This window comes from Trachurus japonicus, chromosome 16, assembly GCF_045865225.1.
Source record: "Trachurus japonicus isolate A0001 chromosome 16, Traja_1.0".
NCBI classification, from domain to species: Eukaryota; Metazoa; Chordata; class Actinopteri; order Carangiformes; family Carangidae; genus Trachurus; species Trachurus japonicus.
The window spans coordinates 35,451,527-35,512,474 of NC_140922.1; the positions used below are offsets into that span (position 1 = coordinate 35,451,527).

The 60,948-nt window shown below is 44.2% G+C and overlaps 1 protein-coding gene across 1 annotated transcript; it reads right to left on the reverse strand.

Annotated features, from left to right (window-relative positions):
• Positions 1–23,216: 23,216 nt before the first annotated feature.
• cpne4a (copine IVa) lies at positions 23,217–60,736 on the reverse strand. Its single transcript, XM_085803182.1, has 15 exons — positions 60,564–60,736; positions 54,645–54,824; positions 52,564–52,635; positions 52,276–52,350; positions 52,083–52,166; positions 49,228–49,317; positions 46,790–46,888; positions 42,608–42,694; positions 41,727–41,786; positions 39,724–39,857; positions 37,890–37,944; positions 35,987–36,038; positions 32,509–32,642; positions 26,646–26,882; positions 23,217–23,409 (listed from the first exon to the last, which is right to left on the reverse strand). The coding sequence occupies exons 1-15, from the start codon at positions 60,732–60,734 to the stop codon at positions 23,278–23,280; spliced, it is 1,662 nt and encodes a 553-aa protein (XP_085659308.1). The 5' UTR covers positions 60,735–60,736; the 3' UTR covers positions 23,217–23,277.
• Between the last annotated feature and the right edge of the window lie 212 nt (positions 60,737–60,948).

Below are 60,948 nucleotides of genomic sequence, written 5' to 3' on the forward strand. Positions count from 1 at the left end.
ACACCTCTATGGGGAAATGGATATGAACCGAATGTCAGTTTGATCAGAGATGTATTTTATTGGCTGGACTATATTATATTATACTATACTATACTATAATAACTCCAGCTCCAGCATACTTTCAACGAGAGACATTTAAACTTGTTGCTGTATTATTCCATGTTTCGACAGTTACTATAGTTTGATCAACCACTAGCTGGGTTTACATGGAGCCAAATAACCCAGTTCAAATCTGTTTAGATGTTCAAACTGAATAAACACCTCAATCAGAATAAACAGGGGCGGCTATATTTTGTCCTTGAAACTGATGGGTATAAACCTTTTGGTCACAAGTAAATTTGAATGTTTATGACACAGAGGATTTGAATAGCAGACCAGGAACTGACTCTTTGGTGCACTACAGAGGTTTCAGTCTTTTTGGGACAAACATGGCCCAGAGCAAGAAACTTCCAAAGATACAACTAGACCTACTGTATGTCAATTACAAATCTGGAGCCTTCTGCTTAATTCTACACAAAGCCAACTGAAAGAAATTGAATCGTAGGCAACTGGACTTGTATTTATCTGGCAAGACCTTTCACCTCTTATCCAAGGGGCTTCATCACTTCGTACGCAACAAGTCTCACTACTCCTTGTCCAAGTCCAAGTCCTACTAGCTAGTGTGGACTAGAGCACTGGAAAAGAGAGTAAGGACACCACCATTGACTCCCGTGGTAAGGGTTTAAGGGTTTAAGGGTTTAAGGGTTTTGCGCCCCTAGTGGCAGGATATGGGTGTTGCAAAAGCGCCCAGAAAACCCATTCACTCCAATGTATGTGTGTTGCCCACTTGCTGGTAAATTGATGAAAACGGCCGTGTTTTTGTTTTTAGGTGTCTTGGTCATATCAGATTATACTTAGAATTTGTTTATTACAAAATGTAGATTGAAACATTCATGTAGACAACTATTTTTTTTTTTTTTTTTTTTGTACTCGCCTATGTGTTAATGTTTATCTGTAAAGGATCCTCAATGATGCTATTAATGTGGGTGATCTATAAATGTCCTTAAATTATTGAAAACACCACACTGCTCATTCACCAACAATGCAGAGATGTCAGTTCTTGGGCGCTTTTGCAAAACCCATATTCCTCCACCAGGAGTGCTGTCCTTACTCTCTTTTCCAGTGCTCTAGTGTACGAAGTGATGAAGCCCCTTGAATAAGAGGTGAAAGGTCTTGCCAGATAAATAAGTCCAGTTGCCTACGATTCAATTTGCCCAGAAAACATAGTGGAAAATACACGCACAGACAGTTTCCTGCTCTGTTATCTACTGCTTGCTAACATTTCCATATTTGGCACATGCTGTGTCATAAACTGTAAACGGTCTTGTCTGTCTGTAACAACATCTATTGCACGTCTGTCTGTCCTGGGTGAGGGATCCCTCCTCTGTTGCTCACCCTGAGCTTTCTCCTGGTTTTCCCTGTTAAAAGGGTTTTCCATGGAGTTTTTCCTCAGTGGATGTGAGGGTCTAAGGACAGAGGATGTTGTTATGATGCCATGTGAAGCCCTTTGAGACAAACTGTTGGTAAAAAACGGGCTATACAAATAAAATTGCCTTGCCTTGCCCTTGCTTACACTACTTCTACTAATAGTTGTTTGATATTTAACATTTATCACTTTGTCTGTACAAAACCACAGATACATACAGTATAATGCACAAATAAAAAAGACAGAAACATAAACAGAGAGAGAGTGAAGGATCTGCTCAGGTGTGTGAGGAAATCCCTGCTGCAGCTGAGGACGGAGGGATGGAGGGATGGAAGGATAGAGGGATGGAGAGACGGTCCTCTGTCTTTATCAGGGAGCAGCAGCTGCTTCCTCCACCCTGAACAAAGCCCGGTGCAGACACAGCGGCTGTAATCTGCCCTCAGAGATGCCCAGTCAATAATAAAATGGAGATTACAGTCCACCTCTGCAGAGCGCCGACACAGGGGAGATTACAGGACAGACCATAATACTCCCAGCACCGACTCCAGTGAGACCAGCCTGAGGAAGAGGAGGAGGAAGAGTCAGACTTCAGCTCCGTGTGGAGGTTCATGACTCATGTTCACACCTGTTTTATTTGCTCCAACAGCAGGAGGATTAATGATCTGATCAATAATCTCATCAATTAAAGTTTCCTGTCATCGATGCTGAAAGGCTTTTATTGTGAAGCAGCAGGAACAAGAAAAGACCAAAAGCTAACAAACAACCTAACAAGATAACAAACTTACTAATAACAAACTAACTAACGAATGAACTAACTAACTGTTGAACGGACAGATGGACAGACAAATTAACTAACAGGCTAATTGATGCAGCAGTATTTGTCCATATAATGGTTGTGAATGGATACCACCTTTCTTTGTCCAAAAGGACACACCAAAAAACATCCAAATACCTCCATACTGCTCGTCTGTAATGTCCATCTTGTATTGAAGCCCCGACATGAGAAATTGTTCCACCGGTCAGTGCAAATCACGTGAGATTTGCACTGACACCGGCAGAGCAGTGAACCAAGACACTGGAATCTTCCGCTACAAACAAGCTTAAAATATAGACTTATTTCATTTTTTTCAGAACAATTTCTCATGTCGGGGCTTCAATACAAGACGGACATTACAGATGAGCAGCATGGAGGTATTTGGATGTTTTTTGGTGTGTCTTTTTGTTATGAAGACAGTTGGTATCCATTTGCAACCGTTATATGGACATGCACTGCTACGCCGAGACCCCCTGTAACTCAGAGAAGCCACGGAGGACTCTGAAACTTCTCCCAGCCCTTAGTCCACATGAGGGGGAGGAGATAATGAGTGAAATTTGAATTTTGGATGAACTATCCCTTTAAAGGTCCAGTCTGTAAAATGTTGGTAAAACCTTGTCATCCAGCATTCAGATTCTAGTTTGCAGCACTCCCTCCTCCCGTTGGCAAAGTGATGGTGGCCTCTGAGGACAACCAGGACTGTGACGAGTATTTCGGGAGCGATGAGGTGAAGATCTAAACCATGTTACCACATGTCTGCTGTTTCCTTCCTCCTTCTTCTTCATCGTTGGTTTATTTATGAACGTGAAACTCTTCAATCGTGCTCTCTGATTGGCTGGATTTTCCCTTCAGGCTGCCATACAAACATGGCGGCACAAGATGGCGACACTCTCTAAAGCAAAGACCCTTGTTATATGTAGATGTAAAAGAATAATTATAAGGCTACGGAAACCAAACAAATTTTATTTCATATTGACTGTTTAGACGTTTGCTCCGATGTTTTTCGGAGAAGTGAAGCTCCGCAGCGACCGGGACATCACAGAGACAGCAGCCGGTCTGCAGAGATGCTCGGCCGGCCAACCTCCGTCGTCATCCCCGGGGAGAAAACGATCGCTAATTAACTTACCCGCAGGTTTTTAGAGGTTTACCACCGGCTGGTTGAATTATTTTTAGGAGACAAATGTTGGTCTCAGTGATGAAATCTAACAGCTGTATCAGTAGCATTAGTTTGTTTGAATGTAAAGTGAAGCTTCCTGTGTGTATTGGACAGAAGAGCAGCGCTGCCTCGGGGCTCTGGAGCCTACGGACACAAACCACCACATTTACATCAATAAATAAATAAATGTTTTACAATGAACCGATCAGTCTGCATTAAGTTTTATTTTATTTAACTATATAACATAGTTATGGTACGCAGCAAAGATACTTCACTACTGTGGTATTTTGGCATAGTTACGAGGCCACTAGTTGATGACGTGAGCCAGGTGCGCCAGGGCGCGACACAGTCATGTAACCACAATAAACATTGGCGGCACATGTACGCCGGAGTGAGACCGAAGCACATTGTCCGTGTTTATTCTACCCGAGCTGTGAATACTACATGGTGTCAGAGTTAAGTGGTCATCGTCCTGCCGACGGAAGATGGACAGCACAGGTATCCCCACGCCACGGATGGACTGGGAGTCGTCTAACCTGCCTGATGCATGGAGAAAGTTCCAGCAGCATGTGGAGCTAATGTTTTCGGGGCCGCTCCGCTCTAAAGAAGAGGAGGAGCAATGTAGCTACTTGCTACTCTGGGTCGGCGAGAAGGGCCGCGACGTGTTTAACACATGGACTCTTACGGCGGATGAAAAAAAACTACTAAAGACTTACAGGTTTGGAGCTTATGTAACGCCAAAAGCAAACCCCATTTTTGCACGCTATAAGTTTCACGAGAAGAAACAGGGGGATAGTGAGAGTTTCGACCAGTTTGTGACTGAGCTAAAGCTACTCGTAAAAGACTGTAACTACCCCAACGGCGATGAGATGGTCCGAGACCGAATTGTTTTCGGCATAAGCTCGCCAAGAGTACGTGAAAAATTACTCTGCTACGGTCCAAACCTCACGCTTGAAAATGCTATAGACATTGCACGTTCACACGAGTTGTCGCAGCAGCAGCTAAAGACTATGGTTTTCCCCGCTGCTAACCCGGCTAGGGGACAGAGGCTTAAAGTTAAAGGAGCTTGCAGGCTAACATGCAGACACAAAGAGAAAACAGTCATGTTAGATTTTGATGTTGTTAATGTTGAAAACGCTCCTGCTGTCTTGGGCATGAGAGCATGTCTAGATTTGAACATCGTTAAGCTGATACACATAATCCAAGCACAGCCAGAAACACACACAAGCATTACTGAAGAGTTTGCAGATGTGTTCAAGGGCATTGGGCTGTTTCCTGGTGAATGCGTCCTCCACCTCAAACCTTCAGCCACACCAGTGGTGTGCCCACCTCGTCGCATCCCATACGCTCTTCGTGGAAGACTCAAGAGTGAACTGGATGAAATGGAAAAGATGGACATTATTCAAAAGGTGACAGAACCAACCGAGTGGGTAAATGCTTTAGTGGCAGTGGAAAAGCCAAAGACTGGGAAACTCAGGGTGTGCCTTGATCCACGCCCCCTGAACAAAGCCATCCAGAGGCCACACTACCCGCTTCCCACTCTCGACGACATCACACCAAGATTAGCTGGAGCACAATATTTCAGTGTATTGGATGCCAGATCTGGCTACTGGACAATTAAACTAAGCCATGAATCATCCATGCTCACTACCTTCAACACTGTCTTCGGCAGATTCAGGTTCAAAAGACTTCCGTTTGGAATCATATCTGCGCAGGACGAGTTTCAAAGAAGGGTGGATGAAGCCTATGAAGGGCTCCAGGGCGTCGCAGCCATCGTAGACGACATCCTGGTATATGGCCGCACCAAGGAGGAACATGATGCAAACCTGCGCGCCATGTTGGAAAGAACGAGAGAGAGAGGAATAAAGTTGAATGAAGACAAAAGCATCATATGTGTGCCGGAGGTGAGCTATTTCGGTCACAGACTGACACGAGAAGGCATCCGGCCTGACCCCAACAAGGTCAAGGCCATCAGAGAAATGGCTCCCCCACACAACAAAGCAGAGCTGGAGACCATATTGGGCATGGTCACTTACCTCTCCAGGTTCGCCCCCAGACTTTCAGAGGCAACAGCTCCCCTCAGACAACTGTTAAAAGAGAGCAACGAGTTTATCTGGGACTCGAATCACGACACAGCTTTCCAGCAGGTAAAAGATCTTCTAACACAAGAGCCTGGCCCTGTACTCACATACTTCAAACCACACAAAAGATGTGAAGCTGCAGGTTGACGCATCCAAATCCGGCTTAGGAGCCGTATTACTCCAAGAAGAGAAACCAGTCGCATACGCATCCAGAGCACTGAATGAGACTGAAGAAAACTATGCTCAGATAGAAAAAGAGCTTTATGCTGTGCTTTTTGGGTGCAAACGGTTTCATCAGTACCTGTACGGTCGTCAAGTGGTTGTCGAATCCGACCACAAACCGCTGGAGTCAATCATGCGGAAGCCTCTGGCAGCGGCTCCCCCGACTTCAACGCATGATACTGCAACTACAGCGATACGACATCGTCATCACACACAAGCCTGGAAAACAGATACCAGTTGCCGACACGCTTTCCAGGAAGCCGATTGAATGCAACGACAGCACGGTGAGTGAAGGTATGGACTTACAAATACACTCTGTGGTCAGTAACGCGCCAGTAAGTGACAACAAAATGGCAGAGATCAGAGCTGCCACAGCCCAAGATGTGCAACTCTCAATGTTGAGGCGGGTCATCACCTCAGGGTGGCCTGAGTCACACAAGAAATGTCCACCTGCTATTGCTGCATACTGGAACCACAGGGACGAGATATCAGAGACAAATGGTATCCTGCAAAAAGGAGAGAAAATCATCGTGCCCCAGTCACTCAGAGCAGAAATGCTGTCACGCATCCACACAGGACACTTGGGGATTGAAAAATGTAAGCAGCGAGCAAGAGATGTACTGTTCTGGCCCGGGATGGGTAAGGAGATAGAGGCGCTGGTAGAATCTTGCAGCATCTGCCAGGAGCGACGCGACTCCGCCCAGAAGGAGCCGATGATTTCACATCCTATTCCGGAGCGACCATGGCAGGTGATAGCCACAGATTTGTTCATGTGGAACAACACTGACTACATTGTTGTTGTTGACTATTACAGCAGATATTTTGAAGTGGAAAAAATCACCAGCCTCACATCTTACACAGTCATACAAAAACTCAAGGCTATGTTTGCTAGGTTTGGCATACCACAGACACTAATGAGTGACAATGGACCTTGTTATAGCTCAAGGGAGTTCAAAGACTTTGCTCGTGCGTGGGACTTTGAGCACATTACAAGCAGCCCACTGTACCCACAGAGCAATGGGTTGGCTGAAAAGACTGTCCAGACAGCCAAAACCCTCATGGACAAAGCACATGCGCAGCGGACAGACCCCTACCTGAGCCTATTAGAGTATAGGAACACCCCGGTCGATGGATTGAAATCGCCAGCGCAGCTGTTGATGAGCAGGCGTCTGCGCTCGATCCTTCCATCCACGGAGAAACAGCTTCAACCGGAGCTCGTCTGTCGCAGCACAGTTCACAGTCGGAGAGAAGTTTGTCAGACAAGGCAAAAGCTATACTATGACAAGACTGCAAAAGCACAACCTGCCTTGCCTGCAGGAGCAGCAGTCCGTTTCCAACTGCAAAATGGAAGATGGGAGCCCGCAACAGTTGTGGATTCAGCAGGCACCCAGAGATCATACAACATCCTCACAGAAGAAGGCCAGGTGCTGAGACGCAACAGGCGCCATCTCCTAAAGACTGATAACAGCACTGACAAAGAAACACCAGCTCGTGACCCTGATCATGAGAATACTGACTCAATGACTTTACAGCAAGACACCGTGGGTCAACCAGGCCCCAAGGAACCCTTGCACTTTATCACCACTAAATCAGGTCGCATAGTGAAGCCAAGAGCTATACTGGACCTATAAAAAAAAAAAAAAAAAGGAAAAAGAATGAATGACTTTGATGGTGAAACTGTTTGTTGTATGACTTTGATGGTATAATTGTTTATTGTGATGCCATAATTTAAAAAAAATACCTGAGTCAATGTTAAGAATGTTACATTCAGTTTTGCTAAAGTTTCCAGAAGTTAATATTTGAAACGGTCTTTTGTTCTTTAAAAGAAAGGAGATGTGGTATTTTGGCATAGTTACGAGGCCACTAGTTGATGACGTGAGCCAGGTGCGCCAGGGCGCGACACAGTCATGTAACCACAATAAACATTGGCGGCACATGTACGCCGGAGTGAGACCGAAGCACATTGTCCGTGTTTATTCTACCCGAGCTGTGAATACTACAACTACTCTAAACCGTCTTTGGTTACGGTTAGATGCCAGGGGAGCATTGCATTGTGGGATACAGTACGCGATGTAGACTGGTCAGATACTGGAGATATTTTCCGAATCAGTATGACATACTGCAGATTTAGCTTTTGTTTGCATACTGCATACTGCATTTTGGCCAAATCAGTACGTACTAGCAGTATAGTATGCGGTTTTGAATACAGCCTATGTTTATGGCTCCTTGTTGTCACGGTTATCAGTCTGCTAACACTAAAACGCCAACAGACCAACAGGCTAACAGGCCTTGGTGCTTTGATGATATTAAAGTGACACTGTTGTTTTGAATTAAGGTGTTATTGTGGTGAATTTAAGGCGGTATTAAGGGGAGTTTAAGGCGGTATTACTGTGTGTCTCTGAACACTGAGCTGCGTCCAGTAGGAGGAGGTTTAACCACTGTAGCTGACATCGATCAGCCAGTGTGTGTGTGTGTGTGTGTGTGTGTGTGTGTGATAATCTCTGAGTATGTGCAGCTAAATGGATTACTGGACAACTGGATGATTCAGTGTGCTCTTATCACTGTGCATCAGTGTGTGTGTGTGTGTGTGTGTGTGTGTGTGTGTGTGTGTGAGGCTATCAGAGTGCAGTCAGCAGTAATACGTCTCTAACTCGTCTATTTTCGCAGGAAGAGGAGAAAGTTAGAGAGCGACTTTAACTTCTTATTGAGTTTAAACTTCTCAGGCTTCCTCACACTGATGGTTTGGAAGTTAATTATGATTTTATATAATAACACTGATAGAAACATGACGACTCTTCATGAGGTGAAGTTAAACCATCAGCTGCTCGGTGGTGATGAGTTGTTTCTCTGCTCAGATGAATGTGTTTTTAAGGAGTTGCAGATGTTGTTGTGGTTTCTAATGCGGAGATGAACTTGGATCCAGTTCATAGTTCGGAGTAATTCTCCATCTCCAGGTCCCTGAAGGTTTCACTAACACAGTGTATTGATTACATTATAATCTTTTATTCATGCTGCAGTTCCTGAGGTCCGGTTACAGACACTTCCTGTATGACGAGTCGACGTCCCGAGACAACCAGGACCAGGACCACGCTGACCACGGGTTTCCTGTCTTAATGTTAGGAAATCCTTTATCAGTTATCAACTTTATAACATCTGTTACCTAGCAACCAGCGCTACTGTCAGATCCCATCCCACTGAGGCGTTTCTGTAGTAGTAGACCCCTTTAGGTTTATCATTGAAATAATAAAATAAGACACACTGAATATCTCCTTAACCAAAGTGTGTTTATCAGTAAAGAACGAGCAAGCTAACTTACAGTAAAGGGATATTCCGGTGTAAGTTTAACCTATGAAAGTAAGACCCCCCCCCCCCCTATAGAGATCAACCACACGCGTCACCGTTGAGATGTGCAGCTGACTGCGGCCCACGTGTCAAACGAACGCAGGTACCGCGTGGCAGCCATGATGCACTCGCGTTTGCATTATTCTCAGTAGGCCTATATCACGGCCTTAAAGGGATAGTTCAACATTTTGTCAAATTGGCCCATTGCCATAATCCCTGTAGTCATAGCAGTAGGTTTGTTACCTTTAATTGTCGGTGCAAGCTGTTTTTAGAACGGCGGAGCAGAGCGGCGAGCTGCTCAGGCTCATGGGATTTCTTGGTTTCCCTCATCAAACTCATCAAATACACAATCCAACAACTCCACAATGCTCTGGTGGACAAGTTGTGACCTGCACATTCACCACGCTATGAGATGATAACACAACGTTACCACACAGAGTTGTTTTAGAGGGAAATACAGAGACTGTTGATGAAAAACTGTCCCTGAAGGCAACGTGCATCAGCGGTTTCACATGAATTTCCCTCTAAAACAACTCTGTGTGGTAACGTTGTGTTATTATCTCATAGCGTGGTGAATGTGCAGCTCACAACTTGTCCACCAGAGCGTTGGAGTTGTTGGATTGTGTATTTGATGAGTTTGATGATGAGGGAAACCAAGAAATCCCATAATGAGCCTCCGTAGCGTAGCTCTGAGCAGCTCACGGCTCTGCTCCGCCGTTCTAAAAATAGCTTGCAGCGACATTTAAAGGTGACGAACCTACTGCTATGACTATAGGGATTATGGCAGGAGACGCGGTGAACGTCTGGACAGTTTCCTGAAGTTGATTTAACTCTGGGAAGTTCAGAAGTTTGTGTGAGGCACAGAAACATGGACTTTCAGGAACTAGGCAAGGCAAGGCAAGGCAAGGCAATTTTATTTGTATAGCCCGTTTTTACAAACAGTTTGTCTCAAAGGGCTTTACATGGCATCGTAACAACATCCTCTGTCCTTAGACCCTCACATCGACTGAGGAAAAACTCCATGGAAAACCCTTTTAACAGGGAAAAGTTGGAGAAACCTCAGGGTGAGCAACAGAGGAGGGATCCCTCACCCAGGACGGACAGACGTGCAATAGATGCTGTTACAGACACAACAGACAGAACTATTCACCTGTTACAGCTTTTTGCTAAATCAGGTCCTGACCCTGATTACCGTGGTAACAGGAGCCGTGAGCACGGCGGTCTGTGATAATGAAAATGTTCTGGTGTTTTCTAGGAACATGGAGGCCTCGGAGGAGGAATCAGCTGCGAACGGCGACAAACTGCTGATGAGTTTTAAAGCTGCAGCCGCTGGATCATCATTAAACCGAACAGACGAGGCTGAATTAATCAGAACTAATTATTGTGTTAATTCAACATCAATTAAGGAACATTTATCTAATCCAGATAACTGATTTACCATGAATCTGAAAGAGGGATTTTGTTTGCTGGATTTTTTCATGAGCATGCATTAATATTAACACTGATAGCTGCACTTTATTAATCAGCTGTTTAGTTAAAGCTGAGACAGATGGTTGTGTCTCTGCGGCTTTTTCTCCAGCTCATTTCCTGATTATAAAGACTGTAAAGAGCTGAGCTTTTTTCATTATGAGATCATTTCTGGAGTTGAGAATGAAAACACTTTTAATGAGGGTAAAGTTTTAAAAATATATATATCATATTGTATTAACTAGAGTAACACTAACAGGCTAACCTGCTAACAAACTAACAGATCAACTAACTAAGCGTCTACCAGCAGCAGGCGACCATCTGTCAAACTAACAAACTAACAGAGTAACACATCACCAAGCTAACAGGCTAAGAGACTAATGCTGCGCTTGAGACAACGTGCAACGGGACAAACGTTGCATCTAAGTGCTTCATGTAGCTAAGACAAAACATTACAAAGGGCACAAAAACAATTAAAAAAAGAAGCATTTTAAAATAATGAAACAGATTATTTAAATTGAAGTAACAACAACATGAATTTACTGTGTTCCACAACATCAGTAGGCAATCTGTTAAGCATAAGTAAATATTGTATATTTTACAATGTTTTAATGTATTTTGGCATTAAAATGGATTTTTACGGATGGAAACAAGCATCCTGCTATAAGCCGGCATATTTAGCTACATGTTCTTATGTTCATTGGGGGGCGATCCCCATTCTGAAGAAGCGCTTCGATCCTTGGTCATCCATGATTAAGGAAACTGCTCTACCCACTGTACTACTGCAACAAACACTTTATTTGCAATACCCAGCAAGTACCGACCTTTCGAAATTGTAGCTAGACCTTTTTTCAGGTTTGGAATGGCGCCCCTTTTTCAAAAATAATTAAGAAAGTAACATGAAAGTAAATGTTTGGAATGGCGTCCCTTCTGAATGGCACACTGGAACCATGTCCATTAATGTGCACTGTCCCATTCAAATAAACAAATAACTAAAAATAAAAATTGTATTCTGGTTCTGCATTGGTGCAGATTGTTGTGTAAAGTCAGACAACTGATTCTCTTTTCTCTCTCTTTTCTCTCTGAATTTCCCCGAGTGGGAGCTCCGACATGAGGCGGCATTCGATTGCACTTTTTCAAGCAGGAGTTTAGAAAAACCGTAGAATGCAACACAACCAAGCTGACAGACTAACGGCTGAAATACACTGGGAACGGTCGCGACGCGAAACAGCTGAGGAAACTCTTTTCTCTTCTCACATGATCAGAAGCGACGCGCACTCCAGCGGCCGTAGTGCGTCGTTCTCTTCTTTTTCGCGCCGGGTCTATTTTATTTCCTCGTGGCGTGGCTACGCGGCCCTCCAACAGGTAGAAAACTACCGAGAACTGTGTATAAAACGAATATATTAAATTTAAAAGTGATTAAAATAAATGTCTCATGTACCAGAGGCAAAGCCAGTAGCAGTGCAACATTATGGGGTTTGTTTTTTTTACATTGTGGATCCATGATCGTGTAGTTAAACAGTTAATTGATACCATTTAATATAGTCTGCACTTGCAAACCTATAGTCAGCAAATTACCTGTGAAAAAGGTACTGTCAATCCATTTTAACAGGAAGGATGTAAAAATGTGTTGAGATACATAAAGTCATTTACTGCAGCTTGACAAGGTGAAGCCGACAGCTGCAACAACAAACACAGTGAATCTGTGTCACGTTGCGTCCGTGCCTGGTGTAGCAGGTAAAAAACTCCGCTCCGCCCGCTTACATATCGCGTCGCGGCTGTTCCGAGTGTATTCCTGGCGTAACAGTCAAACATGGATAGTGGCCTACAAACCTACTAACATAACGTCTGATAACCGGTGTTTGTGGATGATGATGTGAAGCTGCAGGTGAGGAGTCTTGATCTCATCCATCAGAAGACCAAACAGACCCAACTGGTCCAACTGGAGTGTCCTGCAGACTCATGAAACAGATGTGGAGTGTCTGGGACCAGGAGTAAACATCTGGAGGATGAACTCACTGTCTCCAGATCTACTGAAGCTTTTTCTGCCAGGATCATTTTCCTTCGTCTGTGACAACAAACAAACAGACAAACAAAGTGTTTTTCTTTCGAATACATTTTGCAGACATCGTTTTTCTGATCATGTGAGAAGAGAAAAGAGTTTCCTCAGCTGTTTCTGGGTCGACTTCTATGAATTTAAATAAAGTGATCTCTCTGAGCTTCTCGTTATTATTATTAGCTGCTGTCACGTTATTACATAACATTATAACATATTCAGTTTCCTCTGTCTAATAAAACAACATTAAAACTGTCTCATTCATTCTCTGTGGCTGCAGCAGTACAACAGGCTTAATTATTCACATATTTCTGTGAATTAATGATAATGAAGCCACATCTGGAAGGAGGAATCTATAGCTAACACAGTGTGTGCGTGCGTGTGTGTGTGTGTGTGTGTGTGCATGTGTGTGGTGTATGTGTGTGTTTTGGCAGCAGCCTTTAGTTGAATATGATAATGAGTTTCCTCTGTGGAGCAGGGAGCTGTCACTCAGCTCCGCTCTCATCCTGTTCCAGTATCAGCAGCTGCCAGCACACACACACACACGCACACGCACGCACGCACGCACACACACACACACACACACACACACACACACACACACACACACACACACACACACACACACACTCACAGATCCTCTCATAAGGACTGAAAACACTCGTCTCTGTCTCCTGAGAGCAAAATGCTCATTACACAGTTTCACTCTTAAACTTCCTGAAAGTCTCTTTAAATGTAGTGATGGAGATGGAAGATGTAGATGGAAGTGGAAGTGGAAGATGGAAGATGGAGATGGAAGATGGAAGATGGAAGATGGAGATGGAAGTGGAAGTGGAAGTGGAAGATGGAAGATGGGAGATGGAAGTGGAAGATGGAGATGGAAGATGGAGATGGAAGTGGAAGATGGAGATGGAAGATGGAAGATGGAGATGGAAGATGGAAGATGGAGATGGAGATGGAGATGGAAGTGGAAGATGGAGATGGAAGATGGAAGATGGAGATGGAAGATGGAAGATGGAGATGGAAGTGGAAGATGGAAGATGGAGATGGAGATGGAGATGGAAGTGGAAGATGGAGATGGAAGATGGAAGATGGAGATGGAAGATGGAAGATGGAGATGGAAGTGGAAGATGGAAGATGGAGATGGAGATGGAGATGGAAGTGGAAGATGGAGATGGAAGATGGAAGATGGAGATGGAAGATGGAGATGGAAGTGGAAGTGGAAGTAGAAGTGGAAGTGGAAGATGGAAGATGGGAGATGGAAGATGGAGATGGAAGTGGGAGATGGAAGATGGAGATGGAAGTGGGAGATGGAAGATGCGATGAAGATGGAAGATGAAGATGGAGATGGAAGATGCAATGAAGATGGAGATGGAGGATGTAGATGGAAGATGGAGATGAAGATGAAAGATGGAAGATGGAGATCGAGATGAAAGATGGAAGATGGATAGGAAGTGGAAGATGGAGATGGAAGATGCGATGGTAGAGGGAGATGGAGATGAGGAAGGAGATGGAAGATGGAGATGGAAGATGCAATGAAGATGGAAGACGGAGGATGTAGATGAAGATGGAGATGGAAGATGGAGATGGAGGATGTAGATGAGGATGAAGATGGAGATGGAAGATGGAGATGGAAGATGGAGATGGAAGATGCGATGAAGATGGAAGACGGAGGATGTAGATGAGGATGAAGATGGAGATGGAAGATGGAGATGGAGGATGTAGATGAGGATGTAGATGAAGATGAAGATGGAGATGGAGGATGTAGATGAGGATGAAGATGAAGATGGAGATGGAGATGGAGGATGTAGATGAGGATGAAGATGAAGATGGAGATGGAGATGGAGGATGTAGATGAGGATGAAAATGTAGATGAAGATGGAGATGGAGATGGAGATGGAGGATGTAGATGAAGATGAAGATGGAGATGGAGATGGAAGATGGACATTTCCCAAGATTCATTGCACAAGTGATGAAAACAAACTTCGACAGAGACATTGAGGTTTACAAACAGGACGAACAGGACCTTTAGGAACAGAAGGAGACGAGGCGTTTAAGGAACTCCTTAACTCTGAGCGGAGCTGATGAAGTGACCTCCCTCTGAGTCCGTCGCAGCCTCTGATTGGCTGCTCCTCATTAACCTCCTCGTTAGCTGAAGAGGCTCCTGCTCTCGTCAGCCGAAGTAATTAAAGACCTGCTGAACCTGCGCTAATTAAAGAGCTTTTAAAGACGACCCCCCCCACGGGTCAGACGTGTGAAGTTTCACACAGTTATCTCAGCTGATTGGGACTCACAGCCAATCAGAGCGAAGCGTTGCCTCAGCACCAACAAAGAAAAGTACAAAGCACAGCAGGAAAGTTTCACTCAGTGGAAACACACAAGAGGATTTTTCATCCAAATGATCGGGACCGACGATGATAAATATTGAACACGTTTAACATTTACGGTTGTCGGCCGTAATTGTCGGTGCAAGTTATTTTTAGAACGGCAGAGCAGAGCCGTGAGCTGCTCAGAGCTACGCTACGGAGGCTCATTATGGGATTTCTTGGTTTCCCTCATCAAACTCATCAAATACACAATCCAACAACTCCACAACGCTCTGGTGGACAAGTTGTGAGCTGCACATTCACCACGCTATGAGATAATAACACAACGTTACCAGACAGAGTTGTTTTAGAGGGAAATTCAGAGACTGATGATGAAAAACTTTGAAGGCAACGTGCATCAGTGGTTTTGCATGTATTTACCTCTTAAGGCCCATTTATGCTCAACGTTTAATATGCATATGGATACGGACGGAGCCTTTCGTCCATATTCATATGCATACCCGTATGCAACCTTATCCACCTCTCCATGGATTGATTTCTCACCGGCTTCGTTGTTGGAAACAAATGCACATGGAGGAGAGGAGGGTCACACTACGTTTACATGGCACTTGAAAAAACCAAATTATTGCCTTAATCCGACTATAACTGGACAACTGAAGTGCAGGTAAACACCTTAGACCGACTGAAATCGGAGTTGGAGAACAACGATTAAGACACCCAGATGATGCGATTGGAATTCAATTTTCTCTGTCATGTATACGCCTTAGTCGGACTGAAGCTGGACAATGCATGTGTGCATGCTCCACAACAGTAGAGACGGCACAAAGTGGAGCAGAGAAGCCGCCCGAACCCGGCAAAGTAAAGAAAAAAAAAAAAACAACGTCAGCGCAGATTCAATGTATTTCACACAGTGCCACCAGTGTTTTATAAAAAAAATAAGAGAGAGAGAGAGTAAAAAAGGAAGCCCGTATCCTATTCTCAGCGCGAATCCGGCCCAGACTGGTGCGTCTGGTCGGGAACTGCAGTTTACTAAGTTGTTTATATTCAGTTTTTTAGGAGGTGACAGAAAAGTCAATAGGACAGGAGGGCGTATTAACCTGCTGCAACAACGAGTGACGCTGCATGAGGGGGCGATGGACCCCGTCAGTTATTCCATTTTCTCAGTTGCATGTAAATTGAGACAAGGACAGAAGTCCGACTTGACGTCAAAATCGAATTTTGAGCCGAGCTGGATTAAGCTCTGCATGTAAACGTGGTGACTGAGGAGCTGTGGACTTGTTGTTCTGTCTGAATCTGTTTCAGACCGAAGGAGGAAGGAAGAGGAGGAGGAGGAGGAGAAGGAGGAGGAGGAGGAGGAGGTGGGAGAGGAGAGGAGCTGATGGAGTCTTATCAGTGTCTGATCAGCTGACAGGACGTCGACTCTGCTCAGAGTTAATTGGCTGAAACACTCACAGTTTTATTAACTGTCACTTTCAAACCTCACGGCTTCATCAGGGGTTTTAACTCCCCCAACTCCTCCTCCTCCTCCTCTCCCTCCCTCCCTCCTCCTCCTCCTCCTCCCCCTCTCCCCCCTCCCTCCCCCGTCAGCTCTCTATTATCAGTATCCAGGTACCAGCATCAGAGACCGATCAGCTGATTGGTTGATCATCGTGACCTCACACTGAACAAATCTGTCTGAAACTCACTGAACTGAAACTGTTTCTGCTTCTCAGCCGGTTGTAGTTGTTGTGTTGTTGTTTAGCTCCTCTATGTGTTGTGTTGTAGTTGTGTAGCTTGATTGATTGAAATTCTTTATTCAGTCGCATCACACAATAACATTATCGACACAAAACATTATCGACAAAATAGTGACTGAAACGGCACAGGCAGAAGCATGATGCTTGTCCTACATACCAAATTAAGCTACCCAGCATTTTTACAATATAAAACATAAAATACAAACACAAAACAACAACTAACAAACAAACAAGCTAATGAACAAACTAAACTAAACCAGAGGAAAAAACAAACAAACAACAAAAAACGGAACCCATAAGGTTACCAGTATTTAAATATATTGTAGTAAATACATTTTTAAATAGCAGAGAAGCTGTGTAGTTGTGTGTGTGTGTGTGGAGGTGCCGACTCCTCCCGGCTCTTTGTCCAGTTGACGGGTTAACGACCTCCTTTCATCCCGCTCCTCCTCCTCCTCTTCCTCCTCCTCCTCCTCCTCTGCTGTAATTACTGCTGCTGCTGCTGGAATCACAGGGGGATGATGGGAGATTCTCCTTCATCTTCTCTTTTACACTCACTCACACTCACACACACACACACACACATACTCACACACACATACAGTTTTGGAAACGGTTCAGATGAAAATCCGCTTCAAATGTTTCTGTCGTGGGGAAAAAACTGGAGATTTGACTGGATTCCATGGCAACGCAGCAGAGCGGCTCCATCTGCTAACGGACGGCGATGATGATGATGAGGATGTGGAGTGTTAGAAAAAACTCAAACACACTGTAACAGACCATAAACCGTGAGGAGCTACAGCTTTACTGTTGTCATGACAACGGTGTGTGTGTTGAATGTGTGAGAGGCTGCAGCTCTGCTGATCACTTCCTGTTTAGACAACTCACCTGTTAAACACTTTATAACCACTGAAGGTGTGGCGGCCTCGGGGGGGCGGGGCCTATTTGACGGACAGATGCACTGTATTGCCCCAAGTATAGAGAACCGAAGCGGAAGTGGAAGTGAAGCTCAATTTGGAAAAAATCTCCATGTTAGGGAATGGGAGACACAATTTTATTTTGAGATCCAATTGAATTGAGTCATGAGGAAAATATCTGACCTTAAAGGACAATTCCGGGCAAATTCAACTGGGGGTTGTATGTTCCTAACATTTTAGGTCTAAAAGAAGGAATCTGAAGGTTTTCAGTTTAATGTCTCCTGTTTTGTGGTAGTTGTGTCTGTCCCCGCGTCGCCACGGCAGCAATGAATGGGAGCGGATTGAAGTTCTGCTGTTTAGGCTGTTTCCATCCCTCAAAGCCACAGACAGCGTCAGATGGCGACTCAAACATGCACCCAGAAGTTTATTTACTTCAAGCAAGTCCAGAGTTGATATTCCTGTGTTTTTTATGACACAAACAGGAGCTTCCCACTGCACCTGAACACACCGAGCCTCAACTTGGGTCTCGACTCCGCCAGACTTTGAATTAGATCTAGTTTTACAAACATGTCGGCTTGTTGAAGTAAATAAACTTCTGGATGCATGTTTGAGTCTCCATCTGACGCTGTCTGCGGATTTGAGGGATGGAAACAGCCTAAGCAGCAGAACTTCAATCCGCTCCCATTCATCGCTGCCGTGGCGATGCGGGGACAGACACAACTAGGCCTACCGCAAAGCAAGAGCAATTAATGAAACATGATGTTTTAAACAGGGAGAGGTCAGACTTTTTTTTTCTCATGGCACAATTCAATGGGATCATGAAGTAAAACTGTGTCTCCCGTTCCCTGGCAGCCGCCACTAGACTCCAGAGCAGTGGAGACGTGTTCTCTGTAGTGACGAATCACGCTTCTCTGTCTTGGTTGGTTGCCAGCAGAATGGTACTTGTCTGACTGCACTGTGCCAAGTGTGCAGGGTAAAGGTGGAGGGCGGGGGGGGGGTTATGGTGTGAGGTTGTTCTTTCAGGAGTTAGTTCCAGTGAAAGGAACCGTTAATGCTCCAGTAGACCAAGAGATTCTGGACAATTTCGTGCTTCCAACTTTGTAGGAACAGTTTGAGGATGGTCCTTCCTGTTCTCAACATGATTCTGCACCAGTGAACAAAGCAACGTCCATCAAGACCAGGATGAACCAGTTTGGTGTGGAAGAACCTGACTGGCCTACACAGACCTTACCTCAACCTGATAGGACACCTTCGGGATGAATTAGAGCGGAGACTGCGAGTCAGTCCTTCTCGTCCAACTAAACCTCCTAAATGCAATTCTGGAAGAATGGTCAAATATTCCCATAAACACACTCCTAAACCTTGTGGACAGCCTTCCCAGAGGAGTTATAACTGTTATAGCTGCAAAGGGTGAGCTGACATCATATTAAACCCTATGGATTAAGAATGGGATGTCACTCAAGTTCGTGTGTGAGTACAGACGAGTAAATACTTTTGGCAATAAGGCGCCTCCTCCATATATTGACCATATTTGGATTAATTTGTCTTCCTATCTTCAGATTGTGTGTGTGTGTGTGTGTAAAGATGCACAGTTAGTGTTTGTTTGTTTGTTTCTGGCCACAATAACTCACTGAGGCTGAGTTTACTGATAAAACCTTTATTATCATGAGTCATTGTCATTGTTTTGCACACAATACTGCATGTGAACACAACGAGAAGTCATATTGACCCAACACCTGTCCTCCACCTTTTTCCTTTGTCTCTGCTCAACACAACACACAACTGAACCAATGCTCAATAAATTATAATGTTCTCCACCTTCAGGTTCCTCTAACAGACTTTAGAGATTCATCTGGATCACTGAGGACCTTCAGGATTTCTGGACGACCTCAGTTCACCTGACTGGAGAAAATGGACCAATAGGTGGAGACTGGAGAGGCTCTGAAGCCTGATCCTGGGTTTGAGCGAAACATTTCAGAAACTTTGTGAAGTAAATCATTGAAACAACCCCCAATTTCCACCGACTCCATCTCAGAACACAGCAGCAATTCGCAACCATTCAAGTCAATCAGAGCATTTGAACGACGTACGTGTCTCCGATACGTTTCTGGTCCGTCACAGTTCTGGCGTAAGGCAGAAATAAGCAACAGGCCTATTTTTTTTGCCGGATCACGGAGCAATAATGGATCAGTCAATGTCAATTACATCAATGGTTTTCAAAGTTGGGGGCCGCCAGGAGGTCCTCAGCAAATTGGCGGTTAGATGAGAACAAATGCAAATAACAAAATAAAATAAAATAATTGTACTTTGGACATTATTATAAAATCTAATTTATGACATGATAACATATTGTAACCTTATTTGCCATGCACATCTTTCTTATTGCCTGCCAGAGAAATTATCATTCATGACCTACTAACTGTTTCAAAACTCCCCGGCCAGAAGCTAATGCTATTCGCGGGGCTTTGCCATGGAAAAGTCTGGGAACACCTTGGATTAGATCAGTAGATACACTGCAAAAAAATATATATATTTCCAAGAATATTTGTCTTGTTTCTTGTCAAAATGTCTCTTTTCTAGTCCAAACTAATCTCTTTTCGCTTAAAATTGGACTCATCACCTAAAAATTAACTTGTTTTTAGATCATTTTCACTTGTTTCAAACAAACTTTCACTTGAAATAAGTAGAAAAATGCCAGTGAAAGCAAGTTTTTTGTGTTTGTAATAAGGAAGAAAAACTTGCTCCACTATCAGATTTTTCTACTTATTTAAAGTGAAAATCTGCTTGAAAGAAGTAAAAAGTGTCTAGAAACAAGCTACATTTTAATGTGATGAGTCTTATTTTAAGTAGAATGAGACTTGTTTTGACTAGAAATTACATATTTGACTGGTAATGAGACAAATATTCTTGGTAAGATTTTTAGTTTTTGCAGTGATAGTCAAAGACACAGAGCATTTGGTTAAATTTCAAAACAAAACACAACAGAAAAACTTTCCAATTGTAAATCATCACATTGTCAACATCTGTTTCACCCGCTGGCACAAGTCATCAATCAATCACAGGAACCTGAAGCTAAACAGGACGTCATGGATGAAAAAATATTAATCATGGAAGTAGAAAACCAGCAATATTTTATGATACAACACACCCGCTCTCTAAGAACTGAAACTGAAAGTAAAAAAATACCAGAGAGTAGGTAGCCAAAAAAGAAAATCAACCTCAGAAAGACAAAGTGTTTACATTTTAATCTCATTTTATACATGGCTGTTATCACCATAGCTTGTAGTTCTCTGGAGACGGATCAAGTGGACAAACTGGGGGTGAAACCAACCAAAGGGCGGTGGCGACCCGGTCCAGAGTCGGACGGACGGGCAGGTGTTGTGGCAACAAAACGACCAGCATCATCTACCACCATGTTCTAGAAAAAATCTCTCCAAAGATACTAAGATTGTGCTTTTTAAATCTACTCACACATTTTCGGTTTACACGTGAACATGCTTCAGAGTAGAACGGCCCGGTGGTCGGGCACATTGTAAACGTCATTATTATTATTACTCATACGTATTATTCACTACCAGGAAAACACGCGAGGACCGAGGGAGGAGTCCCGCATGGAGATTTGCATGCAAAACAACAGTTCATGCATCTGCGTCGCCTTTAGAAAACACAGGAGAGGATGCAGACGTCTGAAGGCGGCTCGCTCCTTCACCTCGCAGAAATCCAAAATGCTTTACAACGTAGTACGAACTTTACGAAATTTAGCAAAACCTCGATAAACTCTTATAAAAACAAACGGGGGGAGGGGGAGTCGTACATTCCTTCATCCACTGGTTTTTCCCGCCTCATGCTGTCGGCAGGGAAGCAGCGTTTGGATTGGTCAGTGTTGTGTTTGTTTGTTTTATTTGTTTGTTCGTGTGCTTTTTTTTGTGTCGACTGAAAACACCCTGAACGTTACGATCTACTCAGCCGCTGTCGGCCCTGCATGCACCGCGGAGGCTAAAGGTGCTACGGCTAGCATCTTTACAACATGAGACGTAGCCTAGCGGTTGCCCGATGTCCGTCTAAATACGGCAACTCCACTTGGACAAACTTCATTAGAGTTGAGTTAGGGGCACTGCCCAATAATTTATGACATCATATTTCAATAAAGAATCATTAAATGTCTTTAAATGAATCACAACAAAGCTATTAAAACCTCTCGAATAATCAGGAAACTACTTTATAATAAATAATTTGCATAATATGTGTTAGTTTACATCCCTCAGACAGATTTAAGTTGTTTATATTGTTTTCTGTGCTTTGAATATATGATGTTAAAATGAATATATGTGATAATATGAATGATGCATCTTTGTAAAATATACTGTAACATTATATATACACATCTATATATCTATATATTTTATTTTTCTTTCACTGTGTACTGTTAGTTGCTCCGGTTGCATAAACTCAATGAGTTTCATGTGCAATGGAAATCGGAGAGTGACAGAATGTAACTCTAATTTTTAGGTTTGTCCAAATGGAGTTGCCGTTGGTAGCTGTCCAAGATGGCGGAAATTGGGCAACCACAAGGCTAGTACATTTACTGTTTACTGCTGCTCTTTATTTCCCATGAACCTCTCTGCTTCCTACATCCCCATGTTTACAACATTTCAAGATGGCGGCTGTGGGTTCAGGGAGTTTAATTTATCCATGTGAGAACTGGAGGCTAATTAATTAGAGCGCTCGCTAAGCTGCTGCTAACAACAAACATGCATCACCACAGTAGCGGAGCTGCTACCAGTTAGCTAACTACTCTACTAGCTTAGCAAGAAAACAAGCTTGTTTAGTTTGTTGTTGGACAGAAAGGTTCGTACGACAGTTTGTTGAAGAGGTTGTAGCTGTCAAACTTTCAAACGCTATGACTCTTTAAGGCTAATAATAGCTAATGCAGTGTTTCCCCTAGAATTTGTTTCAGGCCATCACAAAAAACCTAAGCAGACGAGGCGAGTGGGACGGCATACTGGCGCAGTCAGATTCGGTCAGGTGGCACAGCAATTTATATTTGCATTTGAAGTTTTGGTGTGTTCAATATAAAAGGAGGCTCCCACATGCTTGAGCTTTACACGGCTGAGTTGTATAAACAGACATGTCACAGTGTGAATGACAGCTGAGAATATTACTTTTATATTACCTCACCCTGAGGTTTCTCCAATTTTTCCCTGTTAGAAGGGTTTTCCCTGGAGATTTTCCTCAGTAGATGTGAGGGTCTAAGGTCAGGGGATGTTGTTATGATGCTGCCATGTAAAGCCCCTTGAGACAAACTGTTTGTAAAAATGGGCCATAGAAAATAAAATTGCTTTGCCTCATATCACGCCGCCATGTCTGTTCTGATGATACAAGTCAGCGATCCTGAAATGTGTTTTTTCTCTTCTATTATTTTTTTTTCTTTTGGCCTGACAGGGACTCTGGTTGGCATGGCGACCAGCCAGGCCTGTAGGGGAAACACTGATCATAATAATAATAATAATAATAATACTCTGGTCTGATCAAGGCTCCGCCCCCGCCTGCTGTGTAGCACCTTTAACCTCCACGTTAACGAAGAACAAATAACAGTAAACATGTTTCAGTCCAAGAGAGGTTGTGCTGTTGGAGGGAGGGGGAGGGGCAGGGGGGGGGGGGGGGGGGCAGGGCTGTAGCCGTGGCAACAACCTCCCCTCAGGGGCCGAACGGCCTGGAAGACTGGAAACCGCTGGGCACTTTGGGCTTAATGCCCCGACTGTTGTAGTAGTCCACCACCTGGTTGGGCACTTCAGCTAGGACGCTCTTAGCCAGGGCAGCAGGAGACGCCTAGAGGGGGGGGGGGGAGAGGAGGGGGGAGGGGTGAGGGGGGGGTGAGGGGGAAAGAGGAGGAGAGAGAGAGGAGGAAGAGGAGGAGAGAGAACGGAAGAGGAGAGAGGGGGAGGAGGAGGAGGAGAGAGAGAGGAGAGAGGTGGAGGAAGGAAGGAAAGAGGGAGTGGGGAAGTGAGGGGGAGGAAGAGGAGGGAGGGGGAGGAAGAGAAAGAGTAGGACAAAAGAGAGATGAGGAGGAGGAGAGAAGAGGAGGAGGAGGAGGAGAGAAAGGAGGAGAGGAGGAGAGAGGGAGGGAGGATGAAGAGGAGAGAGGGGGGAGGGAGAGGAGGGGAGAGAGAGAAGGAGGAAAGGAAGAGGAGAGAGGAGGAGGAGAGGGAGAGGAGGAGAAGAAAAAGGAGAGAGAGAAAGAAAGAGGAGGAGAGAAGAGGAGGAAGAGGAAGACTGGCATCAGTATGTGCACATCTCTTCTTATCAGATAATAACAATATCATCATCATCATCATCATCATCATCATCGTGTCTCTGAACCAGCCAATCAGAGGACAGGAGGGGAGGAGCCTCTGAACAGTGAAACAGATGAACACGTGTCCACCAATGAAAACTCATCTGAGATTCAACAGCTGAGAGTTTCCTCAGTCAGCTAATGCCCTCCTCCTCCTCATGGAGTTTTTCCTCAGTCGATGTGAGGGTCTAAGGACAGAGGATGTTGTTACGATGCCATGTAAAGCCCTTTGAGACAAAACTGTTTGTAAAAACGGGCTATACAAATAAAATTGCCTTGCCTTGCCTTGCCTCCTCCTCTCATCCTCCTCTCTTCCTCTCCTCTTCCTCCTCCTCCCCCCCCCCTCCTCCTCCTCTCTTCCTCTCGTCCTCCTCTCTTCCTCTCCTCCTCTCTTCCTCTCCTCCTCTTCCTCACAGTCACTCACAGTTACACAGGGTCACTTTAGACTTTATATTTACACTCACTGTTTGCACTTGAACGCACCATCTGCTGCTGCAGAGTTACTTTGCTTTGTTTTCTTTTCACTTTGCTTTGCTCCCAGTGTTTGTTTGGGCGTCAGATAAACAAACGTGTTGATATTAATATCACACTGATTTACAACACACACACACACACACACACACACACACACACACACACACACAAACACACACACACACACACTCGCACACACACACACAAACATCAAAGTTGTGATCAAAAGCTGATGAAATGTTTCGCTCCATCGTTTTACAACCGAGACGTCTGATCTTTAACTACATCAAACGGTTGGTAGCTACAAAACAAACTGACTGACTGACTAGAGATGTCACCATTACTTTGTTCTTTACAATTAATCGCCACAATTTATTAATCTTAAAAGTTCCTAAATACCGTCACTTTCCAGAACAGATTATGTCGGAATCATATCGGCAGATCTGCACACTAAAAACAGTTGGGTTAAAAAATAATGTGAATGAACAGCGTGAATGTGGTGACGTAGGGACGAGGACTGTTATGGTGCGTTCAAGGCAGCCCGTAACTCGTGTTTTTCCGACCTGTGAAGTTGTACCAGTTCGATCTGGTACGAGTTCACGGGTCAGAAGTTACGAGTGGCCGTTATAGTGACTTTCACCGGTAAAACAGGTCGGAGAAACACGAGTGGGTTGCCTGGAACGCTACAAAATCGTAAGTTGTGACTTGAAGCTGTAATTTACGGTTTCAAAAGCCTGCCTGGAACGCAGCATTAGCCAAAACGACCGGATCGCTTACTTCTGCTTTAATCCAACGGGTTGGGTTATTCTTTTTTTTTCTTTTTCTCTTAACCCATTGGGTTAAAATAACCCAAAAAAGGGGTTTGTCCTTCTTCAAACCAGCAATTGGGAAAAACAACCCAATTTTAGGTTTTTTTTTTTTTTTTACCTAACAGTTTGAGTCTTAAAAACTACAGAGAGTGCTCCAAACTTTTCTACCAAGTGACACCACTGTCACAGAAATGAATGGCAGTGGTGTCACTGGTTAACAAGTTTGGAGCGCTCCCTGCAGACCTAGGTTGAAAAGTGGTTAAGTGGTCCTCCAAGTACAATTACTTATCATTAGTACCTCTTCAAAAGAGAAAGAAAACTTTCTTGATTGATTATCTTATGTTTTAATATAAACCTAGTAAAAGTAAACTCTTGTAAAAAAAAAAAAAAAGAAAAATCCAATTACTTTAACAACCCAGGAATTGGGTTCAATTCATAGCCTATAACCCTGAAAATGGGTTACACTCTGGAAAAATAACCCAAAAACTTAACCCAACACCAATAACTCAGAAATTGGGTTACAGAGATAACCCAACATTTTTTTAGTGTGTGCGTTCAAGAAACTAGTCGATTTATGTAACGTAACATTAAATTAGTAGCAATTTAAATGTTACTTAACCCTCCTGTTGTCCTCCTAGGTCAAGAAAGGAAGGAAGGAAGGAAGGATGAAGGGAAAGAAGGAAGGAAGGAAGGGAAAAACGAAGGAAAGATAGAAGGAGGGAGGGAACAGATTGGGTCAATTGGGTCAAAAAGGAAGGAAGAAGTAAGGACGAAGGGAAGGAAGGAAGGAAAGAAAGATGGAAGAAAGGATAAAGGGAAAGATGGGAGGAAAGAGGAAAGGGGAAAAGGAGGGAAAGATAGAAAGAAGGGAGGGAACAGGTTGGGTCAATTGGGTCAAAAAGGAAGGAAGGAAGGAAGGAAGGAAGGAAGGAAGGAAGGAAGGAAGGAAGGAAGGAAGGAAGGAAGGAAGGGAACAGATTTGTTCAAGGAAGGAAGAAGAAGGGAAAGAAGGAAGGGAAAAGGGAAGGAAAGAAAGATGGAGGAAGGGGACTGATCAGGTCAATTGGATCAAAAGAGGAAGGAAGGAAGGAAGGAAGGAAGGAAGGAAGGAAGGAAGGAAGGAAGGAAGGAAGGAAGGAAGGAAGGAAGGAAGGAAGGAAGCAAGGAAGGAAGGAAGGAAGGAAGGAAGGAAGGAAGGAAGGGAACAGATTGGGGCAATTTGACCCAGAAGGACGACTGGAGGGTTAAACAATTAATGACTTGAATATTTCAAATACTTCCTCTGGGGCATTAATAATTGGTCCTATATTTATAATTACTTACAATATTTTGCGTATTAGTAATGTAATTATAAGTAAGTTTAGTTTATTTCTCTGACAATACTCGTACCAGGAAAATCTACAAACGTGTCGTCTGACTGTTACTATGGCAACAAGAGCGCGGCTCACGTGTTTGAAGTTGCGGAAGGGGACGAACTGGACGATGTCCCTCAGGACGGGCTCTCCTTTGGGCGAGCGCAGGATGCCGTCGTCTCCGTCCAGCATCTGCATGTCGCTGAAGTCGGCGTTGCCCACGCCGACGATGATGACGGACATGGGGAGGTGCGAGGCCTGGACGATGGCTTCCCGCGTGTCCGCCATGTCCGTGATGACGCCGTCCGTCAGGATCAGCAGGATGAAGTATTGCTGCAGAGACAGAGACAGAGACAGGGATGAATTTTCAGACGACACTGCTTTGCTGTCTTTACTCCAAGGTCCACAGTCTGACCACGGCAGTGCTCTCACATCTTTTACTGAATGGTGCGAGGATAATCACTTGGACCTTGTGGTATATTGTAGGGGTGTCAACAATAATCGATTCGGCGATGCATTGCAATGCGGGACATGGACGATTCAGCATCGATGCGGCAACGTGCCATAATCGATTATGTCACTGTTTATTTTCTGGCCTCAAATAAAGTTGTGAAGTTTCAATTACCTCCGGGGGCGTTTCCGGAGCAACGACATGCGCAGCCTGTAGCTACATGCTAAGCTACAGCCTGTAGCTACATGCTAAGCGGCAGCACCAGCAGTAACAGTGTTGCCGCTGGCTTTCTTTTTCCTTTTTTTATTTTTCACCCGCAGTCGGGTTGAGAATTAATTAATTAACGCTCATGAGTCCGGCCGTGTTGGGTCCGAGATTCAACAAGCCGGTCGGGTTTTACCGTTAGGCTACTACAGGTAGTAGTTTTACCGTTACAGGCAGTATGCCCGTTTATCACCAATAAACACAGTAGAGGAGGGGGAGGGACTGAGCTCAGGCTGGGGGGTCTCTGATGCAGAGAGAGAGAGACCTGCCGTGCCGTGTAAAAACAACAACAACAGAAAGTGTCACGACTTCATGTATCTGGCCCTTCAAAATAAAAGCCCCATAGTCATTCATATAGTTCAGTCATATTGATTTTGAGTTAATATTGACAAGACAGGGCTCCAAAGGAAAGACCAATGAAATTTTGGTCGGCTAATTTTTGGGGGTAGCCCTAGAAGTGATTTATGTTTTCTTTTTCAGGTTTGAAAATCCCATATCCAATACCCTGTACCATTCAATTTTATTTTATTTCATGACATTTATGTCAAAGATACAGGAGAGTGATAATACATAGCAGCCGATAAAATCTGTTGTTCAATATCTCATGACTGATGAAAAATTTGCCATTGTGCAGTAGAATTTTGATGCATTGCAATGCATCGCAATGCATCGTAGAATCGAATCGAATCGAATCGTTACCTGCTGAATCGTAATCGAATCGAATCGTGAGGGCAGTGCCAATGCACACCTCTAGTATATTGATGTGTTGATGAAAAGAAGGGATCACCGCTGACACGTCTTCGCTTGTATTCAAAAAAGAAGTTTATTAACAAGAAGAAGATCAGTGTACAAAAATGCCGAATCCTGGAGCATCTCTGGTCCAAAATGAGATCTCCCTCTCTCAACTCTAAAACCTTCCTTTTTATATGTTGGCTCATCTCCAACACTCCACCTTCTCCAGACAGAGAGAAACCTCCCGTCCAGATGGCCAATGACCTTTGACTTGACATTTTAACTTTTAGGCTAGCAAAAAACTCATATCCTGTATCCCATGTGTCTTACCCATTAGAGGAGACAACAGGATCATTCAGTCATATTGAACCATGCACATCCCATTAGGTCGGATGACTTCTAAGCAAATTATGGAACCCATGAAGTAGAGCATCTGTCCAAAAAATACAATACACTACATACATACAAAGAAGAACATACAATACTTTAAGATATTAAAGTAAAAAAGTTAAGGAGTATAATACACTACAACCTAAATGTAATCAAAACCAAGGAATTAATAATAGACTTCAGAAAAAACAGCTTAGACCCTAAGGCTAGCATAATTCATGGGGAGGAAGTCCAAATTGTGGATACTTTATAAATACCTTGGTACAGTGTTTGATAATCAACTAAAATTTCATGCAAACACAGAGTTTATTGTCAAGAGAGGACAACAAAGTGAACTCTTTCTGTGTAAAGTTATTTTAAGTAACTTTTATCATTGTTTCATAGAAAGTCAGAAAGTCTTTTAACCTTTTCATTTGTGTGCTGGTTTAATGGGCTATCAGTGAAAGACAAAAACAGTCTTCCCAGCATTATAAAGGTCTGCTCCAAGGTCATCGGAGTGCAACTCGATGACCTGAGCTCACTATGGAAGAGGCAGCTAGTGCAAAAAGCCAAATGCATAATGAGTCAGCCTGGCCACGCCCTGAGGAGTGAATTCATGCTGATGCCCTCAGGGCAGCGCTATTGTGCAGCCAGGACTAAAACTAATCGCTACTCTGACTCTTTTATCCCATCCATCAGGCTTCTGAATAAGATTGTCCTGAGGTTAGTTTGGTTCTTTTCTCCTTTTTATTTTTACTTGCTTAAGTATATGTGTGTGTGCGTGTAGGGGCACACCATATCTTTGGCTTATTTCCCCTGGCTTTTAAATGTTGAATATCAATTTGAATGTGTTGCTGAGACTCTTTTCACGTCATGCTGGTTGTGGTATTGTATTGTCCTTTGTTGATTTATGTATTTATTCACCATGGCTAGGTGCAACTGCAAACTGAATTGCCCATTGGGATCAATAAAGTTTCCCCTCTCTCTCTCTCTCTCTCTCTCTCTCTCTCTCTCAACACACCTGTCCCAACCTCTGCTCAAGACCTAATAAAGGGAGTTGTATGAGGTAAGAAATGGCGTATTTTCACTGCCTACAAGAAGTCCCGTCTCAAAATAATACACCAGTTCAAGAGTACGATACACTGCAAAAACTCAAAATCTTTCCAAGAATATTTGTCTTATTTCTTGTCAAAATGTCTCATTTCTAGTCAAAACTAATCTCTTTCCACTTAAAATAAGACTCTTCACCTAAAAATTAACTTGTTTTTAGATCATTTTCACTTTTTTCAAGCAAATTTTCCACTTAAAATAAGTAGAAAAATCTGCCAGTCAATGCAAGTTTTTTGTGCTTGTAATAAGAATGAAAAACTTGCTCCACTGTCAGATTTTTCTACTTATTTTAAGTGGAAAATTTGCTTGAAAAAAGTAAAAAGTGTCTAAAAACAAGCTACTTATTAAATGTGATGAGTCTTATTTTAAGTAAAATTAGATTTATTTTGACTAGAAATGACATTTCAACTAGAAATAAGACAAATATTCTTGGTAAGATTTTGAATTTTTGCAGTGTAGAAAGAAAAAAATACAATGCATCAGCTGGTTGGAACGAAGTTTGTTTATCTGGAACTAACCAACTCACTCAGTATTCCTCCACACAGGGTCGTTCAACTTTTCTAAATATTTAGAAGACGGTCCGTGTGTTGTTTTCCAGGATGCATGCACAGGAATATATTACGGTCCCATGACAGCTTTTTCCGTATTCCTCTTCACGATATCAACCTTCAGCAGCTCTGGCTAGTTATATGGACATAAACATGATACCTTTATCACTAAAACAACTCTGTGTTTGCAGTTTTCATTTTTCGCTCATTTTATGCAGACCCATTAAACTCTACCAATGCCTGCTAACATCTGCTAATATCAGCTAATGTCTGATAAACATCTAGCTACCATCTGCTAATGTCCGCTAATGGCAGGACAAGAAAAATGTTGGCTAATCTGCTGAACATCTCAGAACTCAGAACTGTGAATGTCTGCTAATGTGTGCTAACATTTGATAACATCTACTGAGCGTCTACTAATGTCTGATAAACATCTGCTAACAGCTGCTAGCATCTCATTTCGCCAATGTTGAATCTTGATGTCAATTTTTGTAATGGTATTTACTTTGTGTCATACTTGACGTTTTTCTTCCTGGCCCTCAAGTAGTTGATAGACTTCCCCAGTAGTTTTGATGCTCGGAAAGCAGTCAAATAAACATCACCTTACTGTGGGCGGGCATGTTTTCGAGCTGGCACAATGAAACGCATATTGAAAATTTCGAGTACAATTGAACGCAGCATTACTCTATGAATGTTGCTAACATCTTACACCAAAAGCTTCCAAAGCGTCAAAAAGGCTCGAGGGTGCGTTTCAGACAAGACAGCTCCCAAAACGGCAAATATTTTCAGCCGCTTTGGTCGCTCGTCACGTGACTGACGTCAAAGTTCGATTGCGCTGGTCATTGGGGAGCCGAAGGACAAAAAAAAAAAAAAAGGGAGCCAAAGGACATCTCTATTCAGGTTGCCGCCGGTTGCCGCCGAACCGCGTCATAGCTAATTATCCTGTTAAAAGGGTTTTCTATGGAGTTTTTCCTCAGTGGATGTGAGGGTCTAAGGACAGAGAATGTTGTTATGATGCCATGTAAAGCCCTTTGAGACAAACTGTTTGTAAAAACAGGCTAATAAAAGTGCCTTGCCTTGCCTCGCTTTGCCTTGCCTACCCTAAAGTTAACCAAGGCTCAACTTCTCGTCTGGTAAAGCTTTTGGAAGCTTTGGACGCTTTGGAAGCGCGGCGACGCCAGTTGACGCTTTGGTCGCTCAGTGTCGCCGGGCTCTCCTTGAAAATGAATGGACTTCCAGCGTTTTGGCGCTTTGGAAGCTTTTGGTGTGAACGCACAGTTAATTGACCATATTCACAGCGTCACCATCTTTCCTTGCGTCATCACTCAGGGTGGGTAAACAACATTTGAGTTAAAATGATTAGAATTAAGTTGGCTAACAGTAACAGTAACGCTACATTAACGTTGATGTGACACCCTTGCTAATGGAACGTAACATAGGGGACCCCAGGAAGACTAGCGGCGTTCTAGAGCGCAGCTAATGGGGATCCTAACAAACAAAACAGGAAAGCAGTAGAACTGTGGATAGTCAACGCACACCCGAGATACATTTCACGTTATTCAAGTCTGGAAGATGCTAACATATTGTATTTGCTAACGTATTGTATTTTTAGCCGATATCAAATGTTGTGGTGAACATCGGAACGTTAAATAGCTCAATGGTTTTTGTGTGACGGTGTTGAGTCACCCCCGAGTGATGATGTAAACAAAGATGGCAACACAGATGTTTATCAGACATTAGAGATATTCACAATCATCTGCTAACATCTGCTGAGTGCTAAAATGTTGGCTAAAATCGACTAATTTGCGAACGTGATTGCCAACATTTGATAACATCGCGTCTCATTTAGCCAACTTTGAATCTTGATGTCAAACTGATTTCCGTCTCCACTTTTAGCCTCGTTAGCGTCTGTCTGTCTGACCTTACTGGTGCATGCTGGGTAAAAACTGTTGGTTCTTTCTTTTTTCTCTCTCTGGTGCCCTGATCGTCAGCTGCACCGACTTTCACGAGGGCTATGTATTTAGTACACTTTCTAAGTTCTATTTTAGTTTTAATGATCTTGATGATATGAATAAATTGTGTGTAATTTTAGCTGGCAAACACTGCATTAACCAATGTGCCAAAGCCTGCCACCTCATCCTCAATAGAAGACTGTCTCTCATGAGTTCCAGTTCATAAAACAATTGTTTAGTTTTTTTGTTTGTATGGTACTATAATGTACGTTTTTATTCTTGATTTTATTAGTTGGTGTCTCACAACTCTCTTTTTGAGTGGTCCCCAACACTTTTAATGTTGTCAAGGGGGAACGGGTAATTCTGTAATGAATATTGTATTTTTATATTGTCTCTGGATTTTTATTGTGTGTTGTGGAGTGACACCGACATAAAGCGTATCTATCTATCTGTACAGCCCCGTTGTGGCGCTGCAGGTTTGATTCCCCCCATGCAGCCAGCCAGCCAGCCTGACTGACTCCATCTGCTCTCACCATGGCCTCTTTGGTGTGGACCTCCTGCGAGGCGGAGCTGGCCACCTTCTGGATGATGGGGGCGATGTTGGTGGGGCCGTAGAGCTGCAGCTTGGGGAGGCAGGCCTGGTAGGCCTCCACCACCCCCTGGATACCTGACACACACACACACACACACACACTGGGTCAGTGAACGCATCGCAGGACAGATGGTCTCCAGTCTGAGCTCCATCTGGGAGACGAACAAAGTGAGACGCCAAGAACCGAGAGTCTTGAACCCTGTCAACCGTCCCTCAGTGGAGGTCTCCATGGCAACATATTCAGTTTCTTTAAAGGGACAACGAGGAGTTTTGTTAAAGCGAAGTGTTTCCACACTACATTTATGAGCCTCCGCACCGTGAAATTCTTTGACCGGCGCAAGACAGACTCATGTTTTCATTCATCAAGAATTAAAGTCAGAGGTTGGAAGACGATCACATACCGTCGTAGTTCCCACCATAAACGGAGATTCGGCGGCGTTATTCTCATGACTCGCCACGAAACCGAAAGTAAAGAAACGCTGGTCGGCTCGCCCAGCATTTCCACCACCACTAATAATAACAAAATAACCATAGAGACAAAACCATAGATTTATCTAAAATGGACCATTAACAAGTGGTAACGTAGATTCATCCACATTAATATGAGACTTTTTTATAACCAAATAGAAACTCCTCGTTGTCCCTTTAACTGTGAAAACAAGTAATCGTGACATCCCTAGTCCTGATACATAGAGACAAGTTAAATCTGTGTGTGTGTGTGTGTGTGTGTGTGTGTGGATGCCCTGAGGCAGCAGTGACACACACACACACAGTCTTAATTAAAGGTGTCGTGCTGAAGTGTCCCCGAGTCTCTGAAGGACTTTTAGCAGCGAGAGGACGAGAGACCTTCAGCTAAACAGAGCCGCTCTCTTACTCTCTCTGTCTGTACTGAGGAGCCATCAGCTGATCAGAGCTCAGAGTCGATCAATACAGAGGCAGCGATCAGCTCCCTCTGTCGCCAAAACTCTTAAAGGGATAGTTCACCCAAAATTGAAATCTCACTCATTATCTACTCCCCCTCATGTGGACTAAGGGTTGGGAGAAGTTTCAGAGTCCTCCGTGGCTTCTCTGAGTTACAGGGGGTCTCGGCGTAGCAGTGCATGTCCATATAACGGTTGCAAATGGATATCAACTGTCTTCGTAACAAAAAGACACACCAAAAAACATCCAAATACCTCCATGCTGCTCGTATGTAATGTCCGTCTTGTATTGAAGCCCCAACATGAGAAATTGTCCCAAGAAAAATTAAATGAGTCTATATTTCAAGCTTGTTTGTAGTGGAAGCTCCTCTTCCCAGTTCGTCAGAATTTGACGAACCGGGAAGAGGAGCTTTGAGAAGCTTCCGCTACAAAACAAGCTTGAAAAATTGACTTATTTATTTTTTTTACGAGACGGACATTACATACGAGCAGCATGGAGGTATTTGGATGTTTTTTGGTGTGTCTTTTTGTTACGAAGACAGTTGGTATCCATTTGCAACCGTCATATGGACATGCACTGCTACGCCGAGACCCCCTGTAACTCAGAGAAGCCACGGAGGACTCTGAAACTTCTCCCAGCCCTTAGTCCACATGAGGGGGAGGAGATAATGAGTCAAATTTCAATCTTGGGTGAACTATCCCTTTAATGTGAAAAGATTAAAGTTCAGTTCCTCTCTCCCTCTGTGACCTGATCGGTTATTGATCAGAATCGATCGACCCTGAGGCTCGAACTGTCTAACTGTTGCTCGTCCAATCAGAAGAGCCGGAGTGAAACTGAAGTTTGTTTTGCTTCATTTTTATTCATGAGAATAAAAATATCAAAGCATGAGATAAAGATCTGAGGCATTCTGTGATGTACGGTGGCCCCGAGGGCTCAACGCAACGCGCTGCAGCTTCACAAAACACACACAAGACACAGAGGAGCTGAGACTCAGAAAACAACTTCATCTCCCAACACAACAGCAGCGTTTCTAGGGGACATAATACAGCGAGGGACCGGTCACAATAAAGTAAGGGACAATATAACGAGGGACCGGTCACAATAAAGTGAGGGACCAGGCACAATAAAGTGAGGGACTGGTCACAATAAAGCGAGGGACCGGTCACAACAAAGTGAGGGACCGGTCATGATAAAGCGAGGGACCGGTCACAACAAAGTGAGGGACCAGTCACAATAAAGTGTAGAACCGGTCTGGGGACACGATAAAGCGAGGGACCGGTCACAACAAAGTGAGGGACTGGTCACAATAAAGCAAGGGACGAGACACGATAAAGTGAGGGACCAGTCACAATAAAGTGAGGGACCGGTCACAATAAAGCGAGGGACCAATCTGGAGACACAATAAAGGGAGGGACTTTGATTGATTGAATTTATTTATTTAAAACAGGGACAATGCACAAAGAAACATTAATCTTGTAAAACAAGAAGAGATGCTTTGAGCCAGGTTATAGCAGCAATTGCTAATTTCCGCCTGTAGTCCCTGGGCAGGTAAAGTGCTAAACAGATACAATATTAAGATTAATTGAAATAAGACATGATAACCATAATATTTAAAAATTTGACAGAATGCACTAATAACAATACCAGTCACAATAAAGTGAGGGACCGGTCACAATAAAGCGAAGGACCAGTCACAATAAAGTCAGGGACCAGTCACAATAAAGCGAAGGACCACTCACAATAAAACGAGGGACCAGTCACAATAAGGTGAGGGACAATAAAGCGAGGGACCGGTCACAATAAAGTGAGGGACAATAAAGCGAGGGACCAGTCACAACAAAGCGAGGGACCAGTCACAACAAAGCGAGGAACCGGTCACATTAAAGTGAGGGACCAGTCACAATAAAGCGAGGGACCAATCTGGAGACACAATAAAGTGAGGGACCAGTCACAATAAAGCGAAGGACCAGTCACAATAAAGCGAAGGACCGGTCACAATAAAGCGAAGGACCAGTCACAATAAAGTGAGGGACAATAAAGCGAGGGACCGGTCACAATAAAGCGAAGGACCGGTCACAATAAAGCGAAGGACCGGTCACAATAAAGCGAGGGACCAGTCACAATAAAGCGAGGGACCAGTCACAATAAAGCGAGGGACCAGTCACAATAAAGCGAGGGATCACATTGATCATATTTAGCTTAGCATTAGCCTTTAGCCTGGTCTGTTGCTTTTTGTACTGGTTTTGTAGCTCGTTTGTGTCTCTGTGAGTCCTTGGTCCTATGTTGTGGTCTTGTTTTTATTTCTCTCAGTTTCAGTTCAGATCTTAAACGTTGTGCAGCAGAAACGAACGGAGCAGCAGCTCTGATCAACTAGAGATCAATCAGCACTTTGATGAAAGAAACAAAGGTGGTTTGTTTTTAAAAACCCTCCATGAGTCCTCCAGGTGGACTCAGATCAGGTCTTTGAATCAAACTTGTCTCTCTTCTCTCAGACGTACCTGCACACTCTGGGTTGTCCTCGTTAAAATTCACTGCAAAGTCGTGGGAGACCTAGAGGGGGAGGGGGGAGGGAGAGAAAGGGGGAGACAGAGAAATTCTGTTTGATCTACATTAAAAAAAAGAAAACTACAAAAAGAGGTTCAACAAAGAGATTAGTACTAGCTCTGCTCACCTTCATCCCTCTTCATCTTCTGTTTCACTTTCCTCTTCCTGACATCTAATCTGAGCAGCTGACCCCCCCTCCCTCCCCTTCCTCCCCCACCCCCTCCTCACCTCCTACCCATCCTCCTTCCCCCTGTGCCTTTATTAAACGACTGAACTCACAGAGGCCGTTCAAGAGTCAAGATCAAGATTAACTTCATTGTCCCACAAAGTGAAGGAATTTGTTCTGGGCCATTCGCCCCTATAGCTGCAGCCGCAACACAGAACATACGATCACACACAAACACAAACATACAATAGATATGCGCATCCACATCATACAAAGTGCCGGACTGTGCAGGAAACATGGTGCATTAAAAAATTTGTAGATAACACCTAATAAAGGTAAAACAAAAAGTGCTAAAATTGTAGTAGGAAAAGTACAAACCTATACAGAACGAGCAAACGCAAATCACCTGAGCTCTGGTTTTATCTGACCTTATAACAGGAACAAACGAGTTGTTGAATCTGTTCAGTCTGCAGTGAGGAACTCTAAACTAGAGCACTGTAAAAGAGATTAACAACAGCATTGGTCCAATGGAAGCGCCTCCTGGTGGAGGAATATGGGTTTTGCAAAAGCGCCCAAGAACTGACATCTCTGCATTGTTGGTGAATGAGCAGTGTGGTGTTTTCAATAATTTAAGGACATTTATAGATCACCCACGTTAATAGCATCATTGAGGATCCTTTACAGATAAACATTAACACATCGGTGAGTAAAAAAAAACTGTTGTCTACATTAATGTTTCAATCTACATTTTGTAATAAACAAATTATAAGTATAATTTGATATGACCAAGACACCTAAAAACAAAAACACGGCAGTTTTCATCAATTTACCAGCAAGTGGGCAACACACATACATTGGAGTGAATGGGTTTTCTGGGCGCTTTTGCAATACCCATATCCTGCCACTATGGGCGCAAAACCCTTAAACCCTTAAACCCTTACCACGGGAGTTAATGGAGGCGTCCTTACTCTCTTTTACAGTGCTCTACTCTAAACCTTCTACCAGCTGTCAGGACTTCCTGTCACTTTGTGATGTCAGATATTTAACACAAGCTTCATGAACTTCTTCACCTTTATTTTTACTTTTTATGACATTCTGAATGTTTGTTGACATGATACAGAAGCATCCATCCATCTATCATCCATCTATCGTCTATCTATCCATCCATCCCTCCATCCATCATCCATCCATCCATCCCTTCATCCATCCATCATCCATCCATCTGTCATCCCTCTATCATCCATCAATCCATCCATAAATCATCCATCCCTCCATCCATCCATCCATCTGTCATCCCTCTATCATCCATTAATCCATAAATCATCCATCCCTCCATCATCCATAAATCCATCCATCTATCTATCCATCCATCCATCCATCCATTAATTCCTCCATCCATCCATCCACAAATCATCCATCCATCCGTCCATCCATCCATCCATTCCTCCATCCATCAGTCATCCCTCTATCATCCATCCATCCATCCATCCATAAATCATCCATCATCCCTCCATCCATCCATCATCTATCTATCTATCTACCATCCGTCCGTCCGTCCGTCCGTCCGTCCGTCCATCATCCATCCATCCACCCATCCATCCATCCATCCATCCATCCATCCATCCATCCATCCATCCATCCATCCTCCCCCCCAGACAGAGAGCATGCTGGGAGCAGAGCGGCTCCGTTACCTTGTAGTCTGGAGGGATCTGAGCGCCGAAGCCGAACGCCGGGAACATTTTATCACTGAGAGAAAGAAATTTTAAAAAAGTGATGATGAGTCTGAGAAGAGGCAGCAGGAGGTCTGTGATTGGTCGACAGCAGGAGGTCGGTGATTGGTCGACAGCAGCAGGAAGTAATGAGCTCATTCAGACTGAGCTCCTTCAACACAAAGCTAAAGAAATGACTCCTGATTGGCTGAGGAGGGAGGAGAGCTGGTCAAAGTCCAGGTTCAGGTTCAGGTTCAGGCTCGTCAGGTGAAGCTGCTCACCTGGCCCTTCAGAATAAAAGCTGCGTCTCTCACATCTTCAAACTCAGAGTTGTTTCATCTCCAGAGAACAAAACCAAACTTTTAATATCAAACGTCTGACTGTGCGTTCACACCAAAAGCTTCCATAGCGTCAAAAACGCTCGAGGGTGGGCGTCAGACAAGACAGCTTCCAAAACTGCAAATATTTTCAGCCACTTTGGTCGCTCGTCACGTGACTGACGTCATAGTTCGATCGCACTGGTCATCGGGGAGCCGAAATACAAAAAAAAGGCAGCCGACGGACATCTGAACCGCGTCATAGCTAATTACCCTAAAGTTAAACCTGGCTCAACTTCTCGTCTGGTGACGCTTTGGACGCTTTGGACGCTTTCTGTGCATTCACACCAAAAGCTTCCAAAGCGTCAAAAACGCCGGAAGTCAATTCATTTTCAATGAGAGCCTGGCGACACTGAGTGTCCAAAGCGTCAACAGGCGTCGCCGCGCTTCCAAAGCGTCACCAGACGAGAAGTTGAGCCAGGTTTAACTTTAGGGTAATTAGCTATGACGCGGTTAAGCGGCAACCGGCGGCAGCCTGTCAGAATAGAGATGTCCGTCGGTTGCCTTTTTTTTTCTTTTTTTTTGTATTTCGGCTCCCCAATGACCAGCGCGATCGAACTTTGACGTCAGTCACCTGACGAGCAGCCAAAGCGGCTGAAAATATTTGCCGTTGTGGGAGCTGTCTTGTCTGACGCCCACCCTCGAGCGCTTTTGACGCTTTGGAAGCTTTTGGTGTGAACGCACAGTTTGGAAGCTTTGGACGCTTTGGACGCTTTGGACGCTTTGGAAGCGCGGTGACGCCTGTTGACGCTTTGGAAGCTTTGGACGCTTTGGAAGCGCGTGTGGCAAGGTGAAGAGGGCCCGGGCGGGGATTGAACCCACACCTCCCGGGTAAGAGTCATGCGCGCTTGCCAGTCACCCAAAGGGACATCCCTTTGGCCAAGTAGCCAGGGCACATGATCAATTGGAGGCATAGTGACAGGAACCTCAACTGTCACACGCGGTGACGCCTATTGACGCTTTGGACGCTCGGTGTCGCCGGGCTCTCATTGAAAATGAATGGACTTCCGGCGTTTTGACACTTTGGAAGCTTTTGGTGTGAAGGCACAGTAAAGCTAGACGTTAAAAATGTATATTAACTCGCTATGAACTCCTGATTGAACCCTGAACCGATGAGTGTCTCCTGCTTTAACCCTCCTGTTGTCCTTCTGGGTCAAGGAAGAAAGGACGAAAGAAAGGAAGGAAGGCAAGAAGGCCGAAGGGAAAGAAGGACGAAAGGAAGGACAAAGGGAAAGATGGGAGGACATGCAGAAGGAAGGGAAAAAGGAAGGAAAGATAGGAGGTAGGGAACACATTGGGTCAATTGTTGTTTTTTGTGTTGTTGGTGTTTTGGTACGTTGATGTGTGAGGTTGTTTTGTCTGGTTACTGTGGACTGGTGTGAAATAAACACTTATAAAAATAAAAAACTTGACCCAGAAGGAGGCTGCTGAGGACCCACCTGTCGTAGTCCTGGCAGATCTCGCCCACGGCCACCAGAGCCTTCAGGTACTCGTTGGGCTGGTACGGGTGGATGTAGTGCAGCGAGCAGCTGTTACGAGGGTCCCCGTTCGAGGCCGTGAAGTCGATGGCAACCTCCAGACAGAGACCACAGCCAATCAGAGACCACAGCCAATCAGAGACCACAGCCAATCAGAGGCCAGAGCCAATCAGAGGCCAGAGCCAATCAGAGACCACAGCCAATCAGAGGCCAGAGCCAATCAGAGGCCAGGGAGGCGGGGCCATGGGCTGCTACTGACCACATGACTCATTTAACATTTAATAACAGAAGAGGATGAAGCGTGGAGGAAAAGAGGAAAGAGAGGAAGAGGAAGATTAAACGGATAGTAGCATTTTTTTAAAGTGGGGTTGTATGATCTACAAAGTAATTTATTTGCAGTTGAAGACTCTCTGCACTCCTCCGGTTAGCAACGCCAGCCCATAATAGCCCTGCCCAGAGATTTACAACATACAGTGTTGTGAACAGACCCAAAGAAACGGCCTATTTTCACGGCCTAAAAGAGGTTTTACCTGAAAAAAAAAACACAGTTCCATTGTTCACTATAATATAATTTTTTCCAGCCCTTCAAAGTGCAGGAAAAACACAGTTTTTATTTGGACCTAACCAACTCATGTATCCCTCCGCCCAGGGTTAGCACCCGCCGATCAGCAGTTGGTTAGGTCCAAATAAAAACTGCTAACGGGAGGAGTGTAGAGAGTCTTCTACTGCAATTAAAGTACTTAGGGGCTATTTGTAGATCATACAACTACACTTTAAAAAAAATGATACTATCCCTTTAAGAAGAAGAGATAGAGGAAGAAAAAGGAGTAGAAGAAAAAGAAGAATAGGGAGGAGGAAGAACACTGTCTTGGTGACAAACAGCTGCTGATGAAACATTTACACACTGAGCAGGAAGAGCCACTCCCACAGGAAGCTGCAAGTTGACACGTGTCAACAAGAGGAAGACAGGTGTAAACATGAGGAGGAGGAGGAGGGATGAAAACAATACAGCAGCAAACACACTGTTGTTATCTCAGCTCAATGTGTGTGTGTGTGTTTCCTCTGTGTCAATACCCTCCTGGACATGTTTGTCCACCTCTCACACTTTCCCGACCCCCCCCTTTATATTACAAGTTTTGTCAAATTTTATGTTTAAATATGTAAATGAGGCAATATCTAATGAAATGTGCTAATTTCCAGAACCGTAATCTGAACAATGGATAAAGCCCCTTTCAAAATTCTTGTTTTATTTTGTTGACATATTATAGTCAGAAGTTTTCACCCAGGGGATTTTGGATATCTCTCTTTTTATCACTAAAATACTGTCACCAGCCATAAAGCCCATAGAGCCCCATAGAAATGTTGTGTTTTTGCAGCAAAAACAACTGGCCAGGAAGGGGTTAAACACGTTGAAACTCATGTCAAAAGTGGTTTTCATGTTTAGTCCAGACCCAGCCCGATATGTATCACTAATATTGTGGGAGTAACTGATGTCTAAATTTTGTCCAGGGGTCATGGAAGTGGTACACATTGAGGGATCATCCAAGGGTTAAGAGTTGATTCTGTGAGTTTGAATGAAACTTTATCTATTTATCTGTCTCTGTCATGAACAAAACCCTGAGGATCAGAGTGATGAAGAGGAGCCTCCTCCTCCTCCTCTTCATCACTCTGATCCTCAGTGAACTGTGTCAGCATCCGACTGGTTTAACTGGTCACATCCCAGCTCTAACTGGGACACGGAGCCGTGAGCGTGTCGCCATGGTAACCGTTGTCAGGGGGGAAGCCGGAGATGCTGTGAACATGGGACCCAGAGATGGAATATGAAGCAGGACGGATGACCTGAGACCTGTGTGTGTGTGTGTGCGTGTGTGTGTGTGTGTGTGCGTGTGTGTGTGCGTGTGTGTGTGTGTGTGTGTGTGCGTGTGCGCGTGTGTGTGTGTGTGTGTGTGTGTGTGTGTGCTCACTGTGAACTGGATCTGACAGCCTCCCATGATGTAATCCAGGAACGAGTGCATCTTAATGATCTGAGGAGCAGGAGACAGGAGAAGAAAAGCAGACGACATTAAACAGGTCAGTAAATACTACTACTACTGGTGAATGTTGAACTGTCCCTTTAAATCCCCTACTGGTGAATGTTGAAGCTTTGACGTGTGGTCAAAAAGGCGGGACCACAAGTTGTCCAGAAATACACAAATATTTGTTCTGAGACTGAAGAACGTTAAGTTTTTAGTCAATGTACATTCAAATTAGGGCCAATGGCGGGGATTTTTGGAAAGATTATAGAGAAATTTCTGGAAAAACGTGGTACAATTTCTCCCCCCCAAAAAAGTAAATAAAAAAATAAAAAAAACATCTTGAAAAATGTGGTAAGATTTCTAAAAAAAAAACTAAAAAAAAACCAAAAAGTAAAAAAAAACAAGAAAAAAAAAAGTGTTCAAAATTTCTCAAAAAAAGAAATTAAAAAAAGATTAAAAAAAAAAAAAGATAAAAATGATAGAAAAATGTTAAAATTTCAACAACAAAAAAAGTGATAAAAATTATCCAAAAAAAGAAAAGATTAAAAAAAAAAAAATCCAGGAAAATGTGGTAATATTTCTAAAAAAAAAAATCTCACCAAAACAAAGTTTTAAAATTCTAGAAAAAAAAGGAAAAAAAAGACAATACGTTGATGGATACAGAATGTAACAGCACACATCACTCCGCCCTGAAAAAAATTACCTTCCTGGACGTCACGTAAATTATTATTTAATTATTATAAACCGATTGGAGCCGAGCCGGTTAAAACCCGGATCATTGCAAACCCACCGCCGCCCTTTAAACAAACAGGAAGTCTTCATGCTCTCACCTTACACTGGTTGAGAATCACAATCCCAGAGTTCTTGTAGTTCTTCTTCTTCACTTTGTATTTAGGATTCATGCACGGCCACTGCACCTGCAACACACACACACACACACACACACACACACACACACACACACACACACACACACACACACACACACACACACACACACACACACACACTCTGGTGTCAGACTAAACACCTGCATGTGGTTTCGACTGAGGGGGAGAAAGTGGGACGATGAATATGCAGAGTCATGAGGAGGAAGTGGGTTAAACTGATCCAGAACCAGAACTCAGAGGCTGCAGTTCCTCTGCCGACCACTAGGGTGAGTCAGAGTGTGTGTGTGTGTGTGTGTGTGTGTGTGTGTGTGTGTGTGTGTGTATGTCATGTGTTAACCAGCAGGAAGCAGCTCAGAGTCACATCAACCGTCTCCCTCAGCTGGAGAATCAATTTAACAGTTCAGTGACACACAGACACACACACACAGACACACACACACAGCTGGCCTGAGATCAGTGGATGCTGAACCACTGAGCTACATGTGTTGTTGTCTGTTGTTCTGTAAAGTGAAAGTAGATTTGTGTTGAGTCAGATTCTCGTTAACCGTCCTGACAGATCTGAACAATAGAAGAATTCAGCTCATAATCCTCAAACTGACACTTCATAAAACAACAGAGTGTGACCAGCCATAAACATGGATGAAATGATTCATATTTTACCTAAGAACCTGCTTCTTCACCTGATTCAAGCGTCAACGGATGCTTGATGCTTAATTTAAGTAGATCCCCATAACAAAAATATCTCATGTTTTATCTACAGAGAAAAAGTAAGGCAACTTTTTCTATCATTTTATCACATAGATCAAACTAAAGTAGTCTACCACATTCATTTTGCAAGTACAGTCAACTTAATTTTGCTACTAACATCCAGGGCCGTTGTATAGGGGAGAAAGGTGATGTTAATTCTAGGGGCCCAGCGACCAGTGGGGCCCACAAAAAACCCCAGTAGTCTGATCTTTGTATGACTGAATTATTCTGCATAAGACCCTGACTAATACTCATAGTAATGCTGCATTAACATCAAAACAAAGTAGGCTAAATAAAAAACGATAATATGTATGTAGTCTAAGAAAAAAAGTGGAAAAGTCAGGGGGCAGGGGCCCACTTTAGTATTCTTTCAGGGGGCCAAGAATTCCTAGCAACGCCCCTGCTAACATCAACTTGCTACTAATCAACTTACTTTTGCAAGTGAAGGCAACTTAATACCATTGAGTTGACTTTATTTGCAAAAGTAAGTTGACATCACCTGCAAAAGTAAGTTGACTACTTGCAAAATGAATGTTGCACATACAAAGTCTACTCTTGTTTGATCTACAGGATAAAATGATGCAAAAAGTTGCCTTATACTTTTTTAAAAAGTACAATTCCAGGCGAATTCAACTCAGGCTGTATGTTCCTAACATTTTAGGTCTAAAAGAAGGAATCTGAAGGTTTTCAGTTTAATGTCTCCTGTTTTGTGGTAGTTATGGTCTGTCCCCGCATTGCCACGGCAGCGATGAATGGGAGCAGATTGAAGTTCTGCTGTTTAGGCTGTTTCCATCCCTCAAAGCCACAGACAGCGTCAGATGGAGACTCAAACATGCAGCCAGAAGTTTATTTACTTCAACAAGCCGACATGTTTGTAAAACTAGATCTAATTCAAAGTCTGGCGGAGTCGAGACCCAAGTTGACGCTCGGTGTGTTCAGGTGCAGTGGGAAGCTCCCGTTTGTGTCATAAACACAGGAATATCAACTCTTTACTTGCTTCAAGTGTACATTTTTTTCCACAGACAGTGTCAGATGGAGACTCAAACATGCGCAGAGAAGTTTTTTTTACTTGAAGCAAGTAAAGAGTTGATATTCCTGTGTTTATTACACAAACGGTAGCTTTTCCCACTGCACCTGAACACACCGAGCGTCAACTTGGGTCTCGACTCCGCCAGACTTTGAATTAGATCTAGTTTTACAAACATTTCGGCTTGTTGAAGTAAATAAACTTCTGGCTGCATGTTTGAGTCTCCATCTGACGCTGTCTGCGGCTTTGAGGGATGGAAACAGCCTAAGCAGCAGAACTTCAATCCGCTCCCATTCATCGCTGCCGTGGCGACGCGGGGACAGACCATAACTACCGCAAAACAGGAAACATTAAACTGAAAACCTTCAGATTCATTCTTTTAGACCTAAAATGTTAGGAACATACAGCCCTGAGTTGAATTTGCCCGGAATTGTCCTTTAACTAGTGGGTAACGTAGATTCATCCACATTAATATGAGACTCTGTTAGGTTAGGAGGAGGGGGAGGGGCTAATTAAAACGACCCCTCCCTGCTCGTTAGTGAAGCTCCGCCCCCTCCTGGTCAGGGTGTGTGTTGTCACGGAGACGAGGACACACACACACACACACACACACTCTCTCAGTTCAGTCGTCTCATTACCGCCGACAAGGAGCCGAGCGTTTCCACGGTAACGATCCCGAGGCGCAGTTTTGATGAAATGAATCCTGAGGGTTTGTTAACCTCTACACACACACACACACACACACACACACACACACACACACACACACACGCACCTACACACACACACAACCACACACACACACAACCACACACACACACTAATGAGGGGGTTCCCTGATACAGATGTTACAGTGACTGGATCTGATTGGACGTTCTCTTCATCCTGCTGTTACCAGGAAGAGCTGCACCTCCTCTTCTCTCCTCCTCCTCCTCCTCCTCTTCCCTCTTCCTCCTCCTCCTCCTCCTCTTCCCTCTTCCTCCTCCTCCTCCTCCTCTTCCCTCTTCCTCCTCCTCCTCCTCCTCTCCCTTCTCTCTCCTCTTCCTCCTTCTCTTTCTCTCTCCTTTTCCTCCTCCTCCTCCTCCTCTTCCTTCTCTCCTCTTCCTCCCTCTCACTCCTTCTCTCTCCTCTTCCTCTCTCCTCCCCCTCTTTCTCCTCCTCCTTCTCTCTCTTTTTCCTCCTCCTCCTCCTCTTCCTTCTCTCCTCTCTCTCCTCTTCCTCTTCCTCTCTCCTCCTCCTCTCTCCTCTTCCTCTCTCCTCCTCTTCCTCCTCCTCTCTCCTCTTCCTCCTTCTCCTCTTTCTCCTTCTCTCCTCCTCTTTCTCTCTCCTCTTCCTCCTCCTCCTCCTCCTATCTCTCCTCTCTCTCCTTCTCTCTCTTCTTCCTCCTCCTCCTCTCTCCTCTTCCTCCTCCTCCTTCTCTCTCTACTTCCTCCTCCTCCTCCTCTTCCTCCTCCTCCCCTCCTCTCCTCTTCTTTCTCCTTTCCCTCCTCCTCCTCCCTCTCTCTCCTCCTCTTCTTCCTCCTCCTCCTACTCCCGTTCACTCCTCCTCCTCTCTCCTCTTCCTCCTTCTCTCTCCTCTTCCTCCTCCTCTCTCCTCCTCTTCTTCTCTCCTCCTCCTCCTTCTTCTCTCTCCTCCTCTTCCTCTCTCCTCTTCCTCCTCCTCCTCCTCCTCCTCCTCTTCCTCTTTCTCTCTCCTCCGCCTCTTCCTCCTCCTCCTTCTCTCTCCTCTTCCTTCTACTCTCTCCTCCTCCTTTTCCTCCTTCTCTCTCCTCTTCCTCCTCTCTCCTCCTCCTTCTCTCTCTTCTTCTTCCTCCTCCTACTCCCGTTCACTCCTCCTCTCTCCTCCTCCTCCTCCTCCTCTCTCCTCCTCCCCTCTCTCTCCTCTTCCCCCTCTCTCCTCCTCCTTCTTCTACTCTTCCTCCTCCTCCTCCTCTGAGACTGAGACCTTCAAGGAGCTTTGCCCCTCCTCTTCTTTGTCCTCCTTCTTTCTCCTTTCCCTCCTCCTGCTCTTGCCTCTCACTCCTCCTCTTCCCCCTCTCTTTTCCTCTTTCTTCTCCTCCTTCTCTTCCTCCTACTCCCTCCCTCTCCTCCTCCTCCTCCACCCCCCCACCTCCTCTTCTTCCTCCTCCTCCTGTTTGTTATTAATTAATATTAATTATGCTAATGATGGAGGAGTTCCTGAGCAGCTGATTGGACGGAAGAACAGGAAGTGGTCCCACAGTTCTGGTTCTGGTTCAGGATCGTGTGTGCGTGTGTGTGTGTGTGTGTGTGTGTGTGTGTATGTGTGCATGTGCATGTGTGTGTGTGTGTGTGTGTGTCTGTGGTGTGTGTGTGTGTGTGTTTCCTACCTGCCGTCCGTCGATGGCTCCTCTCATCTCTTTGAACGAAGCTTCAAACTCACCGATGTAGTCGTGTTTCCCGTTGGAGTCCCAGTCCCACACCGTGCACTACACACACACACACACACACACACACACACACACACACACACACACACACACACACACACTCTGGTTTCTGACAGTCAGGTGATGTATTTCATGTTTTCATACATTCATGCAGGAGTTTCGCTGAACAAGTGGGTCAGTCGCTGTGTAGAAGTAAAATACATTTTTCATATATTATATATAGGCCATGTTGCTGCTTCTCTCTCTCTCTCTCTCTGTCTCTCTCTTGGGAAAACGAGCCAATGAGAGGACAGAGATTACTGTCTGTAACACACTTTTTCTCTCTAGAACCATTGTTTCCACTTTGTGTTTAAAGGAGAATTCCGGCCATTTCTGACCCCTAAATCCTTGTCCTGATGGTCACCCGGTGTTGGTTGGAGCAAAAAACTCGACTAAAATTGATGCAGGCAAACCGGAGTTACCATGGCTACCCGGCGCTAGGGATAGCCACAACGCTAACCTATTAGTCCATTTTGGTACCACTCAAGGTGGCAAAATCTAGTAACATTTTTTGAAAAGGTACATGTTCATAGATGATATTTTGGTATGATAACCCATCCTTATGAAGGAGTATTAGGGCCAGCCAAAAAAAAAAAAACTGCAAAAAAAAAAAAATCCAGCGCAAGGGAAAAAAGCAACCAAAAAAATAAATAAATAAAAAAATCCGGCACAAGAAAAAAAAAGTCAGGTAAAAAAATATATATATATAGGATAGGCCTATCTTCTCTCCTCCTCTCCTGTAGTATTTGTAGTATTTACAAATGTTTGTAGTATTTACAAATACTACTACAAGAGCCTGTCTGTCACTCTGCTGCTGTTTTTTTTTTGCCTGGCTTTTTTTTTTTTTCTTGTGTCAGATTTTTTTTTTCTTCATTTTGCCTGAAGTTATCCACCCCCTGCAATAAATAGGCCTCTAAACGCAGGGGGCATATCCTGTTTTCTGCTCATTTTCAGACCTTTACTCATATGTTAAGAGGGTATGTTTGGTAGCATTTTAAAGTGTACAATCCTAGCTTACATTTAGACCTAGTTTTGGGCCTATCTAAAACTATAAAGGCCACATGGTCAAAGGTAAATCTGTCTCAACAACTGTTTTTCCACTATTTTCGCCTAAACTGTAGTCTTTTTTTATAGCACTGTGAAATGTAGGAACAGCACTGACACAAATAACAAAAACTGAAACACTCACAGGACTGTAACAATTCAGGAAATGTATAATCTTCCCATCATTTCCCACTATGAGAGATGATTATGGGTCTTACAGTAAGTGGAACATGGGCCCAGGCGAAGCTCCGCAACTGCTAATTCCTATGTATTTCTCAAAGAGTTTTTCAGTTTTCTATATATATCTTGTCATGTTTTCTATATTACTATCCCATCACAGAGCGCCTGCTCTCCTCGCCACAGAAACAAACACTTTCTCCTTGTTGTGATGATTTCTTTACTAAATAAACGGTCGGAGACATTTTGGACATCACCACTGCACTGCTCCACCATTTATTTTAGTAAAGAAATCATCACAACAAGGACAAAGTGTTAGTTTCTGTGGCGGGGAGAGAAGGCGCTCTGTGATGGGATAGTAATGTCTTTCTGGGATGTTTCAGAGTTCGGCTGTCTGAGGTGAGTGACTATATGCAAAAACACAAAGTTTATAATGTTTATACTCTACACTATATGAGTTCAGTGGTGTCTCTAAGGATTCCAGTCATGTACCATAGATATCTGATTGTTTTCTGAGTGTTTGTTGTGGTTGAAAGAATTGCCCCCATAGGTTAGCGTTGTGGCTATCCCTAGCGTCGGGTAGCCATGGTAACTCCGGTTTGCCTGCATCAATTTTAGTTGCGTTTTTTGCTCCAACCAACACTGGATTTAGGGGTCAAAAATGACCGGAATTCTCCTTTAACACCTCACAGCACAGGATCATCTGGTGGTATAATGTTTAGAGCCATCAGATAATCGGACGTTTGAGGAGGGAAAACGGGCCAAAATCCGCCAGATTATCTTTATGTGTAGACCAGGTGCTGCATCATCGGCAAAAAGGAAAAGATCACAGTTACAGGCTCATTTCATGTCAACAATTTGGGGGTCAAAAAAGGCCGGAATTCTCCTTTAATCATTTCCTGTTTCATTCTGAAATCATTTCCCTGGCTTCCTGTGTGTGGCCTTCACTCTGCTGCTGCTGCTTCACCAAAGTCATGAACTGACGTCCCCGTTTAGACAGGAACATCATCGACTGACACCAGAGACTGTGTGTGTGTGTGTGTGTGTGTGTGTCTGTGTGTGTGTGTGTGTGTGTGTGTGTGTGTGTGTGTGTGGTGTGTGTGTGTGTGTGTGTGTACCTGCAGCTTGCGCTCGTGGTCTCCGCTGCAGAGTGAGTTCAGAGACACTTTGAAGGTTTTCCACACCGGGTTCAGGTTGTTCATGACCGTCTGACACAGGAGAAGAAACAACAGGGCTCATTCTGCTTCCTCTGAGCATGTGTGTGTGTGTGTGTGTGTGTGTGTAGCTGTGTCCCAATTCACCCTAATTTCCTCACCCTAATATTTTGTGACATTTTTAGATTTTTAGATTTTCATTTATTGGTCCCCGAGGGGAAATTCATCATCACTGACTGTACGTTACAATGAAAGACAGCATTGTACATCACAAGACAGACAGTAACTAGAAAATTTCCCCTGGGGAAATTTTGAAAGGGCCACGGGGCTACTTTTTATTTTTATTTATTTAGCCTTTATTTAACCAGGTAAAAAGACCCGTTGAGATCGAGATCTCATTTTCAAGGGTGACCTGGCCAAGAGGGCAGCAGCACACGTCGTCAGCATTATAAAAATACAAAATACATTACAATATTACATTATAATAAATAGGGCCATGTTACAGTAGAGGTTAAAACAAAAGTGCAAGGAGCAAGGGGGTCATGGTGACAAGGTTGGTCAGCAAAGGCACCGCTCAATTGATTTTTGTTGTCGGACCTTTAAGAAGTGACGAAAAACATTAAAAGATACAAGTTCAGACAATTTCAGTTCAGCCTGGAGGTTGTTCCATGTTGATGGAGCGGCGTAACTAAACGCTTTTTTCCCTAATTCAGTCCGCACTCGAGGGATGTTCAAACAATAAATATCACTGGACCTTAAGGCATATCGATTTTCTGTTCGACGGAGGAGTGAACAGAGGTAGGAAGGGACCATACCAAGGAGAGGAGAGCCTTATAGATGATCAGCAGCCAGTGAGTTTCTCTCCGGGTACTCAGAGATGGCCACCCGGACTTCAAGTAGAGCTGACAGTGATGAGTGAGACAACCACAGCCAGTGAAAAACCTTAATGCACTGTGATATACAGTGTCCAAAGCTGCTAGGCTTTTGGACGAGGCACACATGTACAACACATCTCCATAGTCAACTACCGGTAGGAAAGTTGACGACACAAGCAAGTTACGCACTCACACTCTACTGCCGGTTTTACCATCTCTGTCAACATGGGAATGATGATGATGTCACCCACTCTAGCTCTGAACATTGACTCCCATGTTAAATTTGAATTTTGTCAGAAATTTTAATGATTTTAAAACTGCCAAATATCTGAAACTGTTGAAGATATCAATAAGCTGAGAAATAGCTGAATAGTTTAAAGGTTTGTGAACAGTTTAAAAGTTGAATGAAGTCTGTAGCTGAAAGTATGCTGAAGCTATAGAGGCTGAAAGAAGCAGAAGATTTGAAGAGTTTGAAGACTGTTTCAATTCATTTCCTATGGGAGAAAAATTGCAGAAAAAGTTAAATATTTTTTAAAAAGTATAAATAGTTGAAAAGAGAAAAATAATAGCAGGATTGTCCAGAGAAAGCTGCACGCAGGGATCAGTGCCCGGTGCGATGGCCCGTGGCCCTAATTATACACACAGCAACAGTAACAACATACACAACACCAGTGACAACGTGTATGTATGACTTTATTCTCGAAGTCTGTGTTGTTGTTTTTTTCTCAATCTGGCCCTAATACTCCATCGTAGAACTCAAATATAAATATTGCACTGGCTGTATATTTCCATACTTGCGTAGGAACCTTGAATACCGGCGTGCAAAGAATCTTGGGATACGGGAGGCCACGAAGGATCGGTGCGGTGCGTCCTCCTGGAACCGCCAGAGGAAGGCTGCATTTGTCGGAGCCTTTGAATTGAGACAGGCCTAGTCGCGGCACTGTCACGTAATCGGCCTTCGCTTACATGCTGTCATTCCGACATCCCACCATTTGGACATCCCACCATTCCGACATACCGCTATTCCGACATGTGAACATCCCACCATTCCAACAAGGCTTTCAATATAAGGAAATGTGCGTTACTCAACAGGCTCCTCCCTTCTCTAAGACATGCTGATAGAGGAATACCCACATGGTTGTGTGTAATTACACAGCAGAGAGCAGACAGGGACTAGTCTGCCTGTCTGGCCTCTACCTGCTCTTTTTACTAAACTTAACCAACTCCTTTCATCATTGCCTAAACCCAACCAGACTATAATCTTTTGGGGAAACAAATACGCTATTAAAGGAATTGTCGGAAAGGCAGGATGTTTAAAAAAAGAAAAAATACCGTCATTCCAACCTTAGGAGGCAAAAATTGTTGGAATGACGGGACGTTTGATAGAATATTAAGTGTTGCCATTTAGACAATTAGAGGCCAATGTCGGACTGGTGGGATGTCGGAATGCCGGTTGCCCCCCTCGGCCTCCAAATTCTGCTTCCAAAGGCTGCAGTCGCTGAATTGGGACACAGCTTACAGTGTTTCCCCCAGAAAATTTGTTAGTTAAGGTGGTGTCTGACCTGTCGACGGGGGGGTGGGGGGGGTGGGGGGTGGTAGCGCGGAGATCTGTTGACGGGGGGGGGTAGCGCAGAGATCTGTTGACGGGGGGGGAGGGGGGATCGATCGACGGGGGAGGACGCGCCGTGCCGTATTAAAGTTTCGCTTTCAACACGCGCTGCTGTTCTGCGTGCGCGCTTCTCTGTGGTGTGTATGTGTGTGAGAGGATGCGGCCACTCGTCCGACGGGGGGGGGGGGGCGGCGGCGAATATCGCTACAATTTTTTTTTTTTTTAAGATGTTAGTTTAGGCGGTAGCTCTTTGTTGTTAAGGCGGCCGCCTTAACAGGAAAGCGCTGCGGGAAACCCTGGCTTATGTGTGTGTGTGTGTGTGTGTGTGTGTGTACCTCGGTCCTGTAGACGAGCTGCATCGTAGCATCATCGTTCAGTCTGTAGATCTCTAGGAACGGATCAGACTTACTGAAGAAGTCCTGAACACACACACAGATTGGTGTTAAACTTTAAAAGCCATTTGTTGTACTTCTTTGTCTGTTATGACATCACAGCCAGACAGCAGCCAATCAGAGAGGAGGATGTTACCTTGTCGTCCAGTTTCCTGGCGCTGAACGAGAGCTCGATGTAGTCGTCGTTACCGGTCAGCTCCTCTGCTGAGATCTGGACACACACACAGGTTAGGGGTTGACACTCGGTTCATTATGACGTCACATCATTCACAACAGATTTTAAGAAATAAAAAGATTAAAGCTGATTATTCAAGTGCAGCAGCTTCCTGCTCAGAAACCCTTTCAAAATAAAAGCTGAGTGATGTGAGAGCGAGGGCGAGCGAGGCCGACTGGGCAGTGGAGTGGAGGAGAGAGAGCAGCTCACCGTGACGATGGCCTTCCCCACGGTGCCGCCAGGTCGGAGCAGAGCTTTGGACAGCTTCCTCTGGGAGATGATCTACACACACACACACACACACACACACACTGAACCATTAGAACCAACTTGACCATTGGAACCAACTGAACCATAAAGCAGCGTTCACACCGGACGCGATAGACCCGAAGACAATCGCGTCAGACGCTTCATTCGCGCCCCTTGGTCATTTTGGATCATTCGTGTCCATCGCGTCATTCGTGCTAGACGCTCCGCCCGTTCATTTGAAAACCGGTCTCAACCTGCTCTCTTTCCACGTCGATCATGGCTGATATCATCACCGTTGCTGCACTGTACTACTGCTGTACAAGTCTCAGAAACACCGGAAAACCACCTGCTGTCGTGTCTGGTTCACTGTGTGTGTGTGTGTTTTTTTTGTCCACTCTGTGTAGAAGACGGCAGCGGTGCCACACACAGCTCATAGACAATTAGCTTCTCCTTCATGTTGTTCTGAGTGTAAACAACCGTACAGAGAAGTGACGTTGTCGGCTTGAACTGGTCGCTGATTGGATGTCGCGACGCGATGCTGCCTGAAAAGTTCAATATTTTCAACTTTATTCGCGCCGCTCCAGACGCTTCATTCGCGCCGCCTCCGCCTGCATCGCGTGTCATCGCGCCATTTACATTGATTTTCGATGTAGAGTTGCTGCTCCATTCGCGTCTATCGCGTTTGGTGTGAACGCCCCATTAGAACGATTGGAACCAACTGAACCATTAGAACCAACAAAACTATTAGAATCAACTGAACCAACTTGACCATTGGAACCAATGCAACCATTGGAACTGTTAGAACCATTGGAACCATTAGAACCAACTGAACCATTAGAAGCAACTGAACCATTGGAACCAACAAAACCATTGGAACCGTTAGAACCAATGGAACTAACTGAACCATTGGAACCAACAAAACCATTGGAACCATTGGAACCAACAAAACCATTGGAACCATTAGAACCAATGGAACTAACTGAACCATTGGAACCAACAAAACCATTAGAAGCAACTGAACCATTAAAATCAACGGAACCATTGGAACCAACAAAACCATTGGGACCATTGGAACCAACGGCACCATTAAAATCAACGGAACCATTGGAACTAACTGAACCATTTGAACCAACAAATCCACTGGGACCATTAGAACCAATGGAACCATTAGAACCAACTGGAACCAAGAGATTGAACAGAACCCAGTGTTAAACTGACTGACTGCTCATTAATCTGACTGATGTTCATTTTTAGACACTGACAGCATATGAAACATAACAATATAAACAAACACAGACCTACATAAACAAAAACATAAACACAAATACAAACAAACACAAATATAAATATATATTATATAAACATAAACAAATAAACACAAACATAAACAGACATTAACATAAATACAAACAGAAACACACAGATCTATGTGTCATTGTTGAACCATTTCTTTCTCTATCAGCTTCTCTGTTTAAAATGTTACTTGTGTTCTTTTGTTTCATATGAACAATATTTGTCACGTAGAGACATTAAACCAGGGTGTGTGTGTGTGTGTGTGTGTGTGTGTGTGTGTGTGTGTGTGTGTTTGGAGGGGTGGGGGTGGGGGGGCAGGACCGTCTGTTTGTTGGTTTAATTAAAACACTGATCCCACAGCTCGTTAAACTCTCACAGTTCGTCCTTGTTCCACTTCACTTCCTCTTCATGTGGAGTTTAGAGACGATATTTTTACTTTCTCACTCATATTTATTTATTATTCACTAATTTTATTTATTTAACTGTGGGAGAATGAAACAAACATCAGCAGGTTCTAGATCCTGAGGAGGAGACAAGACTTTAACAAGCTCTTAGAGAGACAGAAGGAGGAGAAAGAGAAGAGCCTCACACTCAGTCTATCGTCTGGTTTAAACATAGAAGCTCAAAACAAAACGAGACGTTTCACTTTCAGCTCAGGTTTGTCTGATGATTGACAGCTCCCTGATATTTACCTGACATTTAAACACACACACAGACACACACACACAGACCTGTCCCGTCTGTCTCACCTGTCCCAGCGTACACTCCACGGAGCCCAGGAAGTCGGCGTCCTTCAGCCCGTTGTAGCTGCTGTTGATGTCGAACAGCTCGAAGCGAAGACGCTGCACCTCTTCAAAATAAAAGTCCAGAGTGAAAACCTTGGAGTAGGTGGGATTCACACAGCTACGGATCACCTCGGTCCGGTCCACCTGCCGGGGACAGACGGGAGGGACAGGAGATATAAGAGACATGAGGAGACATGAGGAGACAAGAGGAGACATCATAGACATGAGGATAACCCGTTATCCCGATTTTGAGAAACACGATTTTGATGCTTGGAGAACTCAGAAAGAAACCAGGATACTGGAGCATGTAAACACCGTACCCCGATATCTGAAAGCCACTCAGCCAACTGACGTAATCGTTACCATAGATATGTAACAAAATGGCGACGTCAACAAGAGCACATTTCTGGAGCGACAAGGAGACTATTAAGTTTTAATATTTTTTTCATGCAAAAAAGTAACTGTTTAGATCCCCAGTGTGCGGTCGGTTTATCCAAATTACGGCTGTTTGCTACGACGAAGCTCCACCTGTGGAGCAGCTACCGTGACATCACAGCGGCAGCAGCCGGTCTGCAGAGCTGCTCGGCCGGCCAACCTCCATCGTCATCCCGGAGAAAACGATTGCTAATTAACTTACCCACAGGTTTTTAGAGGTTTACCACCGGCTGGTTGAATTCTGTTCAGGAGATAAATGTTGGGGCTCTGGATGTACAGAAACCACCACATTTACATCAATAAATGAATGTTTTACAATGAACCCATCAGTCTGCATTGCATTTTATTTTATTTTATTAAGTTCTATAACATGGCAGCATTTCTAATTTGTAAATTTTGTTGCTCTTCCTGTTATGAAACACTCATGCGCACAGGTTGTGGAACACTCTACCCTTTTCATTACGCTCTTTGGATTCTGTTGATACTTTTAAAAAGAACTTAAAGACTCACCTATTTAAACAGGCATTTGGTTAACCTGTGGGTCTTTGTATCTATGCTTTTCTTGTATGTCTTTTGTCTTGTTTTGTTTTGCTCTGCTTTGTTGCTACTGTTTTGACACTGTGAAGCACTTTGTGGTTTCTACCTGTGAAAGGTGCTATACAAATAAAGTTTATTATTATTATTACATAAGATGCAGTAATCAGAAACCGGGTTTCTCTGAAGTTCATGTAAACACCATATCCCGAATTTGATCAAAACTGGGATACTGAAGTGCATGTAAACGCAGTCAGTGAGTGATGTGAGGCTGAGGGTGTGTTGATGTCAAAACCAGAACCAGACCTCATGTCCTCCTCTTCAGTCTGGTCCTGGTGCAGCAGCAGATGGAGCTCAGCCTGCAGCTCCTCTTAATTGGCTCGTTAGAGTTCGTCTGGATCGACTGTAAAGGAACCGACGTGGAGCCAGAACCAGAACCAGAACCCTGTGGATCCTGGACCACCTCCATCTTCTTATTCATCATCTCCTTCATCATCTTCCTCTTCTTCTTCCTGCTGCGTCGTCTCTTCAAAGATCCTCTATTTACCAAGATACCCCATGAGAGGCTGCTCCAATGATAGAAATGTTATACACTTCCTGTGTCTCTAAATGGGCGTGGCCAACCGTCAGTTTCACTTCCTGTCTCTCTAAATGGGCGTGGCCAACCGTCAGTTTCACTTCCTGTCTCTCTAAGTGGGCGTGGCCAACCGTCACCCCACCTCGTCTGTGAACGTGTGTGTGGATTTATACAATTTGTAGGTAGATGAAAGTGAGATATTTATATTTTCTTATGATAACATTAAATATTTACACCACTAACAGTCATAATTAGCATGATGAAAATAATTTAAATCATTTTCACGGGAGTTCGCGGCCGTTTGTTTGACGTTGCCTAGGAGATCGGTGTGTCGTAGAGACAGAGACAGGTCTGGAACAAAGTGGATTTTCTCCTGATGTGTCCGTCTGAAAGTTTCCATTTTGGTGTCAAACTGTTCAGAAGAGATGTGGCTTGTGAAAAATGAGTCCAAATTTTACTTCAGTGAGTATGGGGAGAAAGGACAGACCATAATCTGTGTTCATGTTAAATTGTCCCATTGGAGTCAATACACTCCAGGCTGCCTCTGGTCTCTCTAAAGGGGCGTGGCCGAGCAGAAGCCTAGTGACATCATACAGGAAGCTGACTCCTCATGGAAGGTCTTGGTTTATAAACCGTCTTTGGTCTCTTCTCAGTTTCTTCACTTATAAACTTTCCTTCTCTCCTTTCTTCCTGCTCCTCGTATCCCTCCGCCACACACAAACACAAACTAGTCCCCGTCACTTTGATTTGTTTCTCTGGATTCATGTTTCACATTCTTTCTCTTTGTTTTATTGTGAATTAGTTTAATTTAAAATGATAAAAATTCATATAAAACTAATGAAAATAATAAAAATGTGAATGAGGGGAAAAAAAACAACTTAATTTGCATCCAGCGTCTAAAAATACTCCGAGAAGATGAAGAAGTGGGTCAACAGAAACCAGGTCTGACCCACCCACACACACACACACACACACACACACACACACACACACACACACACACACACACACACACACACACACTAAACAACACCAGCTGACACAAACTGAAGCTCAAAAATGAGCTGAACTGAAAGTGTCTGTAACGTGATGACCTGATGCATGCTGGGAGTTCTGACTGACTGACTGACTTCCTGTCGCTGTCGCCATGACTACAGACACAGGATGATGCTGTCGTCGTGGTGATGATACAGTGTGTGTGTGTGTGTTGCAGGTAAAACTCCTGAACCACCAGGTGAGATGAGAAACTAATAAACACTAAGTGGAGGTGAAGGAGGAGGAGGAGAAGAAGGAGGACAGAGGAGGAGGAGGAAGAGGAGGAAGAAAGAGGAGGAGGAGGAAGAAGGAGGAGGAGAAGGAGGAGGAGGAGGGAGAAGGAGGAGAAGGAAGAGGAGGAGGAGGAGGAGGAGAAGAAGGAGGACAGAGGAGGAGGAGGAAGAGGAGGAAGAAAGAGGAGGAGGAGGAAGATGAGGAGGAGGAGGAGGAAGAAAGAGGAGGAGGAGAAAGAAGGAGGAGGAGAAGGAGAAGAAGGAGGAGAAAGATGAGGAGGAGAAGGAGGAGGAGGAGGGAGAAGGAGGAGAAGGAAAGAGGAGGAGGAGGAGGAGAAGGAAAGAGGAGGAGGAAGATGGGAAGGAGGAGGAGGAGGAGAAGAAGGAAGACAGAGGAGGAGGAGGAGAAAGAAGAAGGAGGAGAAGGAGGAGGAAGAGGGGGAGGCGAATGGAGGAGGAAGATGAGGAGGAGGAATGAGGAGGAGGGAGGAGGAGAAAGAAGAAGGAGGAGGAAGGATGAGGAGGAGGAGGAGGAGGAGGAGGAAGAAAGAGGAGGAGGAAGAGGAGGAGAAGGAAGAGGAGGAGGAGGAGGAGGAAGAAAGAGGAGGAGGAAGAGGAGGAGAAGGAAGAGGAGGAGGAGGAGGAGGAAGAAAGAGGAGGAGGAAGAGGAGGAGAAGGAAGAGGAGGAGGAGGAGGAGGAAGAAAGAGGAGGAGGAAGAGGAGGAGAAGGAAGAGGAGGAGGAGGAGGAGGAAGAAAGAGGAGGAGGAAGAGGAGGAGAAGGAAGAGGAGGAGGAAGGAGGAGGAGGAGGAAGAAAGAGGAGGAGGAAGAGGAGGAGAAGGAAGAGGAGGAGGAGGAGGAGGAGGAAGAGGAGGAGGAGGAAGAGGAGGAGAAGGAAGAGGAGGAGGAGGAGGAGGAAGAAAGACAAGGAAGGTGGAGGAAGAACAAGGAGGAGAAGGAGGAGGATGAGGGAGAAGGACAGAGGAGAAGAAGGAGGACGTGGAACTCTTCCAGTGTGGGACAGAGCAGCTTCTCTGTTCAACTGTTAAAGCAAAAACTCAGGTTGCTGCAGCTTCATCGTTCATCAGAGTAACTGTAACTAAAGTAACTGTAACTGTAATAGTAACTAAAGTAACTGTAACTGTAACTGAGTAATGCCTGCAGCTATAACATTAACTATCATTAGCTCCCACTAATCACTGTGGGATTCACCAGAAACCGAACATCTGTAACATCCATGAAACATCTGTTGACACCTGTTGAACACCTGCTCAGTCTGCTGACACACACACACACACACACACACACACACACACACACACACACACACAGCTGACATCAGCAGCAGAGACGTTCATGTGAAATGAAGCATCAAACAACCGACAGAGAGAATAAACGATCAGAGTGTCAGACGTCGGATTCTCTGACGCTGAACTTAAAGGCCCAGTACGGAGATTTTAACTGGATAGTCTGTGGTTTCTGCTGATGTGTCTCTGTTACCTACAACAGCACATGAGTCCATCAGTGTGAAGATACGCTGTTTCTACGTAGTCTAATTCTATATCCAGTGTTGAGCCTGAACGCGTTCAATCAACGATCGTTCATGAACTCGTTCATATTTTGGGCGAACGTGAACTGAACGTTCTGTATTTCCGCTTGATGAACGTTATTGTGAACGCGTTCATTCTGGCGTTTGTGAACGGCGCTCTCTCAAAGTATGATTTCGTTCAGGAGTGTGCCAGATTTCCATAGAGCCTTCCAGACAAAAAACAGCTAAAACACTGTAAACAGGCCTTAATATGCAGCGGAAAAACCAGCCAATCAGGCAACACCGATCAGCTGTTTGGATCAGCGGCGCATGGAAGAGGCGGAGTGATACAGCGCGTCGCGGAGCCTGTCTGTGTGGAGGAATACTGACCCAGTTGTTAGTAAAAGCAAAGACACTATTTATTTTATAAACCGTCTTTGGTAAAAGATAAACGGGGGTTACGCCGCGGCCCTCGCTTATTTCTCCGCGCTTCTGCTGCCCCTCAGCTCTGTGTGTGTGTGTGGCCGTGTGTGGCCTATGTGTATGTGCGTGTGTGTGTTCACAAATAGGCTACTGTACAAACGTACACACATTGGACTCTGGTATTTGTCACGTTCTAACTCAGATATGGGCTGAGGGCAATCATTTTGAAAAAATAATAGCTTGTAGCAACATATTGGGGGAAAAAAAGTTCAAAATTTATATGAACTATGAACTGAACTAGTTCATTTTAAAATTTGTGAACTGAACTTTGAACTAGAAAGTGAACTTTCCCAACACTGTCTAGACCTCTGGAAGGCATGGTCGGGTCGGACCACTGACCAAACCAGACCAATAGAAACATTACACTGCTAAAAAAAAGAAAAAAAAAAGAAGCAAGTCCCGTCTTCTTTCCGACGTTTCCAAAACAAATCTACACAAACGTCTTCATGACAGTGAAATGCAGTCTTCATTCCACCGCTTTCGTCCACAGGGGGCCGCCAAAATCTACACTACATGAAAAGTCTGTACAGGGGCTTTAAAGAGCAAATTAAAGGTTACACTTTCTTTCTTTTTCTTTCTTTTTTCTTTTGTTTTTTTACAAAATACATAAGTAGTACTGTGTAGAAATTACCTTTTAAAAAGTTGAGTGAGCATTTAAAATGTTTTTTTTTTTGTTTTTTTTTAACTCAGCAAAAAATTTACCAAAAAAGTGAGAGTTTTGAGCTAATTACGTAAGCGCCTAAAAGGGACATTTCAACATTTTGGCAACATTTCCTCTCACCATAATCCCTATAGTCATAGCAGTAGGTTCATCACCTTTAATCATCGGTGCATGTTGTTTTGGGATCGGCGGAGCAGAGCCGTGAGCTGCTCAGAGCTATGCTACGGAGGCTCATTATGGGATTTCTTGGTTTCCCTCATCATCAAACTCATCAAACACACAATCCAACAACTCCACAACGCTCTGGTGGACAAGTTGTGAGCTGCACATTCACCACGCTATGAGATAATAACACAACGTTACCAGACAGACAGAGTCCGGTTGCCGTGGCGACCTACCTCCATCCACTGGCCGTGCGACATCATGTTGAGGACGAGGCAGGGGTCGGGTTTGGACAGCGCGTCGCGGTCGGAGATCCCCTTACAGGTGAGACGCAGCTCCACCTTGGTGAGACACGGGCTGGAGAACAGACCCAGAGACGAGGCGGCCGACTGGTAGATGTCTGACATGGTGGAGGGCTGGGGGGCAACTGGGGGGGGGGGGGGGGGGGGACAAGACACACAGATGCTTCAGATGCTTCACTAAGGCCCAATTCCAATTGACCTATGGCTAAGCCACGCCCCCCAAACGCGATGAGCCAATCACAGTGCTCATAGCTAGCCCATACACTGGGACATTCTCTGCTTCCACGTCCATTGAAATGCATTGCAGTTAGTTCGTTTT

What these genes read in the sequence shown, in the direction of transcription:
- cpne4a (XM_085803182.1), bottom strand. Translation starts at nt 60,734, where the DNA reads ATGTCAGACATCTACCAGTCGGCCGCCTCGTCTCTGGGTCTGTTCTCC. An exon ending in TGGAGTGTACGCTGGGACAG is followed by an intron (nt 52,636 to 54,644) that starts GTGAGACAGACG and finishes GTGTGTGTGTAG; the next exon opens with ATCATCTCCCAGAGGAAGCT. An exon ending in ACCACGAGCGCAAGCTGCAG is followed by an intron (nt 46,889 to 49,227) that starts GTACACACACAC and finishes GTGTGTGTGTAG; the next exon opens with TGCACGGTGTGGGACTGGGA.